Source organism: Anabrus simplex, chromosome 1, assembly GCF_040414725.1.
Source record: "Anabrus simplex isolate iqAnaSimp1 chromosome 1, ASM4041472v1, whole genome shotgun sequence".
Classification (NCBI taxonomy): Eukaryota; Metazoa; Arthropoda; class Insecta; order Orthoptera; family Tettigoniidae; genus Anabrus; species Anabrus simplex.
In genome coordinates, this window is record NC_090265.1 from 619,676,430 (window position 1) to 619,748,518 (window position 72,089).

At 41.1% G+C, this 72,089-nt stretch overlaps 1 protein-coding gene across 1 annotated transcript; it reads right to left on the bottom strand.

The window, feature by feature from the left end:
- Nucleotides 1-25,337: 25,337 nt before the first annotated feature.
- On the bottom strand, nt 25,338-57,323 carry LOC136871110 (hemolymph lipopolysaccharide-binding protein-like). The gene is made up of 5 exons (XM_067144960.2): nt 57,285-57,323; nt 48,687-48,833; nt 46,622-46,748; nt 35,144-35,389; nt 25,338-25,812 (listed from the first exon to the last, which is right to left on the bottom strand). The coding sequence occupies exons 2-5, from the start codon at nt 48,831-48,833 to the stop codon at nt 25,634-25,636; spliced, it is 699 nt and encodes a 232-aa protein (XP_067001061.2). The 5' UTR covers nt 57,285-57,323; the 3' UTR covers nt 25,338-25,633.
- Between the last annotated feature and the right edge of the window lie 14,766 nt (nt 57,324-72,089).

Consider the following 72,089-nt stretch of genomic DNA (forward strand, 5'->3'; position numbering starts at 1 on the left):
TTCATGCCGGGAAAATGCTGGGTCTGTACCTTAATTAAGGCCACGGCCGCTTCCTTCCCATTCCTGGACCTTTCATCTCCCATCGTCGCCGTAAGACCTATCTGTGTCGGTGCGACGTAAAGCATATAGCAAGAAAAAGAAAAAAAGGCGGTAGAATGCGGATCGACGTTGGAATACAAGCTGATCCACCTGCAGTGCGATGAAGCACGTCCCGAGGTGAGACCTCACTGATTTGCTTTCGTCCACCTGGCTAGTCCACAATTTTCAAGAGGAAATAAACCTCTGTGGCTGCTTGAAGTGTTGCAAACAGTCGGACGGCAAAGGATGACCCCGCTCCATGAAATCGGACTAGAGTTATGAGCTACCTGCCTGCCCTTCACCTGAATAACAGCTGTTAGAGAGACGAATTATCGTCCGTACTCGTCGTACGTGATGTACGTAGTAGTATTTAAATAATGCCAGTGTATGGTGAGGCACAAAATAATACGGGTCGCGCTCTACGAATCTATCGGGAAAGGTTTTCCATCAGACGGGTGCCGAATCTGGCAACGATACTTGCTGTAGTACAGCGTGTTCGCGATACTGCTTGTATTGCATCACGCCGTGAAAGGCGAGGGCCTAAACGGCCACGTACAATCCTAGGCGCGGAAGAAGACATCCTGACAATGGTAGACGACGATCCCGGGTGCACTACGCATAGTATAATACGTGCTATTGGTGTACCAACTTATACCGTGCGTAGGACACTGCATGATGAGCGAGTGAATCCTTACCATATTCAGCGGGTGCAGTGTCTCTCACGAGCTGATTACAATATTTTTATTACAAGATGCTTTGTATCGCACCGACACAAATACATCTCATGGCGACGATGGAATAGGAAAGGGCTAGGATCGGCAAGGAAGCGACCGTGGACCCGGCATTTGCCTGGTGTGAAAATGGGAAATCACGGAAAATCATCTTCAGGCCTGCCAACAGTGAGATTCGAAAATACTATCTCTCGAATAATGGATACTGGCCGCACTTAAGCGACTGCAGCTATCGAACTTAGTGAAGATTACTAATCAAGAGTGCATTGTTGTTGTTATAGTGGCCATCATCGTTCATCGTCTAAGGAAGACGTGGCAATCCAACAGACGAACCCAGTCGTGAAACACGGTAATTTTAAGACTGAAACGGCCTCAGGAGCTTGAAAGCATTATTACTCTTACTGTAGAAAGAATAGTGATACATTTCTAAACTTTCGGTTTTTTAACCTTAACAGTCTAATAATTTGACTGGTTACACAACTCTAATCGCAATTATTTTCCTGAAAGTGAATGAGTGTATTGCTATCTATTCTAAAAGCTGAAGAGATTGTATAGTTATCTCGAAATGAATCACTGGAAATACACAATTTGCAGGTAAGTTTCTCCTATTCACTGTTACTCTCTGTATATAACGTCTCAAAGCAAACAAGGCTTAGTTATATTAGACAGGTTTTGGAGAAGGAGCACGTTTATTTTCCTCTTACTCCGTTCCCTTTGTTTCTACGATTACCAAAGTCCGTTCTAATCTTCTGTGTTCGCCACCAGATGGGGTATGTCTCTTTGTTCAGTGATTCCTCGTTTTCACTGCAAAAATCAATTGCTAAGGCCTTCAACTGCAGCTTTATAGACTAGATCCAGGCCTAGCGCAAATATTTCTGCATGTTTGAGAAGCCCTGCCATTCTTGAAATAGAGGTAATCTCAGAGGAGTTCGTAATTACGTGCGCAATATGAAATCGTGATTTCTTAACGTATCTGATATGTGAACACAAAAGGTTAATGCAATTTGTTCATAGACGTGGTATTTTAATTAAAATCTCCGTGCTCATAGTCACAGCACGTTTCTGTGGAAATAAATGAAAAGATTCCTGAAACAGTATTTCTTTCAAATGTAGTTTACATCTCTGCATTCGTATTAACATAAAAAATAAAACCATCCTGCCACGTTACGGTTGACTTAAATCTCCATTGCACTAGCAGGCGTAATCGCGTTGCTTTACCCCTTGAAGTAAAAGAATAAAGGAACACTGAGCTTGCTGGCAGGCCCCAACACGCGCGTGTGAGTCAACCACAATCTCCTGGATATTACAAGAGAGTAATAATTGTTATTAACACTTTGACAGTCAGCATACGTTTCGTAAAATTTTGTGTTTTATTTATCGCTTCAAATTAATGAGAAGAAGATCTTATTTCACAAAATATGCCAAGGATGGTCATAAGTAGGTTGATAGAATGCGATGTACTAGACTAACTCTCATAATCATGTTACCGGACAAGTTGGCCGTGCGGTTGGGGTCGCGCAGCTTTGAGCTTGCATCTGGGAGATAGTGGGTTCGAATCCCAGTGTCGATGGCCCTGAAGATGGTTTTCCGCGTTTTCCCATTTTCACACCGGGCAAATGCTGGGGCTGTACCTTAATTAAGGCCATAACCGCTTCCTTCCCACTCCTAGGCCTTTCCTGTACCATCGTCGCCATAAGACCTATCTGTGTCGGTGCGTCGTAAAGCAAATAGCATAATCATATGCAAACAGAAATTAAATCTGGCAATATTCATCAGCTGTGATGCACAGACATTTATCATTTGACCGAACGAGTTAGCTGTGCGGTTAGTGTCGCGCAACTGTCAGCTTCAATTTGGGAGATAGTGGGTTCGAACCCTACTGTCGGTAACCCTGAATATGGTTTTCGGTAGTTTCCCATTTTCTCACCAAGAAAATTCTGGGGGCCGTACGTTAATTAAGGCCAGAGCCACTTCCTTCCCTCTCCTAGCCCTTCACTATGTTATTGTCGCTATAAGACATACTGTACCTGTGTCCGTGCGACCTAAAGCAAATTGGTAAACAAACAAAAAGTTCGACTGTGGGCTATGGATAGGAATTGTGCCGGTATTTGCTTGGATGTGAAAACGGTAAACCCACAGGAAACCATTCTCAGGATAGTCGACGGTGGGGTTTGAACCTCACTTGTCTGTCGAATGCAGAACTTGTCTCCATAGTCGTAACTCGCTAAACCGCGTGGCCTCTCCACTCGGTTCCTTAATAATAATAATAATAATAATAATAATAATAATAATGGAGTGTTGCTTACAGGGAGACGTAGTGTAGGTCTTTCATTTAGAGCCGTATAGACGACATGCGCCTCTGTGTAGACGAGGTCTTATCTAAGTTGATTTCTAATGCTGAAGACGACACAAACACCAAACCCTCAAGCCAGAGGAATTAACTAATGAAAGTTAAAATCCCCGATAAATCAGACTCTGGCATAATAACTGTCAGTTACATTTAGTGAAAATCTTAAATCCAGTATTCATTGGACCTGTGGACATGCGATTCGATTAAGACGCGATATGCGGTAATCATTAACACTTACGCACAAAATGTTATTGAATGGGATTAGAGAATTATATTGCCGATAACAGATTATCCAAGCCTGTTACTGTTCCATACAATCTTTAAATATTGGTTATTGTATATTCCATTATATTCTATAATGAAGATAAATATTATGCACCCTACGGGTCAGGGTGACCACAGTATTTTCCCAACTAGTCAGTTACATATCTCAGGGTATTCATGCCTCCAGAAAAATGGTTAATTTTTCTATGTTTTGGTTTAACGTGTGTTCAAAGAGAAAGTAACGGCATCATACGCGGTTCAGAATTACGTAATTCAACGCTCAGTAGTGGATTTTGCGAACGTAAACATCAGTCAACCTTTCGAAAAAACACATCCGCATAACGAGAACCTTACTCACTAAGTACAACTACTGACTACCATTATAAATGAAAACTCATTCCATTCTATAAAAATTAATCAAGAAACACATTTATTAAACTATCAAGATTCGCGAAAGAAATGGTTAATGTCAAATATTGCTCATAATCTTCAAATTATCAACCTAATAAACAAATATTTTAATTACTGAATCAAATATTTTAGGTCAGCGCTGCCTTACTCCTAAACTAAGTTTACATATATTAACATGCTGGGTCGCGTATTCCTGAAATGTATTATTGCTTTGTTTCATCTTCCTATTAAAATTTACATCAAAGTCTTCAGACCACGGTCAAGATTCGGTATATCAATAAGTTATTCCATCACTCACGGTGTTAATTATACACCCTCATCAAAAATACAACTATAACATTGTTCAAGTTATCGCGGAAATGAACTGAATTTGAATAAAGTGTCCTGAATACAAATATCAGTGACCTAAGTTACATTGAAAATTATCTGAGTTCGTTGGTGCAGACTACAGTGAAGAAAATGAAATATTGAATGACGCACTAAGTTTCTCGGTCCGATTGCCACTTAAATTACGGCTCCTAACTAAATATTCGCTCTAATAATACTTCAGATCAACAAAACATCGATGATATCCTACGTAAATCTCGAATAATTTCCCTACTCTAGCTAGATAATTTCTTATGTAGCGTATTCCAGTTCAATATACACATAGCCAATAAGCATTTTTCATATATAGATGTGCAAATGCCTACATAAAGATATTTCAACACTACATTATCATACTAGTTGCATACAAGTTTGATCTTCCACGCAATTACCATTCATTCAGAATATGATACAAGTTTCCTGGTACCGAAGATCCAAGAATAGCATTAAATGAATATATCCCATGGAAAATTTACACAGATGGAAGCAAAAGTGAAGGAGTGGGAGCTGGCATAGCTATATACAGATCTCATGAATTAATAGATCAATTGAAATTTAAATTGCAAGACAACTGTTCGAATAATCAGGCGGAGCAATTAGCCATATTAAAATCTCTGGAATTCTTAGTAACTACTAGGACAGAGGATGATGAAGATAAGAAAGCAATTATTTACACAGATAGTAAGATAGCAATTGACTCCATTGCGGACTTCAGAAATCATAACCAACTGATTGAGAATATAAGAAAGACTACAGCTATTCTAAAAAGAAATAATTGGAGAATAAAATTTGAATGGGTTAAGGCACATATAGGAGTTGAAGGCAATGAACTGGCTGATAAAATTGCAAAGGAGGCTGCAAAATTAAGTGAAATCTGTTTCGATAGAATACCCATCTCTACATTAAAGAAAAATCTAAGAGAAGAATCAATTCATGAATGGCAGCAAAAATGAGAACAAACTTCAAAAGGCACACTTACAAAGGAATTCTTTCCAACAGTTGCAGGCAGATTAAAATCCAAAATCAACTTAACACCAAATATGACTACAATACTGACTGGACATGGAAATATTGCTTCGTACTTATGCAGACTTAAAATTATACGTAACTCCGAGTGTTCCTGTAACAGCAGCCCTCAGACAATAGATCATATAATTTTCGAGTGCAGTGAAGTGAAAAATATTAGGCAATTCTTGATAAATAGTGTTAATAGAGGTGATAATTGGCCAGTGCAGAAATCTGTACTATTAAAAAAGTATTTCAAGGAATTTTCCAAATTTGTTAATGCTCTGGACTTTCAAGCTCTCAGGAAAAAGGAAGACTGATATTGATTGATATTGGTAAGATAAACAGTCATCTAGAAATTTAATTATTCAAATGTAATTTATGTTTGTGCATTTGTAAGGAAATGTATTGTAAGTGCATGTAGTACTACTCATGTAGTGGAGCATGCAGAGAGTATGTACAGTAAATGAAAAAAAAAAAAATCATGTATTCATTTACCCATCACCGGTTGTTATTATTGTCAAACCACTTTCACACTTCATTAAAATATGCGTAATTTTATTGTCCATACCTTGCTATAGTTCCTCCCTGGGGCATACTTATATTCCGTAGTCGCTTTACATGTGCTCCTATATCGAACATTATATATATATCATATACGTTATACTCCCTGTTAATCTGCGTAATATATCATTTAAAATACCATATATACTTCCATTACTTCATTATTAACCTCCAATTCAACCCATATTTAATTCATTTAACATCTATAATTACCACGTTTAACCTCCAATATTAATTAAACACAACGATACGTATCACTCCAATAGCGCAGAATTCGTTCCTCAAAACGCATTTTGTCATACAATTCAACATATAACCCCAAATTCAGTATCTATTCTTTCAATATATTCACACAGCAAAGAGTATGGTAATTTAACTTAACCAATTCAAACATGCATCCCTCTGTGACGTAACTGGTTTTGACTGGTATTACATCACTCAAGGATCTTTCTAACTAACCGGGATTCTTTGAAAACAGCTGTTACACTATGTCACATTTTCAATCGTATTCCTTCATCCTTGGATAAGATAATGTAGTAAACACGTTACCATTCTGTCACGAGATATCGTCTTAAATATTTCACACTGCACTTTCTTATATTCACTGCACACTTAATTATCTCACGCTTAGGCTATTCAGATCTATTGCATATACTGGTAATACTCTACATAAGAAATTATACTACTTAATACTATTGCTTAGCTCGCCATTCAATATCTCGGGCCTTAGTTGCTCTTCGGTCTGGTCGCAGGCCTTGGATTGGGAACTGGGCAGGATCTCCACCACTGGTATTTCAAGTAGAGTGACCTCCTCCACACGGGTCGGGTGGTTTTAACAGCCAGGATGACATCTCCCTCCAGGTTGGTCTATGCCGATTTAGCAAACCATCATCTGTTCAGGAACACAGTAGACAATATGCGTCGATTCTGGAAAATATGAATTCATCATGGTTCTGCGCAGTATAAATATATTTTTTATAATGATTGCTTCTTTATTTAGGCTGTCCTTGCTATTATTTCCACTTAATATAGCTCAACCTCGAGCTCTCACGTCTCAATCCACTTCTTGTTTCCAAACGACTTTGCGTCTAAGTATTTGGATGGACTTTTCAAAACTTCTGGATTTTATTCCCTCTATACGGTATTTCAACGTTTATCTCTTCGTTTCGTTTAATATTTCCGTCCTCTCAGCTTAAAATTTCACGTTAGATATTGCAAATCTTGCTTATTTTTGAGAGCGATGTTCGGGATATCTTGTCCTTCCCACGTCAATTTTTTAAGTCAGTTTTTATAATAATCTGTTTGATCCTTCTTATTTTTTAAAAAACAATTCTATCGATTCTACACCATTGTACACCGCCTTCATAGTGGTAGGTTTAAGTTAGTCATGGCCTTCTAGCATACATCAATATCGATATCCTATTACACATTTCTTTGCCTTGGCTGGCCTCTACCTTCCGTAGGCGCCATTTTTAATACGTCCAGTAAATGCATCGGGTACAATTATTATTATTTATTTTATTTTCTTAGTGGTTCAGACTGTTGAGGGACTGGCTTTCTGACCCCATCTTGGTAGTTCCTATCCTGGCTCAGTCCGGTGGTATTTGAAGGTGCTGGAATACGTCAGCCTCTTGTCGGTAGTTTTACTGGCACGTAAAAGAACTCAAGTGGGACTAAATTCCGGCACCTCGGCATCTCCTAAAATCGTCGATAATGTGGTTAACGGGACGTAAAAATATGACATTGTTTTCCTTTCTTTTGATTTTCGAATTTGTCTTCCATGGAGCCTGATTGAACCTGGCTACGGGCACTTACAGCTAAAGCAACGGCTCTCATAGTGCTTCTGGTATTACAGGCAAATGTTAAGAGATTGGATTTTCTAATACAAAACTAGTAGCTTTTCGGGAATGTTGTCGTGATCATAGCCACGGGGGCTCAAATTTTACGTGGAATCCGAATCACGTGAACGTGGGGTTCCATTTCAAACACTCACGTTCATTAGCTGGAAATCGAGTCGTGGGCAGCTTGGAGAGAAACCAGCGGCGATGCTACCCGGCTATTGCTTTCTATGTCACAAATAAAGTTCCGTCACTTAATCACACTTAAAATTCTTGCATATAGATGGTATTATTTATAACACTGGCTGTACATTGTATAGTTGTGTTCGGGTCATCAGTCCATAGACTGGTTTGATGCAGCTCTCCATGCCGCCCTGTCCTGTCTACGCAAATACTAGATCATAAATTTACTCTAATCTGTTTGTCATATCCATACTTTGATCTACCCCTGATGTTTTTATCGCCTGCACTTCCCTCAAAAACTAGCTGAATAAGTCCTGGGTGTCCTATCATTCTATCACTTCCTCTGGTCAAATTTTGACGCACACCAATTCGATTCAGTATCTATTCATTCGTGGTGTGATCTATCCGTCTCGACTTCAGCGTTCTTCTGTAACACCACCTTTCAAAAGATTTTTCTCTTTCTCTCCGAGCTACTTATCGTCCATATTTCACTTCCATACATACCGTCGCTCCAGACGAAATTCCTATATCAATGTTTGAAGTGAGCAAATATCATTTCTTAAGAAAGGCTTTCCTTGCTTGTGTTAGTCCGAATTTTATGTGCTCCTTCCTTCCGCCATCATTAGTTTATCAACTACTCGTTCGTTCGTAATCTGTTTACCCTCCAGGGTCGGTTTTTCCCTCGGACTCAGCGAGGGATCCCACCTCTACCGCCTCAAGGGCAGTGTCCCGGAGATTCAGACTTTGGGTCGGGGGATACAACTCGGGAGAATGACCAGTAACTCGCCCAGGCGGCCTCACCCGCTATGCTGAACAGGGGCCTAGTGGAAGGATGGGAAGGTTGGATGGGACAGGCAAGGAAGAGGGAAGGAAGCGGCCGTGGCCTTAAGTTAGGTACCATCCCGGCATTCGCCTGGAGGAGAAGTGGGAAACCACGGAAAACCACTTCCAGGATGGCTGAGGTGGGAATCGAACCCACCTCTACTCAGTTGACCTCCCGAGGCTGAGTAGACCCCGTTCCAGCCCTCGTACCACTTTTCAAATTTCGTGGCAGAGCCGGGAATCGAACCCGGTCCTCCAGGGGTGGCAGCTAATCACGCTAACCACTACACCACAGAGGTGGACTTATCAACTACTCAAGCAGAAAATATTCATCTACCTCTTTTAAGACTTCATTTCCTAATCTATTATTCCCTGCATCGCCTGACTTCGTTCGATTACACTCCATTACTTTTGTTTTGGATTTGTTTATTTTTCACCTTGCACTCATTCTCCAAGACTGTGTCCATAAATTTCAAGAATTTCTTCAAATCATTCGCAATGACGTAAATTTAGATCAGTAATTACAAACCCTATCATATTATTATGCATAAACTAACAAATACTTGACTGATGGTTAGTAGGCCTAAGGTAAGGGTGTATTCTGCCCGGAGGCAGGTCCGAACCCCCGCAGGAGTGTGCCTGAGCCGGAGTTTACGTGCGGTAGGTTGGCCAGTTCCTTTCCGCTCCTCCATTCCCTTACCCCCGCCAACAGCGTGTGGCAAGCCATCCAAATCTTGACCACGTCCAATGTTGCTTAACTTCGAGCATCTCACGGGATCCTGTGTTTCAACACGGCTACGGCTGATGGTGACTGATAGTGGTTGAATATTATTCTTTCAAAAGAAAATATCAGCTTCCTTAAGGGCAAAACGAAAGAGAGCCCAACCTTCCAAAATGGATAGTATCGTCAAAATCAGGGAAGGGCTATGAAGGATGTGAAAGTGAAGTACTTCCTTGACCTCTCAAACTTAACAATTTCGTTGTCGGGAGAGAATAAATTCTGACGTAGAGAATTTGGATAGAGGCTATGAAAGATGGAAGATTATCAGAAATGAAATGAACAAATCCTAGTATCAGATCAAATACTGGAGGTCGGCTCGCCATGGTCCCAAATCGAGAGGACCTTGAATAATTTGACTTTACAACTCCCTTCCAGTATAGAAAGAACCATTCCTGTCTTGTGCTGAATACATTGCCCATTATATCCGAATATTGAATGACCCAGCCACAGAAAATCTAAATCGGTTTCAATACATTGTTCCTTACGGTGCTTCTGAATCACGCGACTTCCGGACTGTCAGTCAAATCCGTAATCTGCACTACTTTGGTGCGTGATCTGTCACGTCTACTTGCTACTGTTCCACCCAACAGAATATTTTCTAAATGCTTCACAACAATCATTCCTGTCACCTTTCAGGAACGACTTCTTGAAACTAATGCTGATTATAGCCATGCAAGTGATTAAAGTAGCAGCTGGAAGGGATTTAATTAACATAGAAAAGCATAAATAGAGTATATAGGACAATATGATGTTTTCTTTGCTAGTGGCTTTACTTCGCACCGGCACAGATAGGTCTTATCTCGACGATGGGATAGGAAAGCCCTAGGAATTGGAAAGAAGCAGCCGTGGCATTAGTTAAGGTACAGCCCCAGCATTTGCCTGGTGTGAAAATGGGAAGCCACGGAAAACCATCTTCAGGGCTGCCGACAGAGGAATTCGAACCCACTATCTCCCGGATGCAAGCTCACAGCCGTGCGCCCCTAACCGCACGGCCAGCTCGCCCGGTAATATGATGTTTTCAACAGCATTGTGCTGGGAAGGAATTTTCGCGAAATATCTGCCAGATATAGACATAATATTGAATATGACAGAACGCTTACCAGTAAACTGTGTTAATTCTACTAAATTTACCATTCCTCGGAGGGAATTATGAGCCCACGACGTCTGGATATTCGGCTAAGTGGTTAATAGTAGTAGGAGATTGTATGTTGTAAAACAGTGGGTGCTGCGACAGAATTTTCCCACGAGGTCATTGACCCTTAGTTGAGTAGTATAGCAAAGTATGTTTTCAACCCGAGGTCATTGATCCCTAGTTGAGTAGTAAGGCAATGTACGTTCTAAACCATTGAACTCTAAATAACATCATACCCTTGCGTACGAGTACTTGCCTAACCTCTCAGACGCCATTGGAGGGATCTAATTGGTCTGGAGTGCTTTTCGACCCCGCCTAGGTGAGGTTATGACGTCATATGCATACTTACGAGGGCAATGTTAAGCTCACTGAGTATTTTTGAGCGCTAGGTGAGGTTATGTCGTCATAACCTTACCTACGTGGACAATGCTAACTTAACAGACCCCTTTGGAGGAGACTAATCGACCGGGCGCCCCTTAGAGGAGCCGATTCGGAAAGGAGACGGACCCCATACGTACGTGGTTAATGCTAATCTCACGACTGATTTTGGAGGAGCGGAATCGAATGGTCATCCCATGGACGAGCCGAGTCGGAAAGGTCATGAACCCCTCAGGGTCTGAGGGCAATGCTAACCTCATAGACCCGTTTGGAGGAGCCGAATCGATCGGGACCCATGGAGGAGTTACAGATAACCTGCACATGAGGTTAAGACGTCATTATGACGTCTTAACCCAACCGCACACACAAAGGCTTCCCTTGGAACAGTCTAATCGGTTATGACGTGTTAACCTATCCCAACCACAGACGGGTTCGCCTTGGAGGAGCCCAGTTAGTGAGGTGACTTTTAGGTGTGAACCTGACCTTGGTTACGAACGGTAGCCTAACCTCACACAGGCTCTTTGTCGTCTCCTCCCTTGGAGTAGTGACACAGTTGTGACGTAATAAGCATGGGCGATTAAAAATGCACACAACCGAATGCGCAGGCCATCTCCTGACAGAGCTGAGACGTCACAGCGTGAAAGATTTGAAATGCGGACTGCATGACTTGTGCACATTCCTTATCTCGTTTCTCTACGGTGTCGGTTTTTTGTGATGAGATGAATCTGTTAAGATTGATCACCGGTTGCCCTTCCTGACTTCAGGGAAGATGAAAAGAATGCCATGATATATGGAGAGAGGTTAAAATCCGGCAGTGGATCATAGCCTTCTCCTGTCGAATAGCATCGAGAGGTCTATTCTTGGCTTTACGTCTCCATCCGACGGATAAATAACAACCAACAGCCTTATATGCTCTCACTGTGGATAGGATTGAAAGGCTATTTTGGGCACCCAATCTAGTAATTAGAAATTGTATACCACCACCTACCTTACCCTGCTAGGCTGAATGGCTCAGACGGTTGAGACGCTGGCCTTTACGTCGCAAACTTTTTCTCACCTCATACACGACCCCTGCTACCTCCTCCTCCTAAAACAGATCTCTACTTAGTTGCCCACCTGTGCCAGAGTTGTCTCCGACTAAGGTTATTCTGTTTTAACATGCAGCGATCACGACGATATGGTTATGCATGTTTAGACTTGTTCGTTATCAAGGTCACTCTCAAATAAACTTCCGTCCCCCTTACTTGTCTATCCCTTCCTATCTCCCCATCCTCCCACAAGGCCCCTGTTGAGCATAGCAGGTGAGGCCACCTGGGCGAGGTATTGCTCCTCCCCCGTGTTGTATCCCCAACCCAAAGTCTCACGCTCTAGGACACTGCCCTTGAGGCGGTAGAGGTGGAATTCCTCGCTGAGGCCGAGAGAAAATCAACCCTGGAGTGTAAACGGATTAAAAAAGAAAGAATAATAATAATCATAATATAATAATAAAGTGATTTATCCAAACATGGAAGGTGGTGACATATTTATTCCTCCAGCTAAGTCAAGAGTCGCTGTTTAGAGGTTTAGAGATCGTGACCAGGCGTTTTCTTGCTGTACGGAGGCCAGTTCCTTCCCACTACTCCTCTAGCCAACAACACGTTGGCTACGCTTACAAATAGTAAGCACTACCAATATCGCGAAAATTCGGAGATCTCTCTGGTGTTTCAACAATGTTACGCCGTTAACAATATTTTGCGTACAGGTTGTAACGGAATGTTATGCCGTAAACGTGAGGATCGTACAGGAATTGTATTTGCAACAATATCGTACAGCTGGCAATGTCCTGTTACTGTTGAGAAGGACAAGAGTCAATGTTTTCTGTTTTGGTTTACGTCGCACGCGTTGAGTGTGTTTGTAAACATATTTGTATTCATCTCACACGGGTGACCGTCAGATAAGCAACCTTGGCACTGATGTTGGTGTCTGTGACACAAAGCGAGTATTTGTAAACATCAAGTTATATAACCAGTTCATGTGTTCGTTGTGATTCACGTCCAGGTGTATTGTGTTTGTCACAACAGGTCGCGTGATCTTGCGACTGGAATGACTCACAGCGTACATAAGCAAGCCAATATAGCGCGATGCATGTTCTTACCTACAATATCTCCGACTCCATGGCTAAATGGTTAACATGCTGGCCTTTGGTCCAGGGAGTCCCGGGTTCTATTACCGACAGGGTCGGGGATTTTAACCTGAACTGGTTTATTCCGATGGCTCGGAGGCTGGATGTGTGTGTTGTCTTAAGCACTAGATATCATCCTAGGTAGGGCCCTATCCTCACACACGCGCAGGTCGCCTGTACGGCGTCAACTCGGAAGACCTGCACCAGGCCCCTCTGGAAGGCATACGCCATTATTATACGTACTATATCGTCTGTCTGTTAGTTCATCAGCCCAGAGGCTGATTGGATCCTCAAATAGAACCACCAAAGGCTATGCAGTTACAGGAAAACCACAAAAGTCAATGGTAGCACCAAAATGAGGCAAGATGACGAGTGAGGTAATTTTCCATTGCTTTCCTCCCTGGGCAGGCAGTGCTATTGTAGCAAGGCTGGCCCTATGAGCAACACCTTTAATAACACTCAGACGCACTGCTCGTGCTCCGAATGTCATTACCCAGCACCATCTGTACCCCAGCAGCTTCCATATTGTCACAGCCATGGATGAGGCTGGGACTTCGGTGGAAGCTATACTTTGCTCTGGTCTGTGCCAAGAGATGGATGGGGAAATATTGCGTCAATAAATAAGTGACAGCAGGCAGACCCCACTATATTACTTAAAAAAGCATTGTTTTAAATTTTTACAACGTACCATTACATTTATCTGAATAAGCGTCATAAATAATCGCACTCATATTCAGCTCTGAGGTTATTTTAACATCTCGGACCTAGATGTAGCCCACAATTTTCCTATTAAATCTCGTCTCAAAATTGATTTTTTATTCCATCTCTTCGTACAAGAAATCCTTGAGTGCTGCATTCAGATTACATGTACGCCATTCCTCATCAGTAAGGCTTGAAATTTGAACACCTATAAATTGCCCAAAAAAGACCTGTAAACGAATAATATTATATTGGACCTAAAAACTGACAAAAAAGGACGTAAAGTGTAATCCAGTTTCATGCACACTTTTAATTACTTATTTATGAAGGAATATAATACTTTAAAATGCCAACTTCTTGCGGAATTCAGCATACACTGCAAAATTATATGTGTGAAGTATGTCTTCTTTAGGACTATATATTTTAAATGAACATCATTTAAACAGAGGAATTATATGTTTGTTAAAAACAGTACATCCAGAATTTGAATGAAATATTTGTTCTACCTAGAATGAATTCAGTGAACCCGCAATAGACACCGTGGAGAAATCAATTGATATTATTATACCTGGAATCATATTTGGCTCAACCACACTAGGGTTACATAAATTGGAATTCTGTAATTTTACCTCACTTTACTTTGCAGTATATCAAAATAGTCATCTCCAGGTTCTTAGGTTTAAAGGATTGTGGGTTTTCAGACAGCACGTTGCAAACATCGAGAAACATTTCCCCACATCAACTTGAAGCAAGTGAGATCTTCCTCTTCAAACATACTCACATCAAAATTTTCTGCTTTCAATATTTCACTTATTTTGCACATTATTTCGTACCACTAGCTTTTTTACGCATTAATTTCATTTTTTCGTTTCACATCCTTTCATTTTCATTTAATTTTCTATCTTGCTACAGAAAATATTTTTAAGATGTGATGGATGAACTAATGGTGTTTCGAATTGAGAATGGACTGTATAGTCGAAAGAAGGTGTAGTTGCGATAAAAGCCGTTAAGACCAAAAAAGACTAAAAATAACCTATAAGCCAAAAAATGCCGGAAAACTAAAAAAAGGACAAATAAGACCCACCATTTTCTGACCTGCAATGACCTAGAATGAACTTATTTTATGTTGGGCCTCGTCTTCGGGCAGTAGAGAAAGAAAGGTCGTCAACTTCCGAGCCCTACTCATCAGTGTTCCAAGAAGATTTTATTCCCGTTCGGTAAATTCCGCCTGAAACGAAATTAATTTAAGTGGGATTTCTCTTTAAAAAATATGGTTTAACGAAACATAGTCCGAAAACCAGACAGCAAAAGATTAATTTGTTCATAAAATTTCCATACTTGCATGATTAATTTTATATTATGCATTCAATTAACCTAATAACTGCCTTGAAATGGATAAGGTAAAATATGTACAGAATTTAGATATTTTATAGATGATATGATATTAGCGACTGTTTGTACTGATATGTCCATTCATTTAACAAAATTCACAGATTTTACAGAAGGCTGTGTTCATGTGTTACTACAGTAGAAAGCGAGTAGCATTATTACTAGCTACTCACCAAAGCGGCGACCTTTTGAGCCTACTTAATGCACGTGACATGTATGTTTGTCTACCACTTAGTCCCATTTCCCGATAAGGGGTTGGGGATGAGGTGAGATGATTTATTTTTACAGCCTGGTGCCTTCCTGACGCCAACCATATTTGAAAAGCTAATGAAGATAAAATGTATAATGGTGAATGAATGTGGGTAAGGAGATGAAAGGATTCGGTTGTTGTCTATAAATAGGAAGTGTCCTGGCTTTTTCTGGAAGTGAGAGAGGGGAAACCACAAAAAACATTCTCAATACAGCCAATAGCGGAGTTCGAAACCACGCGTCTTCCGAATGCCGTAACGCGTTTACAGGAGCAGCCACCCCACTCGATAGTTAATGATGAGATATCTGACGTCATATAGTACTTTCCTTTTGTTTGGACTAGTGGTGGTGGTGGTGATTATTATTTGAAGAGGAATTACAACTACGCAACCATTTTCTATATAAAACTGATCAGAGAGAAAAATGGAAAGGGTCCGACACTTCAAAAAATGAAGGTATGGGCCAAATAAAGGTAAGGGACACGAAGGGCGTACAAATTTAAAACTCCCTAGGCCTCGATACCTAATACCGTCGGGGTCAGAAATGAACAAGAGTTGACGAAGTGAGGTCGGATTAGATGAAAGTGAGGAGCCTGGCACAAGTAAGTGGAAGCAATACCAGGACTCAACTAAGGGTCCCGTGGTCTCCAACCGACGCTCCCAATTTCAAAGCCCCTGTGGTCCCTTTTAGTCACCTCTTACGACAGGCAGATGATACCATGGGTGTTATTCTACCGTCCCCACCCACAATGGCTTGTTTGGACTAGAGCGGGCCTCTTGGAATACGGGTAGTGTGCCTAACTTTTACCCGGAAGCCCCGGGTTCGATTTCAGAGCAGGTCAGGGAATTTTTACCTGGATCTGAGGGCTGGTTGGGGGTCAGTTCGTCACACGTGAGTAAAATCGATTAGCTACCTGACGGTGAGATAGCGGGCCCGGTCATGAAAACGGCCGAGATTATTCGTCGTACCCACCACATGACACGCTGTACTCGGCATGCTTTCGGCTTGAGCAGTGGTCACTTAGTAGGCCAAGGCCATCCGGGGCTGTTGCGCCGATGTTGTGTGTGTGTGTTTTCGGATTTCACGTAAAATTAGAGCTCGCGTGGCTATGAAAATGATATTGACAGTCACGTAAACTTACAAGCTTGCCTGCTCCTTTCGTCTCTTCCTGTAATAAAAGACACATCTATCTTTTCTTCCGTCTATTGACTTCTGTTCATTTCATTCGCTTCTTTCCTGGAGTTGTTCTTATTTGAAAGGTCTGTCTTCAAGAAAATCTTCCCGTCTGAAACGTTTTCTTCCAAAACAATCCAACATAATACATCTTCCAATCCGCTGCTTTTAATACGACAAGATCATCTCATCTGTCTTCTTCCAACCGTTATAATAATATCCGTCAAGTGTTAGATATAGAGTTATTTATTTTTGTAGGATATAACCACGTTATACGCTGGAACACTCTTCCTATCGGTCCTCTCAGAAAACTTGTGGATCATGTGCTGCTATGTTTGTGTTATTTAGGTGAAACATGTTAGATATAAATACTCGTTACACTAGCATATTGCATTCATAATCGAAGCAAATCCATCTCCGCACAAGCCTCGAAAATCTGTTGAAGAATTTAAACATAAATGTTTCCACATTCCGCATCAGGGACGTAGAGTTTGGAAATACCGATGCTCAAAATTAGAATACAGAATAAATTAGAATACCAACTTCACGGGTGACAGGAAGGGAAACTGGCATAAAGTCCAAGCTGAAGGTAAAAGTCAAAGTCAAGCGAATAATCATAATAATAATAATAATAATAATAATAATAATAATAATAATAATAATAATAATAATAATAATAATAATAATTCCAAATTGATCATGTTGCGATCTCTAGGAGAAACAGCCCTGAGATTATGAATGTCAAGGTAAAGAAAGGCATCAATGTGGCCTCAGATCATTATATGTCTCTTATCAAATTCAAACCAATTCCCGCAAACACAAGGAAGACAACCAAACAGATCACAATCGACAATGATAAACTTCGGCAAAGGGTCGAGGAGTTCCAGGAGAAGGCTAGACCAAATGACTGTGACTTTAACAACGCCAAAAGTCTCCCTGTTGAGACCGCCAAAGACGTTGCAGAAATCAAGAGAAGCAAAACGCATGCCTGGTGGAATAGTGCCTGCGAATCAGTCCTCCAAGAAAGACGCAGAACTATGGAAATATGCCCCAGAAGAATCACTTGATATCTTGCAAAAGCAAATAGAAGAAATTTGGAACAAGGAGACCCTACCCGAAGATTGGAAAATAGCTTTGATCCATCCATTACACAAAAAAGGCAGCATGAAGAACATCAACAACTACAGAGGAATATCTTTGCTACCCGTGACTTACAAAATTCTATCACTTGCCATCCTGGAGCGTTTGGAAGCACAAGTCGAACATCAAATAGGTGAATACCAAGGAGGGTTCAGAAAAGGTCGCTCAACAGCTGAACAGATCCAAAATCTCAAAACGATCATCAGATATTGTACACTAAGGTCCAAGCATTATGTGTCTGCCTTTGTGGACTTTAAGAAAGCATACGACTCCATTGACCGAGAAGTCCTGCTAACATCTTAAATGAATTTGGAGTTGATTTGAAACTGCTGGCATTAATTAGAGCCACCCTGACCGATAAAAAATCCAAGGTGAAGTTCCACGGATGTCTCTCGCATTCCTTTGACATCAAAACAGGAGTCCGACAAGGTGATAGGCTATCCCCGATACTCTTCAACTGTGTTCTTGAAAATATCATCAGAACCTGGCGGGTGAGATTACAGGAAACCAACTACAGTCCATTGAGAATAGGAACCAAATCCAAGGGGATCGCAACAGACTGCTTAGCATTTGCCGATGATATTGCTGTACTCTCAACCGACATAGAAACCGCTAGAGCTCAAGTTGAAATTTTAAAGGAAATTGCCGAACAAACTGGTTTGCAGATATCGTTTGAAAAAACAGAAGTAATGACTAACATCAAAGAGGCTCCACCAAAACTCCATACAAAATACGGGGACATCACCCGAGTAGACAAATTCAAATACCTGGGTGAGATCATCATGAAAAATGGACTGCACAAAGAAGCACTTCAGGAGCGAGTACGCAAACTGGAAATAGCCTACCAAACATCCCGCACAATCTACAACAAAAAATGTCTTTCCCAAAACACCAAGATACGTCACTATGAAACAGTTCTGAAGCCAGTAGTTCTATATGCAGCCGAAACCCTGTCTCTAAATGCCAACAAAGGACTCCTTGAAGAACTGGAGAAAAGAGAACGCAAAATTGTGAGAGGAATCTTGGGATCTAAGTACAGAAATGGAATCCATCAAAAGAGATCCAACAAGGAAGTCTACAGCAAAATAGAGAAAATTACCGACACAATCAGAAAAAGACGGGCACGATTTTACGGTCATCTGAAAAGAATGGACAGAAGAAAGTTAACTAAAGAAATCTTTCACTTTTTTGATTCAAACCCCAAAACCACAATTCCCTGGTTTAGAAATACCAAAGAAGACCTGCAAATGCTACATATCTCAGCTGAAGACGCCTTTAACAGAGATCACTTCTGCAAGAAAATATTGACGAACGGGCTAAACCGAGACGAGCAACGAAGAGAAGACATGGTTCCCCTTGGACAGAGGAGCGTAAGCAGGCCCACTCACAAAGAATGAGGGAAATTTGGGCTCTAAAGAATTCCAAGTTCAGTGTCAAATGCAACAAGACTTAACGTGGTCCTTGATGACCCCAGCGAATTATATAATAATAATAATAATAATAATAATAATAATAATAATACTAATAATAATAATAATAATAATAATGAATATCGAGTTTTCACGACCGCACGCAAATCGAAAGTGGCTTTCAACCTATTAGGTCGTGCTTAATATGTATGCATGTATATATATATATATAGTACGTGTTGAAGATATGTTAATTGCACAACAAAAATGACCACCCGTACACCAGTGGGATCCGAAACCTCAACCTCCCGATTTCGCGTCGGTTGCTCTACTATTGAGCTACGACATATTTGTTCTGTTGGAAAGGATCTAAGTTGCAGGTCGGGCACTTAACATCCATTCAATACATACTATATGTATGTAACACGACCTAATAGGTCGAAAGTCGCTTTCGACAATAATAATAATCATAATAATAATAATAATAATAATAATAATAATAATAATAATAATAATAATAATAATAATAATAATAATAATAATGTCTGCCTCTGTGCTGTAGTGGTTAGTGTGATTATATGCCACCGTAGTAGGCCCGAGTTCGATCCCCGACTCTTCCACGAAATTTGAAATGTGATACAGGGACTGGAGCGGGCTCCACTCAGCCTCGGGGGGCCACCTCAGTAGAGAGTGTTCGATTTCGATCTGAGCCATCCTCGAAGAGGTTTTCCGTGGTTTCTCCCGTGGTTTCGCAGTTCTTCTCCAGGCAAATGCTGGAGCGGCATCTAACTTAAGGCCACAGGGCGCTTCCTTCCCTCCTCCTTGGCTACCAGTTCCAGTCTTACAATCCCACACGAGGCTCCTCTTCAGCATAGCAGGTGAGGCCACGTGGAGGAGGTATTGCTCCTACTTTCCAGTTGTATCCCCGACCAGATGTCACACGCTCGAGGACAGGCGGTAGAGGTGGGATCTCTCGCTGAATACGAGGGAAAATCCAACCTTGGACGGTAAACGGATTAAATGAAAATGAAATAAAAGTAATATTTGCTTTCGATGGCAACGAGTTGTTTCGATATTTGCCTTCATCCACTCTCTCTTTTTCCTGTGATTGATATTCTTTTCAATCCTCCGTTTTTCTTTATAGACTTCCTTCATTCTTCTTTACAATTTGATTGCAATGTCCTTCTGTATGCCATGTTCTTCTCTTCTGTTGCTATTTCACACTCAGTGTCAAACCAAGGAGATCTTTTATATCTTGTTTCAATTCCCAGTGTTTCATTTGCTAACGTCTCCACTGCATTTTTAACCATTTCCCACTAATACTCAATGTCGTTGCATTCTTCAGTATTTTCAAGGATCTGTATTACCCTCTCCAGGTATTGCTTTTTAACGTCAGGTGATTCTTGGGCTGTTATATTGTATTTTAGTATGTTGGTTCGGGTTCCTTTGAATGCACTGGAGATCCTAGCCCTAAGTCGCGCACGTACCAGGAAGTGGTCTGAGTCTATGTTTCGGTATATGAGACTCCTCACATCCAAGAGATCTGACTTGTGCCTTGCATCTATCAACGTATGATCATCTGGTTAACTACTGTGTGTTTCCGTCCGGTGATGCCCACGTTCCTTTATGTACATCTTTGTGTGGGAAAAGTGAGGAGCCCACAACCTTTTTTCTATATGCTGCAAATAATATAAGTCTCGTTCCATTATCATTACTTACAGTATGTTTGCTGTGGGGACCAATTGTTGGCTTATATACCTGTTCCCTTCCCACCCGAGCATTTAGATCACCAGCAACTATTTTAATGTCATGGCCTGGGCAACGGTCATATGTCCTTCCCGAAAGTTCATAGAACAATTCTTTCTCTTCTTCCTCAGATTCTTCTGTTGGTGCATGGGCGTTAATTACAGAGTAATTAAAGAATTTACCCTTTATCCGGAGTACTGACATTATTGGACTAAGAGGTGTAAACCCAATTTCAACGTGCTTTAGCTGGTGGTGTACCACAAATCCTGTGCCGAACTCGTGTTCCTATAGAATATACTACCTTCTCGCTTTTCCAGGATTCCACTTCCGGGCCACTTTACTTCTTGTAGAGCTATGATACTCTGTTTCAGCTTCATTGTTTGATTCAGCAGCACCTTCGGGGCTCCTGGGAGATACAAAGATCTCACATTCCAGGTTCCAATATATAAATCTGACTTACGCTTTGTATTTCTTTTCTTTCTTTCATGCACTGATGATCGATGATCATTGTCCTTTTCCACGCCAAGTTTGTCTCCATTGATCAGTCCGGCTTTCTTTCGTTGAAGTTTCGCAACTTGAGCTTTTTTACATAGCGGGGTGTCAGCCTTACGTCCAACCTCTTCTGGAGGACGGGTAATTTTTAATCAGGGTTTCCTTCCCTTAGCCTTTGGAGAACCAACCCCACATACTACAAGGCAGCAGCTTTTTCACCATAGCCCCGTTAGCCGCCACTTTTCAAGGTTCTCCTCTTGGGCCTTCACAGCTACCGAAGCGGTCACGGGGCACATGCAGTCCCCACTGTACATCACCCCACCAGGCAATCCCTTACTTTATGACGTTGCCCTTCTCCCACGACGTGGACGAGGGGTTGGACTTACGGGAGATATTACGGGTTTCCTGGTCTATATAAATAAAGTTGTAGGGGGTCCGCTGTCTGCAATTTCTTTTGTTTTGCCAATTTTTAAAATATTTATCCGTTTTAGGTCAACTCAAGTCCAAATCGGTGCTTTTTACTTTTCGTGTCTGTCTGTCCTTCTGTTCCACCATAACGTCGAAACGGCTCGATAGATCTCAACCAAACTTCATATTTAGCGTATAATCATCCCGGGGAAGGTTTCGATGTGCATATCATTTTAAAATCTTTGAATAGACGGGGGTTTATAAGAAAACCAGAACGGTTTTCCTCCATTTTATCTTATGCTATTGATTTTCTGTAAACTCCTTGGACCATACGTGAAACGTCACCATGATAAACAACTTTCGTTATGTTCATAATTTACCTTACTCTTCACATGACGGAGAAATTTACTATTTTCTACGGGTATCATGCTCTGCACTTGAGTGACCGACAGACCGACAGCGAACCTACAGGTTACCATGGCAACGTCTCTGACTGCTTGCCAGCAAGGAAGTAACGTACTGCCATTTTCCTCATCATGCTTTTAAATTCGTGGTTCTTTTTTGGGTAGAAGGCAAGAGAGGCGTCAATCGGCCTATCTGCGGGATAATGGCGGAATATCGTTGGAGGTTATAACCGCCCTCGAATAGATTAAGTAATAACACCATTAGTCATGTTCTTATCTGTTTACCTAAGAATCACTGCGCCTAAATTACTCCTCTGTTACTGCTTTATTATATCCATGATTCACACCAGCATAACTTATTGAGGGGTATTTGATTTTCTAATACATTCACTTGGCATTTACATATTTGTCGTTATCCGGCTGTCCTCAGTTATAATCCATATTCTATTAATTTCAGCTTTCTTAACTGTACAATTTTCTTAATTGCTCCGTATGTACGCGAGTGCTAGAATCTACTGGATATATTTCCACCAAACTTCATATTTAAAATCCACCTGTCCTTGGGTAGGTTTTAGGGCAAATATTTTTTCTAAATACCTGAACTGACTGGGGGTTTATACGAAACCGAAACCGTGATTTTGCACTCCCACAAAATATACACAACAAAACTTAATGCAAATTAATTTCTAAACATTTTTTCTCATGTGCATCATTTCGATACGAGCATTAATAAGGGAGACAGCATTTGCGGACCGTTTTTCGGTACAAGTCCCATCGGTCTTAACTCAAGAGCGGGTGCATGTAAAGTGTATTTCTTACAACTTGAAAACTACTGAAGATATTCGAATCAAACTTTATATTTAGCATCCACGTGTCCAAAGGTAAGTTTTAAAGGTCAATAACATTTCATGTTCCCGAAATGGACTGGCGGTTCATAGGGAACCGAAATGGTGATTTTACTCTTCCGCAATATACACTGTACAAGACCAACCTGATTGGAAATCGACCAACTGTGATGGAATTCCATCTCTAAAACATATCCTTCACGTGCATTTTTTGGTCAGGGTGATTAATAAGGGAGATATCATGAATGGTCAGTTTTGCAGGCTAAGTCCAGCGGACATAGCCCAAAAGGTGTTGTACGTGGAGGAGATTCCTTATCTACCTATATAAATAAAATCGTAATGACTGTGTGCCTCTACATTGACTATTTTGGCGAAAATTTCGTACAGCTTTCCGTTTAAGGGGTAATAATGACCATCTGCATATCTTTTGGTTTAGTTTCCTGAAAGTCCTAATTTTTACCCTCCTCGCCCAAAATACAGATTGCGGCATAATCTGCCAGACGAAAAAGAAAATTGAAATTTGACAAAATTATACATTTTAGCCTGTACCGGACGGAAAACTTCCAATATCTTTAAAATTTTCACTTTTTATCCCCGAAGAATAGCGAAATATGGAGGCAATTTTAATGATGGTGCAGACTTTCGGAAATTCCTATCACATAACGGATTGCACAATCTCCGTTCAATTTGGAATGATCTACATCCTTGATCTTATGACTTTTTGTCGTAGCCTATCTGTATCCTTTTTACGTTTGTTTTTTTCTCTATTAATCGATGTTAAGTAAATTTAGACTTTTCACATGCATAATTCATACTTTCAGTCACTTATAGGTAATACATAATCATTAAGCTCTTCACGAAAATTGGCCCACCCAGTAGCCATATGTGAGCCAAATGCCATGTATGTAGCCGTCACATAATTATCCGAAAAGTAATGCAATGTGAGATAATCTTACAAAAACTTTACCCTGTTCAACGTTTCTAACACATTCTGACCCAAGAATAGATGATATATCATAGGCCCAGCCATTTAGGCCACTAAATCCGGCGTCTTATGGTATGATCCTTTGTCGATATGACGTACGTTTAGCAGCAGTTAATCTGTAAATGAAGGTCTGCAATATTGTAAACACGCGTATACCTTTGTATGTCGATTTATATATATTCACTGATGTCGATTTGTAGCGATCGAGAAAGGGTGTGTCTGCTATTTTCATCAGTACTCCCCACACCGACTTTGACTGGCAGTAGGAATGGGGTCCTTCTCCAACTCCTGTGTAACTGGCATTAGTAAGGAAGGCCTACCATTGTAATGATTAGTTCACTTCTCGATTTGACTTGCAGAAGGCAAGGGAGCATGCAGTTTTGTTTAAAACTCCCCTACCCGATTGTTTTTGGCAGTAGGCAAGGGTGCCCGCCATTATAAACAAATGTCCTCATCTAAAATGTGACTGGCATTAGGCACAGTGGCCTGCTATTTAATGGAAACTCACCAACTTGGTGTGACTGGCAGTAAGCTGGCTGGTAGTAGAAAAAGGGGCCTGGCATTATAATGACAACTGCACATCTAAATTTCGACTAATTTAGGGTATTTGCCTGCCATTATAATAAAAACTCCTCAACTGTTATCTGTCTGTAAGTAGGAGAGGGGACCTGCCATTGTAACGAAAACTCCCCAAATCGATTTTTGACCGCGCAGTAAGCAATGGGGCCTGCAATATTATAATTTAAACATCCCAACTCGATTGTATATGGCAGTAGGCAAGTGAGCCTGCCGTTATATCACAAATCCGTAACAAACATTTTACATTGGAAACAGCGTATGGGGACCTCCCCATGCTGATTATCGGATAACGCTAAGAGACATGCAAATTTTAAATAATCATATTTACTGCATGTACAGTATTTGCATCGATATTCGAATACAATGTAGAATACCGTAACGAAGTACGGGTACATTTGCTAGTCAGCTATAAATGACATTTCTTCTTTCACTCCTTCGAAGACATGCGTCTTTGTCACAGACTAAATGAATTCCTAGGTACCAAACGAGTTGGCCATGCTGTCAGGAGGCGTGCAGCTTTGAGCTGGCATTCGGAAAATAGTGGGTTGGAACCCAAATGTCGACAGCCCTGAAGATGTTTTCCTGTGGTTTCCCATTTTCACTCTAGGATGTACGTTAATTAAGACCATGGCCGCCTCCTTCCCACTCCTAACCCTTCCTTATCCCATCGTCTCTATAAGACCTATCTGTCTCGGTGCAACGTGAAGCAGATTGTATAAAGAAGAAAAGAAAATGCCTATAATATAATTCTAAAATCGTATGATTTGTGGTCGTAGATTTTATTTTCTACTATAAAAGCGTACATTACATCACTTTAAGGAAGAGATACTATTAATTTATTTGACATTGGAGTGCTAAAATATGCTAGAAGATAGAATTTATATAAACGTACTTTGCATGTACATTTATTGATGAATGCATTTTTTAAATAACTATTTATCCTCACGAGCTAATATGAGTAAAATACAGTAGAATTTCTCGTCTTCATCAACAGAGAACTTAATTAAAATCAATTTCAGCAGTAATTTCAGAGCATTGCAAACTTAATAAATTAGTGCAGCTCCTGCTCACAGAAGAAGGAATGTTTAGTAATGCATTGGTCATCATTGAAAAGTGCAGTGTCTTTTAAGATTACAACGCAGTCTTCTCCGGGGGCTGTAGCACTGCCTCTATGATTATTCGGTTCATTTGGAGCCCACTTGGCGTAACCAGTCTTCGACAGTTCTTCACCTAGAAATATAAAATGATATAAAATACTTGACTACTACTACTACTACTACTACTACTACTACTACATGGTGTGGGTTACTGTAGTCACGTCCTAGTTCATGAACCATGGTCAACGGCTGAGTGGCCTAGTAAGTGGTGCTGAGAGTCGGGATACCAGTTCTACGGAATGGGAGTGGGCATCTCGGACATATTCTGAGTCATGGCCTTCCTTGTGCTCAGGTGGCTAGGACAATAAAATCCACTCTAGTCCCTAACCCGTTAGAGGAGAAATCCTCACTTAGACTATGTGTAACTAGGGTAGCATCCCGCTTCATGAATTTAACGAGCCTAGAACATTTTAAGCAAGCATCGGACCTATGGGAGTAACGGAGTCCCACTCCCACTTGACAGGCGTTGGACTCCTTGGAAACAACTTGGCGAACGAAATAGAATCCGATGGGGAGCTATCAATATTAATGGGGATTATGGAAGAAAGTAGAACTGGCTGAGTCAGCAAAGAGGATGCATCTGAATGTCTAAGGTGTACATGCTATTCGGATAAGGGGAAATAAAGAGGAAAAGATAGTAGATTATAAAGTGTACTTAAGGGGTGTTAAAATGGGAAGGGCAGAGTCTGGGGTAGGGCTGTTCAACAGGAATACTATTGCACGCAACGCAGTTTCTGTTAGGAACGTAAACGAGTGAATGATGTGGGTAGATTTGGCAGTTGGAGGAATTAAGACCAAAATTGTCTCAGTTTTTCCACCATTTAAGGGTGCAGATGAGGATGAAATTGACAAGTTTTATGAAGCATTGAGTGGCATCGTAGTTAGAGTCAACAGCATGTATAGGATAGTGCTAACGGGCGATTTCAATGCGAGAGTTGGAAATATAACTGAAGGATACGAAAGGGTGATTGGTAAATGCGGGGAAGATATGGAAGCTAATAGGAATGGCAACAGTCTGCTGGACTTCCGTACAAATATGGGTTTAGCAGTTACGAATACATTCTTGAAGCATAAGGAGCTACACGCGGAAGGGTAGGGGTACCAGATCCATAATAGATTCCGCCTTAACCGACATAGAATTCAGGAAATCTGTTAAGAATGTACAGGCTTTTCTGGAATTTTTCGATAAAACAGACCACTATCTGGTTTGTAGTGAACTAAGTATCTCTTGGCCTAGGATAGAGAAAGTGAAATCTGTCTGCAAACTAATAAGGGTAGAAAATCTCCAGGAAGAGGAAATTAGACAGAAGTATATGGAATAATTAGTGAGAAGTTTCGAACACAGGACAGTAAACCGATTCTGGATATAGAAAGAGAATTGGTGGCATACAAGGATGCTGTAGTAGTAACAGCAAGGGAATGCCTAGGAACAACTGTGTGTAAAGATGGGAAAATGCGAACATCTAGGTGGAGTGATGAAGTAAGCAGCTTGTAAACATGAAAAGAAGGCTTATCAGAAATGGTTCCATACAAGGGCTGATGCAGACAGGGAATTGTACACAGATGAAAGAAACAGAGCGAAACAAATTGTTGTTGAATCCAAAAATAAGTAGTGGGAAGATTTTGGTAAAATCTGAAAAGGCTAGGTCAAACAGCAGGAAAACCTTTCTAGACAGTAATAAATCATCTTAGTAAGGGAGGAAAAAGGAAATTAACAGCGTCTTGGGTAATTCAGGTGAACTCGAAATTGATACCAGGGAATATTTTGAAAATCTTCTCAATGTAAATGTAAATCTTCATGGTGGTGTCGCGAACGATGGAGCTCGTGGGGAGGAGGAAAATGATGTTGGAGAAATTACGCTCGAGGAAGTGGAAAGGATGGTAAATAAACTCCATTGTCATAAAGCAGCAGGAATAGATGAAATTAGACCTGAAACTTTCAGGGGTTCCGCTGTCTGTAATTTCGCTTGTTTTACCAATTTTTCAGATATTTATCCGTTTTAGGTCAACTCAAGACCGAATCTGTGTTTTTTAATTTTTCACATCTGTTTGTCTGTTTTTCTGTTAAACCATCACGGCGAAACGGCTGTATAAATCTCGACCAAACGTCACATTTAGAGTATACTCATCTCGAGAAAGGTTTTGATATGCATATGATCTAAAATTCTTTGAATAGATGAGGGGTTTATAGGAAAACCAGAACAGTTTTCCTCCATTTTCTCTTATACTATTGCTTTTCTGTTAAATACGTGTACTGCATATGAAACGTCGCTTCATTATAAACAACTTTTGTTATGTTCTTAATTTAGGCTACTCTTAAAATACAGAGAAAATTACTATTTTCTATGGGTATCATGCTCTGCATTGAGTGACCGACAGACCGACAACAAAACTACAGGTTACCATGGCAAAGTCTGAGACTGCTTGCCAGCAGGGAAGTAATTTATTGCCATTTTCGTCATCATTCCTGTAAACTCGTGGTTGTTCCTTATACAGAAAGCAATTCTGTGGGATATTGGCGGAATATCGTTATAGGTTATAACCGTCCTCGAATTGCTTAAGTAATAACACCATTAGTCATATCCTTATTTATTAACCTAAAAATCCCTGTTCCTAAATTTCTCCTTTCTTACCGCTTTTTTATATCCGTAACTCATACCTTCATAACTTATTGAGGGATATTTGATTTTTCAATACACCCACTTGGTATTTACATATTTGTCCTATCCGGCAGTCCTCAGATATAATCCTATTTTCTATTCATTTCAACTTTCTTAACTATATTACTTTCATCCATAATTTCTCCGTGTGTATGCGAGTGCGAATTCTGAAACCTGGAAACTCTTTTCTTGGAGGAAAAATTCCAAGCTATACAAATATATAATTTTCGGTCCCGGATAATATCGAAATACGGATGCAATTTTAATGACGGTGCAGACATTCGTTTCGGGATAATTGGTGTCACAACGGTAAGTCGTATAACAAAACAGATAGTAAAATCTCCGCTCTATTTGGAGAGAACAACCACTTTGGTCTTATGAGTTATTGTTCTGTCTCGATTGTTGATACGTTAGATAGCACTTCATTTCTCGATTATAGTCAAATCCTTCGAACTCGATTATGATCGGCAGTAGGAAATGTTAGCTTCCATTATTCTCAAAACTTCCTCAACGCCTACCTTGCATCAGAAACAACGTATTATCACCTTCCTTTCCTGTTTCTAGGATAGCGCTAAGAGGCATGCAATTTAATTTAATCTTACTCACTGCCTTAACAGTAATTTACGGAGTAATCCGTATACAATGTAGAATACCGTAGCCAAGCACGGGTACATTTGCTAGTAGAATAATATTAACAAAGAGTGTCGGTAAGGTACCTTCAGATTGGACAAAGCAGTAATTGCACCTATATATAAGCAAGGGAACAGGAAGGATTGCAACAATTATCGAGGTATCTCATTGATTAGTATACCAGGCAAAGTATTCACTGGCATCTTGGAAGGGGAGGGTGCGATCAGTGGTTGAGAGGAAGTTGGATGAAAACCATTGTGGTTTCCGACCACAGAGGGGCTGTCAGCATCAGATTTTCAGTATGCGCCAGATAACTGAAAAGTGCTACGAGAGAAATAGACAGTTATGTTTATGTTTTGTAGATCTAGAGAAGGCATATGACAGGGTACCGAGAGAAATGATGTACACCATACTGGGGGACTATGGAATCAAGGGTAGAATATTTAAATCAATCAAAGGCATTTATGTTGACAATTGGGATGCAGTAAGAATTAATGGTAGAATGAGTTTTTGATTCAGGGTACCTACAGGTGTTAGATAAGACTGTAATCTTTCACGTCTGTTGTTCGTAGTATACATGGATCACATGCTGAAAGGTATAAAGTGACAGGGAGGGATTCAGTTAGGTGGAAATGTAGTAAGCAGTCTGGCCTATGCTGACGACTTGGTCTTAATGGCAGATTGTGCCAAAAACCTGCAATCTAATATCTTGGAACTTGAAAATAGGTGCAAGGTATGAAAATTAGCCTTTCGAAGATTAAATTGATATTATTAGGGAAGAAATTCAACAGAAATGAATGTCAGATTGGTGATACAAAGCTGGAACAGGTCGATAATTTCAAGTATTTAGGATGTGTGTCTTCCCAGGGTGATAATATAGTGAGACTGAATCAAGGTGGAGTAAAGCTAATGCAGTGAGCTCGCAGTTGCGATCAACAGTATTCTGTAAGAAGGAAGTCAGCTCCCGGACGAAACTATCTTTACATCGGTCTGTTTTCAGACCGACTTTGCTTTACGGGAGCAAAAGCTGGGTGGACTCAGGATATCTTATACATAAGTTAGAAGTAACCGACATGGAAGTAGCGAGAATGATTGCTGGTACAAACAGGTTGGAACAATGGCAGGACGGTACTTGGAATGAGGAGATAAAGGCTAAGTTAGGAATGAACTCGATGGATGAAGCTGTACGCATAAACCGGCTTCAGTGGCGAATGGAAGAGGAGAGGGTACCTGGACTCTGTTGTGGAGCGTAAAGGAGGTAGAGGGGGACCAAGATGACGATGGTTAGACTCAGTTTCTAATTATTTAAAGGTAAGAGGTGTAACCTCCTCTACGAACCATGTGACCTTGCCGCGGTGGGGAGGCTTGCGTGTCCCAATGATGCAGATAGCCGAGCCGCAGGTGCAACCATATCGGATGGGTATCTGTTGAGAGACCAGACTAACGAATGGTTCAACGAAAGGGGGGTAGCAGCCTTTCGGTAGTTAAAAGGGCGGCAGTCTAGATGATTGACTGATACGGCCTTGTAATAATACTCAACATGGCTTAGCTGTGTTGATACTGCTACACGGCTGAAAGCAACGGGAAACTACAGCCGTAACCACCTCCCGAGGACATGCAGCTCTCTCTGTATGAATGATGTACTGATGATGGCTTCCTCCCGGGTAAAATATTCCGGAGGTAAACTAGTCCCCCATTCGGATCTCCGGGTGGGGACTACACGAGAGGGGGCGATCATCAGGAAGATGGATACTGACATTCTGCGAGTCGGAGCGTGGAATGTTAGAAGCTTGAATCGTTGTGGTAGGTTAGAGAATCTGAAAAGGGAGATGGATAGGCTAAAGTTAGATGTAGTTGGTATAAGTGAAGTACGTTGGCAGGAAGAACAGGATTTTTGGTCAGGCGACTACCGAATTATCAACACGAAATCAAACAGGGGTAATGCAGGAGTTGGTTTAATAATGAATAAGAAAATAGGGCAGCGGATAAGCTACTACGACCAGCATAGTGAAAGATAGACACCAAACCAATGCCCACCACAATAGTGCAGGTCTATATGCCTACTAGTTCAGCGGATGATGAAGAAATTGAAAGAATATATGAGGAGATAGAAGATTTAATACAATATGTAAAAGGTGACGAGAATCTAATTGTGATGGGAGACTGGAACGCAGTGGTAGGCCAAGGAAGAGAAGGTAGCACAGTAGGAGAATTTGGATTGGGACAAAGGAACGAAAGAGGAAGTCGGCTGGTTGAATTCTGCACTGACCATAATTTAGTCCTCGCCAATACTTGGTTCAAACACCACAAACGACGGCTGTATACGTGGACGAGACCTGGAGACACTGGAAGGTATCAAATAGACTTCATTATGATTAGGCAGAGATTCAGAAACCAGGTGTTGGATTGCAAAACTTTCCCAGGAGCAGACGTGGACTCTGACCACAACTTGTTGGTCATGAAATGCCATCTGAAGTTGAAGAAATTGAAGAAAGGAAAGAATGCAAAAAGATGGGATCTAGACAAGTTGAAAGAAGAGAGTGTGATGGATTGTTTCAAGGAACATGTTGCACAAGGACTAAATGAAAAGGCCGAAGGAAACACAGTAGAGGAAGAGTGGAGAGTCATGAAATATGAAGTCAGTAGGGCTGCTGAAGAAATGTTAGGAAGGAAGAAAAGATCAACTAAGAACCAGTGGATAACTCAGGAGATACTAGACCTGATTGATGAACGACGAAAATACAAGAATGCTAGAAATGAAGAGGGCAGAAAAGAATACAGGCGATTAAAGAATGAAGTGGATAGAAAGTGCAAGGTAGCTAAGGAAGAATGGCTGAAGGGGAAGTGCAAGGATGTCGAAGGCTGTATGGTCCTGGGTAAGGTAGATGCTGCATACAGGAAAATCAAGGAAACCTTTGGAGAAAGGAAATCTAGGTGCATGAATATTAAGAGCTCAGATGGAAAGCCACTTCTAGGGAAAGAAGACAAAGCAGAAAGATGGCAGGAGCATATCCAACAGTTGTATCAAGGTAACGATGTAGGTAATTTCGTTCTGGAACATGAAGGGGCTGTTGATGCTGATGAAATGGGAGACCCAATTTTGAGGTCAGAGTTTGACAGAGCTGTGAGTGACCTAAATAGGAACAAGGCACCTGGAATTGATGATATTCCCTCTGAATTACTGACTGCCTTAGGAGAAACCAGCATGGTAAGGTTATTTCATTTAGTGTGCAAGATGTATGAGACAGGAGAAGTCCCATCCGATTTTCGGCAGAATGTTGTTATACCTATTCCCAAGAAAGCCGGTGCTGACAGGTGTGAAAACTACCGCACTATTAGTTTAGTATCTCATGCCTGCAAAATTTTAACACGTATTATTTACAGAAGAATGGAAAAACAAGTTGAAGCTGAGTTGGGGGAAGATCAATTTGGCTTCAGAAGAAATGTAGGAACACGTGAAGCAATCCTGACTTTACGTCTGATCTTACAGGATCGAATCAAGAAGGACAAGCCCACGTACATGGCATTCGTAGATCTAGAAAAGGCATTCGATAATGTTGAGTGGACCAGGCTATTTATGATTCTGAAGATGATAGGGATCAGATACCGAGAACGAAGAATTATCTACAACCTGTATAAAAATCAGTCTGCAGTGATAAGAATCGAGGGCTTTGAAAAAGAAGCAGCAATCCAGAAAGGAGTGAGGCAAGGCTGCAGTTTGTCCCCTCTCCTTTTCAATGTTTACATAGAACAGGCAGTAAAGGAAATCAAAGAGAAATTTGGAAAGGGAATCACAGTCCAAGGAGAGAAAATCAAAACCTTGAGATTTGCGGATGATATTGTTATTTTATCTGAGACTGCAGAAGATCTCGAGAAGTTGCTGAATGGTATGGATGAAGTCTTAGGTAAGGAGTACAAGATGAAAATAAATAAGTCCAAAACAAAAGTAATGGAGTGCAGTCGAACGAAGGCAGGTGATGTAGGAAATATTAGATTAGGAAACGAAGTCTTAAAGGAAGTAGATGAATATTGTTACTTGGGTAGTAAAATAACCAACGATGGCAGAAGTAAGGAGGACATAAAATGCAGACTAGCGCAAGCAAGGAAGAGCTTTCTTAAGAAAAGAAATTTGCTCACTTCAAACATTGATATCGGAATTAGAAAGATGTTTTTGAAGACTTTTGTGTGGAGCGTGGCATTGTATGGAAGTGAAACATGGACGATAACTAGCTCAGAAAGAAAGAGAATAGAAGCTTTTGAAATGTGGTGTTACAGAAGAATGCTGAAGGTGAGATGGATAGATCGAATCACGAATGAAGAGATACTGAATCGAATTGGTGAGAGGAGATCGATTTGGCTAAATTTGACGAGAAGAAGAGATAGAATGATAGGACACATCTCAAGACACCCAGGACTTGTTCAGTTGGTTTTTGAAGGAAGTGTAGGTGGCAAGAACGGTAGGGGTAGACCAAGGTATGAATATGACAAACAGATTAGAGCAGATGTAGGATGCAATAGTTACGTAGAAATGAAAAGGTTAGCACAGGATAGGGTGGCATGGAGAGCTGCATCAAACCAGTCTATGGACTGATGACTCAAACACAAGAGGTGTAAGACAATGAGGCCACAGCACTAGTTGCACCGAGCTCGATAGCTGCAGTCGCTTAAGTGCGTCCAGTATCCAGTATTCGGGAGATAGCGGGTTCGAACCCCACTGTCCGCAGCCCTTAAAATGATTTTCCGTGGTTTCCTATTTTTATACCAGGCAAATACTGGGGCTGTACCTTAATTAAGGACACGGCCGCTTCCTTCCCATTCCTAGGTCTTTCCTGTTTCATCGTCGCCTTAAGACCTATCTGTGTCGGTGCGACGTGAAGCAACTAGCAAAAAATAAGCACTAGTCGCCACAATCCTCTATTTGCAACATGTAGTAAATTCACAGAAGTTTGCAGACTGAACGCTGGAAGGCATAACGGTCTATAATGATGTATGTATATTAACAGTAATAATACAATTAACGGTTCTCCAATAATTATTTTAACCTTTTTGGAGACGCCAAGGAGATGGTAATTTTGTCTTAAGGAGATATTTTTAATTCCGAGTAAATTAACAAAGCATTGCCAAAGAGTTATATTTTACTCTGTCAGTATTAAATTCGACGTGCGGAAATCAATTAAAATTGTAGCGAGAATGCGTGTATTCCAGGTCGTATATGTATTCAAAGTAGGAGATATGGACTTAACTCCATTAGTTGCAGCAGCGTGGAGAATAGTCATCCTACACCATACACAAGAGCAAGTGAACTTCTGACCAGACTCGGTATTAGAATTTTCGTGCCTCATTGAGATGACTGCATACATTTAAGATGAGTCGTAAGAAGGTAGCAGGAGTTTATATAGCAAGTGTTTGACTACTGATATAGACTCAGAAAAAACTTGTTGGAAAATACATAGATTGGAGAAACACTAGCCAACCCAAGAATTCCAAAGATAGTTGAAGAGACACTGAACTGCAACATTTGCTGAAACTTGAAAATAGAGCTCTCTATCTCTTAACAATCGGTAATACAAATATTAACTGAAAAACACAGTATTATTGTTTTTTAAGGAAATTTCATCTTTTTGACCTGGATGTCGTAATATGATAGGCTAGTTTTCTCTTCCACATTTCAGTTATTATTTATTTATTTATTTATTTATTTATTTATTTATTTATTTATTTATTTATTTATTTATTTATTTATTTATTTTTATTGAACTAATACGAGTATTATCGTATATAGAATGTGTTATATAATTACCACATTTCATTGCTGAAATCTTAAACATACGTTCAAATTATTTATATGTAGAATAGGTCGGAGATGAAATATTAGGCCTACAACTATTTTGTAAAACGTATCACATGACCATACCTTCGGGATCTCATAATTTTGGCACATTTCAGTCAAATATTTCTCTCTACATGTAGAACAAAAACTCTACCAGTTATTTACAATGGATTTCATTTAATGGAATATAGAGGTCAGAGTTTTAGTTAAACAACAACCTGACCTATTCCCAGACACACTGAAGCCAGTGCCTTAACTGTTAGTCACAGTACAAAGATTCTTACCAAATATTGTGACGAATTTTCCTTCAGCGACGATGTCGTTGACGCCCACGTAAGCTGTAGGCTTTTCATTTCGGATAAGCATGTCCTTCAACACTTGTGCTTCTATGTCCGAATTAATGACTGCTAGATGTGCGCCTTCCTGCTGGCAAATATTGAACGCTTCTGTCCAGGTCTGAGCAGTTTTGTGTAGCTTGTAGCGGCCCACCAGGGGATGAAATTCGTAGTCGTCGCCAAGTTGGGATGGAGCTATAGTAAAACATATTTTGTGATATTACTTCTTTCAAGGGAAAGACCTCGCAATCACTCATGATTACAGTTTTAAAATGTACCTCAAAATGTCAATAAGACAGTTTTTAAGTGAAGAAATGAACAACGGTATTGGTGATTGAAGAATGTAATCGAATATATAAATCTTATCTAGGCCTGTATATAAAATAACATGTCATGACTGATTCATCACCGCCGACTCAAAACTACTGGACACAAAGAAGTGAAATTTTGGGGATTTTTTTTATCAGAGTGCAGGTACTCACCAAGGGAGGAGTTTCGGATATTCCGTCTATAAGGGGCGTGAAATTTGGGGTGAATTATTTAAATGAGTATATCTATCTCAAAAACTTAAAAGTTTACAGATGTAAAAAATTTGCCTTTGGAATCTCCTTTAAAAATTACGAAACACGTATTTCTTTGCTTTCGAAAAATCCACTTAAGTTGGGGGGGGGGGGGGAGCGAAAGAATTGAAAAATTAGTTGAATTATTTCTATGAAGATGTTTGTATATAAAAATCTAAATATGTTACATACGTGGAATCTTCTCTAAAGAAGCACATACATTTTGTTTTCGGAAAGTCGACTTAAAGGGGGGGGTGTGTGAAGATAAGTAAAGAAGGTGTTGAGTTCTGTTTATGGGGATACTTACATCTCAAAAAGTGAAGATGTTACAGACGTAAAAGTTGGTATTTTGAATCTCCTTCAAAAATAGAAACACATAATTTTTGTTTTGGTAAAGTTCACTTAACAGGGGAGGGGGTTAGGATGAAGTGAAGAAGAAGTTGAACTCTTTTTACGAGGATACTTATATCTCAAAAAACGGAAGATGTTATAGACGTGAAAACTTGTATTAAAAATCTCCTTTAAAAATAAAGATAAATTTTTTTCGGAAAATCCACTACAGGGGCTGAAAAGAATTGAAGAAAGCTGGTGAATTTTTAAATTGAGTACCGATATATCTACAGTATACGTCGAAAACTTAACATTTTACAGACAAGAAACATGGTATTTGGGAATTCCTTTAAAAGTACAGGGACATGTATTTTTTTGTATTCGGAAAAGGCGCTTAACGGGGGTGAAAGGAAATGTAAAAGGGTTGAATTGTTTTTATGAGGATACTTATATCTTAAAAACTAAAGACGTCACAGGCGTGAAAATTGGTATTTTGAATCTCCTTTAAAAATAAAGGGACATATAGCCTATATTTTTGTTTCCGTAAAATCCACTCAGGTGGGCGAAGGATTGATGAAGAGGTTGAATTATTTTTACGGGAATACTTATATCTCAAAAACTGAAGATGTTACAGAAGTGGAAATAGCTATTTGGAATCTCCTTCAAAAAATAAAGAAACATGTTTTTCCTTCCGACTTAAGTGAAGACTGTTTCTCACATGTTCAGTTTTATGTCGCTTGGTGATCTTAGTCCCAAAAACCAATACCACAAACGTGGTTTACAAGGAATTTTCGGGTTAACTGTACTCAATTTAGGTGAGTTTTTATATAGGGATTTTCAGATAATGTCATAGTATATTACCGAGGAACGATCGCTTTTATCCAAATACAAAATCCACGCGAGCGAAGCCGCGGGTAACTGCTAGTCTTTTATAGAATGTTAGTAACAAGCGTAGCATTCGAATTACAGCAGTATTACATGGATCTGTCTGGTTGCTTGGATGAAAGGTCAGCGTAGTTACCTTCGGCTCAGAGCGCTCAGGGCTCTATTCCTGGTCGAAGTGGAAATTAACTGCATATGATCAGTTTGTCTAGCTCGAGGATTTGGTTTTTGCGCTCGTCTTAATACATATTTCTTCATCTACACATAATCAATCACTACAGAAACTCGCAATAGTGAATACATCCCTGCAGATAGTGTTGGCGTCAGGAAGGGCACTAGACTGTAAAACTGGGCCATGTCCACGTACACTCAGGTGGGCGAAGGATTGATGAAGAGGTTGAATTATTTTTACGGGAATACTTATATCTCAAAAACTGAAGATGTTACAGAAGTGGAAATAGCTATTTGGACAAGAAGAGACTCCCGTCAAACACCGGGTGCAATTTCAACCACAATGAACGGGAATTTGGGGCAGTAAAGCACTAACGAGAACAAGAGTATCACAAATATTTAGTTCAATGTGTGATTTGCACCAAGTTGGCCGAGATTCGAATCCCGGTTTGATCCTAAGGCAGTATTTTCAGCTTTGAGAAGAACACCTAGCATTGAAATAACCTGGACAAAACAGCAAGCTGTTTCACGGGTACTCGAGGAAACTCAGAAATACCTGAGATGAGAGTTATTTTACAGATATTGAGTGTATTTACGAGTATTAAGAGATTTTTTATTAGTTTTGATTATATATTCTATCAGACCCGCAAAACAAACACATCTTCTTCGAGAATAATGAGAGAATATATTTGTAATCTACCAAAAATATTTCAGTTATGCATCTTCGTAAGCACTTACACACTGCTGTGCAAAACTAAGGACGAGATAGATAAAGCAACATAACCTATCAACGAGACAAAACAGTGTGAGTCAATCGGCTAGCTGTTACGGAGCGCTGTGCATTACAACATGACCGGGAGACAACATCTGGATGACTTCACACGGGAAAGAATCATCGGGAAACTGGAAGAGGACGGAATGTGACGTGTGTGGTTCAGGGGTTTGGTATTGCTCACAGCATTGTTTCACGTGCATGGAGAGCAATCCGAACCACAGGCACTGCTGCCCGAAGGAGAGGAGGGGGTCGAGCATGTTCAATTACAGCAGCAGATGACCGCTACATAGTGTAACAGACAAGAAGAGACTCCCGTCAAACACCGGGTGCAATTTCAACCACATTGAACAGGACTGCAAGGCACCCAATCTCACGCTACACAGTAGCACGGCGACTGCATCAGTGTGATTTGTTTGCCCGACTACCCGCACATCGCCGGCACCGTTTGCGATGGTGCCAAGAGCATCAGGTGTGGACCGACGAGAAGTGGGGTCACGTGCTCTTCTCAGATGAGGGCAGATTCAGTCTGAGTAGTGATTCTAGACGCACCCTAAACTGGCGAGATGTGGGAACACGTAATGCACCCAGGAATATTGTCGAACATGAAAATTTTGGTGGTCCAAGTGTTATGGTGTGGGAAGGCATATTGTTGCATATGCGTACCGACCTCAAAGTCTGTGAACGGGGTACACTCACCGGTCAACGTTATTTTGGTGGTGTACTCCATCCCCAAGGGCGTCTTTTCAGGGGTGAATTCGGCCCTGACTTCACTTTTATGGTTGACAGTGCACGACCTCATCGAACAGCACAGGTGGAGGAGCTCGTGGAACGGACTGGCCTGCCCGTTCCTCCGACTTAAATCCCATCGAGCGCGTGTGGGACATATTGGACAGATGTACTGCAGCACGTCCACATGCACCAACGACCATCCAGCAGTTGGAGGAATGGAACGCCCTACCACATGAACTCATTACCAATCTTGTGGCCAGCATGCGAACACGTTGCAGAGCATACATCGCTGGCCGAGGTGATCACACAGCCTTTTAGGAGCCATGTCCCTTCTTTTGTGATGTCCAAGGGACCATCACGAGTCACAGTGACGTGTAATTAAGTGTGTCTGGATAAGTGTCATTTCTGTTCGTCTCATAGCATATTCCTTTCAGTTGCCGTAGCAGTTCTTCCTATGTATGGTTCAAGTTTCATCGAGCTGTTACTTGGCAGTGACACAAATTGCGAAAGTTACTTCAGTTTTTAAGTTTTGCACAGCAGTGTATTAGCATCCGGTTGCCATAGACGACACAAAGGATGGTACAAACATGTTACTCCTAAAAACACCAGCAGCTCTACAGAAACTAACTAACTGACTGACTGACCTGACCTGACTGACTGACTGACTGACTCTACATAAAGTATCAAAATCTCATAAAGTAACTTCATACAGTCCACGAGTACCAATTCATTATTATTTTTATTTTTTTACGATTTGCTTTACGTCGCACCGACACAGATAGGTCTTGTGGTGACCATGGGATAGGAAAGGGTTAGGAATGGGAAGGATGTGACCGCAGCCTTCATTAGGTACAGTCCAGCATTTGGCTGGTGTGAAAATGGGAAAAAACGGAAAACCATCTTCAGGGGTGCCGATTGTGGGACTCGAACCCGGTATCTCCCGAATGCAAGCTGATGCTACGTAAGCCAACCCGCGTTGCCACTTGCTCGGTACCAACCTATTAACGTGCGATTTCAATTACATTCAAATATCCTAAATGTTGCACAGTGAAGGGAAACCAGTGGAATCTTGTGTGTTATCTTCTTCTATGTACCATTCCCAGTCTTCCGGACGTTTGCCAATATCACGGCTAATGTCCGGCTCCATGGCTAAATGGTTAGCGTGCTGGCCTTTGGTCACAGGTGTCCCGGGTTCGATTCCCGGCAGGGTTGGAAATTTTAACCACCATTGGTTAACTTCGCTGCCACGGGGGCTGGATGTATGTATACGGGCGAGCCGAACTTGTCCTCGGACACTCCCCGCACTAACTAAAAGCCATACGCCATTTCATTTAATTTCATCACGGCTAATGCTTTTCGGCCTTCTGCAACACAGTACAGTTGAAATTAAATGAAATGAAATGAAATGAAATGGCGTATGGCTTTTAGTGCCGGGAGTGTCCGAGGACAAGTTCAGCTCGCCATATGCAGGTCTCTTTATTTGATACCCGTAGGCGACCTGCGCGTCATGATAAGGATGAAATGACGATGAAGACGACACATACACCCAGCCCCCGTGGCAGCGAAGTTAACCAATTGTGGTTAAAATTTCCAACCCTGCCGGGAATCGAACCCGGGACTCCTGTGACGGAAGGTCAGTACGATAACCATTTAGCCATTGAGCCAGACACGGTACAGTTGTTCAGTTCTCTGTATACTTGTCTAGTCTTTAATATTGTTTTGCTCTTTTAAATAATTTTAAATACCGGGCGAGTTGGCCATGTGGTTAGAGGCGCACAGCTGTGAGCTTGCATCCGGGAGATAGTGGGTTCGAGCCCCACTGTCGGCAGCCCTGAAGATGGTTTTCCGTGGCTTCCCATTTTCACACCAGGCTAATGCTGGGGCTGTACTTTTAAGGCAACGGCCACTTCTTTCCCATTCCTGGATATTTCTTGTCCCATCGTCGCCATAAGACCTATCTGTGTCGGTGTGACGTTAAGAACATGGAAAAAAAATTAAATAAGTTGCAGAAACTTGAACTTTTCACCATGGAGTATTTTGCCTAACAAGGCTATCGTTCTGCTTTTGATAGTGTTACGAATAAAACACTGTATGTTTTACCGATTAATTTAATGTAGCAATACCCAATTGGTACACAAATAAAAATACACACAATGATATCGGAAAATGAATGGCAGCATCTTTTTTATTAGCGGCTATTTACAAAGTCTCTTGTCTCCTCACAGTAAGTAGTCCAGCTCACTGGTATTAGCTGAGATGGGCGGTAGTCACGACTCAAAGGTCTCAATTTCACTTAACTCGCACTACCGGTCGTTCATCACAGCAGCTTCACGCAGACAGTTTCGAACACACATTCTCTTAACAATTACAATGCAAGACAACTGTCCTTGGCTCGATTTCAAATAATTGGGGTAACTCATACAATAGACACACGCAACCCTATTTACTCGCAGTTATTTCAAGTAGCCACTCCACACAGTGAAATACTCAATAGTGACAACTAAACAGCGATCAGATAACAGCAACAACTCAACACTACAGTACTCCTCACAATGGCAATTAACACTACTCCAACTTTACTCATGCCAGCTGTTCCACAAACTGACTCCGCATCGATACACTTACAGTACTCAGAAATCCCAGGCAGTCCACACACAGTTCTCCACTCCGTACTCCAACAACACTCCACAACGACGATACTCGGACACAGACTCCGGTAGGGCACCCACAACACCAACTCTGAAGACAGCCTGCAGTGCTGCTGTTCAAATCGCCTTCACTCACTGACTTAACGTTTGCGGCGAACCTATTTCATATTCCCGGTGATGAAGTTCTAGACTTTTGGGAACGTTGTGGTTACGCTTTCGAGAAGATCCAAGAGAAACGAGACGAAAAGAACAATAGAGGGGAGATGCCATTACTATGCTACCAGCTGACTTACTAGTTCCTTGCAGGAAATACGGAAGGAAGCTACAGAGAGAAGGCTGGCACGTATCAGAATGTACTACTGTGTGCCTGTTGTAAAACCTGTTCTTTGCTTACGTGTTGTAACCAGGAGATTTGAAATATTCTTCTGGGTAGTCACCTTCGAAGGCTTTGAACTTATTAACTCTATGCTGCTTGAGAACGCTTGCCACGACACCATAGAACAGAATGGGTCGCACATAGTATTTTACCACGCGCTGTCGGAGTTTTAAATTGAGAGCATGATGTACAAAAAGAAATCATTCCGTTAAATGATGTTTAGCTTTTTCTATATGAGCCTTTATTTCCCTATGTGGGATTTAGGGCGTCAGTAATCCAGCAGCCAAGGTACCTACATTTTTTCGATTGAATCCTGCAACAACAAAAATGTAGCAATCTCGTATGTTCTTTAACTTGTTGAAAATCATAAAATTTTTTTTAGCATTTTTGTTCAAGCTAATTTCTTCACCAGTTTCATTCAGATTGTCTAAAAATAGCTGTAAGCTCTCAATAATCTCACTAAGGCCCGCTTTCACAGTATACGCTTAAGCCTTGGAGCGGGCTTAAGTGGGAGCTTAAACTCTGGACGAGTTTCACAGTGGGGAGTGAAAGTGGTAAGCCGAGCTTATCTGTGACTGGCTTAAGCTGTATGAATCTGAGGTTTAAGCTAAGGATTCAGTTCAGATGATAGAGTGCTGGCCTTCTTATAGCCCAACTTGGCAGGTTCGATCCTGTCTCAGTCCTGTGGTGAAGGTGCTCAAATTCATAGTTAGTGGGACGTAAAACCAATAACATTAATATTAAATAACTTATATTTCTGAATATATTTCGAGGCTCGTGAAATAATACAGTTTCCGTGTTCCGATATACAGTAAAAGAGACAAAAATGTCGGTCGGTCACTTGCTTTCTTGGCTTACGCTGCGTGAACCATCAACGATAGACCCCAAGTGTAAGCGTACCAATTGTAGAGCATAGAAACCTCTACAAAAAAGTCCGCGATGGTATATACCTATTTCCAACCGTTTGCCCTCTAGAAGCGATTTTATGCTATACTCAGCGGTAAAAAATATAACTACTTAACATTAAATAAATATTTCGATATTATCCTCGAATTCCTCTTCGAAATAAATTGTTTGACCTCCTCCAGTATTTTATAAGGATTACAATAACCTTGTCAGGACATTATTTGCATGAATGGTTCAGAAGTTATGGCCATTTTAGACTGTAGTGGTAATACGTGTCAGCAGGACGGGCAAGTGACCTTTTTTAAACTTTATTTTTGTTACTATTATTGGAATCACATCTTCCGTTCATTTTTCTAAATTATCTTGGCTGATAAACGATGTATAACCTACAAGTCAATCAATCATAGGCTACGGATGTAAACAAAGATGAGAATTGAATCATTGCGCATGCGCAAGCATTACCAACTTCGGAGATGTTCAGCTTAGTAAAGCTTCACATGGTCCCCCTACTGTGAAACTCGTAGTGTTTAAGCCAAAGAGTAAGCCTTGCTTAAGCGGCATGCGTGGCTTACTAAAGCTTCGGCTTAAACTCAAACTGTGAAACCGGGCCTAAGGAATACCATATCATCTGTATATCGCAGTGTTCTTATTATTTCTTATTGACACGTACTCCCACTTCCCTATCTACTAATGTTTACTTGAAACCAACATCGGAGTACAGGTAAAGGGTACAGCACACATCCTTGTCTGACTGCTCGACGAATATCCTGATGATTTGTTACTCCTTCGTCTGTACAGTTTTTTGCTTTCCCAGTATTGGCTGTCTCGATGACTCTGATGCGGAAGTGCCACGTAACAGCTTAATGAATTCCTTATGTCTGACTCTGTCAAAAAAAATTTTCATAGTATACGAAGCAGGCAAAAACATCTTAGCATTTCGATAGATGGACTGTTAACCTGAAAAGAGCTTCACGAGTACCAAAAACTGTTTCAATCCAAACTGTGTTTGATCAATATTTTTAATCGCATTTTTATTATTTTATCGTGAAATGTGAACTACTCTCGGAAAAAATTTTAGTCAATAAATCGTTTGGAATGTTACTTCTTAGGCATTGACAAGTTTTACAAAATTATTAGCACTATCTTCATAGATGAGTTTCAGGGTCTCAGCCGGTAATTAATCCCGTCACACAGCTTTCTGTCATTTAGAAATTATATTGCATGAAGTACTTCTGATTTTAAAATTGTAGATCCTTCAGAACACGCCGGTCTTCCATCTGCAGCATGTCGCACATTACTTAACGGATCTTCGATACTTCCAGTTTATCAGACATGTTTATGACCTATTTTCCTGTTTTGTCTTCCAACACAATAGATTTCTTCTTTCTACCTCCACCGGTTGGTTCTTTTAATGTTTCACAGATATAAATAAAAGTGCCGTGTTCGTCAGCGAACCTTTGTATTTTTTGGAACTTTTCTTCAATACAGATGTTCTTATCTAGTTCTTAATTTGACGTTGTAAATTAAGTTACTGAGTTCTATAATTTCTGAAATTCCTATGTTATTCCATCAGGTCCAGGATATTATTTGTCGTCCATTTTTGTTTCCTTACCTCACTATTTTGTTGAGGATATTTCTTTCCAACAGTGGGGTGGTATACCTAATTTGTTTTCAGTTTGCTTCAACGTGTAGATGACTGTTGTAAACTACTTTCTCAAGTTCTGGGTTCAATTCTAGAACAACCGTATCTTTAGTTTATTTGTCAGCCAGTTTTATTACAGTTTATTACAGTGGCTCAAAAGGCAGCGCGTCGGCCTCTCACCGCTGGATACCCTGGTTCAAATCCCGCTCACTTCATGTGAGATTTGTGCTGGACAAAGCGGAGGCGGGACAGGTTTTTCTCCGGGTACTCCGGTTTTCCCTGTCATCTCTCATTCCAGAATCACTCTCCATTCTCTTTTCATAGCATCTATCAGTCATTAATAAATCACTTTGGGAGTGGCGACCCCATCGTACTAACAGCCTATATCTGACTCATTCATTACATCCTGACCCGGTCAATGACTGGAAAACAGGTTGTAATTAGGTTTTCATATTACAGTTAGGAATGAGCTTCAGCACTAAAAATTCGTTATCCACCAATAGATTGTGGCCCGGATAAGTTGTTGCCTTCTGCATGAAATTCCTGAATCTCTAATTAATGAGTATAACTCAGTTTGGCTTTTTCCTCTTATTACATCCTTTTCTGCATCATCTCTCGGATATGTCTAGGTGTATAATCGTCTTCCTGGAATTTGTAACCAAGCATTTCTGATAACCATTCCATCTCTTGGAAAAACTGGTGAATCCTCCCTCCGTAGTCATTAAATTGTTCAAGTCCCCAATGTACCACCAATTAAAGCCCTTTTCCTGTTTTAGCATTCAACTCTCTCATTATTATTGTACTGCTATTCCTTATTCACTGAGGATATTATTCATGGTAGAAGTTTCCCACTTCATTATCATACTTTCTGTGAGCTGTATAAGCGTACACCTATATTCCATTTATCTGAAAAGGGTCACCATTAAACTGTAAAGGCATAATTCAGATATAGGTTCAAAGCTGGAAACGTGTTTTTTAAATGTTATTTGCGACTTGTTATGGCTACTCCACTGCGGTGATGTTGAAAATGGAAACCTACAACCTGTTTTCCAGTCATTGACCGGGTCAGGGATGTAAAGAATGAATCAGATATAGGCTATAAGTACGATGGGGTCGCCACTCCGAATGTAATTTATTAATGACTGATAGATGCTACGAAATGAGAATGGAGAGTGTTGCTGGAATGAAAGATGGCAGAGAAAACCGGAGTACCCGGAAAAAAGACCTGTCCCGCCTCCGCTTTTTCAAGCACAAATCTCACATGGAGTGACTGGGATTTGAATCACGGTATCCAGTGGTGAGGGGCCGACGCACTACCGTCTGAGCCATTGAGGCTGCGGTGGTGTTATTATCTTCTAAACTTCCAGAAAAGTACAGGATTCCTCCAGCTCTTTCAGGGTGCATCTACGATATCATCTCTGTTCGCTTATCCCAAGCATGTTGACCCTGAGCATCTTCATTTCGTTTAAAATGTTGTCCAGTTTGCCGACCATGAACGAACTTCTCCCGTTCCACGTAGCAAATCATAGTTTGGACTGCACCACTGTGAGCCGGGAGATTTTTCGCACCCCTTGCCCATTCAAGGGCTGCTCGGGACTCGAGACCGTTATTTGATAATTTCTCACCATAGTGATGTCCTGGGAAAGTGGTTACCGTAGTAGTTTCCGTTTACCTTCTCTGGTGTATAGTCAGCCGCCCTTAACATGAAGTACAGACGCTGTCGGTAATAGCCCCAGACCTGGAGAACAGACATTATGTGTGCTTTTGTAGCCGCTTCGGTGGAGAACGGACGCTACGTGATGGTATTCAGTTACATTTCGTTCACTTAAAGGCCGTCGCCTTGATAAGGGAGCTTCTACGCTCTAAACCCTTGACACCCTTGGGAGGTCAGATTAATTTCCGCCGCTCAACACTTGGCGTAGAGTCGCTGGCTGTACAGTCTACTTTATTACCGTAGCAGGATTTCCTGATCAGACCTATGTACAGTGTGACACAGAGAGTTAATGGGACCAGTGGTCATTCGGAAGGAATTTGATTATCCAATCCATGTTCCGAACGTGTTGCAAAGAATCATGGAATATCATTGATTTGTCCCATGACTTGGTTTTGTCTAAGCAGCGGTTTGCTAAGCATCTCTATGAACTCGATACACCATATAAAATCTGTGTAAACTGACCACAACTCAATCAAACCCAGCGAAGACTCAGTATCAGCAAACAACTTCCTATGTGACTGTTTGTAGAAGCGTACTGTGGCATGCGATGATAAATGACTTTTGCTCAGTAATTATAAAAAGATGACCCTATTGGTTCATCGTGGAACTGAACCTAAATCTAGGATAAATTGTCGAACATTTTCCATCAATTATTATGTCACGTAAGTAAACTGAGATAAATATGAATTATTACCTGCAATGAAGATGGATAAATATTTCGTAGCCTGGCCAGAGCACTTCATCTCTCCTTGTTCGATATCTATTTCCCATGGTACACTCTCCTTTGCGATATCAGCACCAGAACTGCGAAGCATCTCGAGCTAGAGAAAGAAAGCAATCTTACAATATAATGATAATCTCACGAATATCCTCTGATTGACATAAAGACATTCGGTAACTGTGAAAATCGATAAATAACCACATCGATGGAAGGAGTGCAAAGGATTAAAGTTTCGTTCGATGTTTCTTCAGTAACTATTCATATATCTTTTATTAATAGCCGTCAGGAATGAGCAGGGGAAAGGAAATGCACGAGGTTTGGAAGGAGTGTTCCATGAGCGATAATCTTTCTACGAGATATACGTGTCATTATTACGAACAATTGGCGGAGCTTGAGAACCCTTTCAGTTGGACCGTAAATAGCAGGCAGATGACTCACCAAACTGCCTGTGATTTGGACAATTCAACCGTCATTGTCATATCATGATTAGAGTAATGGACACGTGAAATTATCCACGTACAATGGAATGTTTCTGGATGATCCAGACTGATTACTGGGACAGAAAACCATTTAACCATCAAGAAATCGTAGTCAGAATCAGTAGGTTCCATGCCCACCATATTCGTCTCTCCAACAGAAACATATTCTAACGCCTTGAACAGAGGTGGTGGTGATTACTATGATGACAATGACTGTTATTTTAAGGAGCCAAATGTAGAGTTATTCGGCCCCTGTACAGAGAAGCCTGTGACCAACACTACATTAACGATTTCTGCCATTCACACCCCGACATTGTTTCCTTCGTTTGTGGTAATGACAGCAGGGGAAAAGTGTAATGCTATTGGCTGGTAACGCAATGTCCCTGAGACAAATTACGCTTTTCTTTGGAAGGGCTTGTTTGTTTATTATTTATATTCATTTAGATTTATTTTATTTGTTAACAAAGCATTTTCTTATCTCTTCTATATGATAATGGTTGGGGCACATCCCAGATATTTCTACTAATGCAAGCTAAAAAAAAAGAGCATCAGCTTAACTAGCTTCAGTCTGTTGTCAGTAATCCTAGGTCATAGACTTCTTTTGATAATTTGAAGTTTATCCTGCTTTGACCTTTCGTCTACCGAAAGTTGCAAGAAAAATATCACTATTTGTAAAATACTCATCTTGGAGTTCTTTTCAAAACATTTTAAGAATGTTCACCATCTCCACTTAACTTTACTGAGGACCGTCAGAGGGGCCACAGCCTTTCTTATGAAACGCTGTCTATCTCGGTCTTTACATCCAATGTCAAAAATTCGAACGGTACGGTCAGAAATTCATGAACACTCATTTGATATCTCTACCATTATCCATAGATTTATGGTAGCTATCACCGAAATCAAAGCTTTCGTTATCATTGTCACAGTAAGATACGTTCTCATCCATTACAAGCCCAAATTTCGTCAACAGCAACGTCTTCATGTAACAACTGTTCTTTGACATGTCCTGCAATATGACGTTCGTCAATTGTTGGTGGATAATCCATTGTCTCAAAATAACCTGCCAGCAGTTCCAACAATGAAACCTTGACACGTCCTCACTCCATACAAGTAATGTCAACCCCGACACTTGTCTAGTATTGTACACTATAGTCATGCTTTAAGCTTCAAAAATATGCCACGTTCCTCTTATGAAGGATCACTATAAGCTAATTTTGCAATCACTTGCAGATCTGTTGTGTGTTTGAGGTGCTCGTAGAACAAATTTGCAATTTATTAGTGTCATGAAACATAACAGGAAAAATGTGTTACAGGGTTGATGGAAACGGGCTGTAAGACGTCATGTGTCATATCTTGTGAATCAACTCGTATATTTCACATCTTTATGATGGACCCAGTTTGATATTCAACGAGCAATGTCCTGTCCTTATGAGTTCTTAGTGTGTTTATAATGATTCGTGTCGGTGGTACAGATGATGAAATCTTTCCCTAGTACTTATGTATCTTCTATTTGATGATGAGACTTGTGCCAGGAGAGAGTAATATATGTATATTCCTACCTTAATCAGCTGGTGGCCGGTCAAGTTCCTGCGGCTGGTGATAGACACGCCGACCCTCTTCGAGATTCCATCCTCGCAATGATCCTCAACAGATAGGTCGCAGCTTAGGAGACCAAGCAGTAGAAGTAACAGCAGCTGGCTTGTCATCTTCAAAAATGGGAAACAATCAATTAACAAAGAATTTTATAGAGAGACAATGGCATCGAAATTCTCAGTAAGTTACTAATAATAAACTAGCGTGTTAAACGTGAGTTCGAATGATATTGATCTGAAGAAGCCAGAAGAAATATATAGTATTTATCCTCAAGGATGCCTACCGACTGAGCTGAAATCCTTGACCACAGGAGACAAGTACTGACACGCTACCGTTACCCAGTGCTATTTAGGTATTCTGAATTTTTTCAACTGCAGGATGGAATAGATGACGAAAAAGGATTGGATAATAATTACTGAAGTATAGAGTAGATGACAAAATTAAGTGGAATTAACGTTAGCTTCTACTAATATTCAGGAATCAGAACTTTACCATCCACAAGATGTGATCTGTATTAGTGGCCTGGTGCTGAGTTAAGCATTGGCATTATCAACTTTTATCAGGCTCCATCATTTAAAATTCCCTATCCCATCCGTTTTTAATCCATTGCCATTAGTTTTGTTAAAATATTTCAGAATCTGCTTTCCTTGACCGCTGTCTTCACCTTTTCCGATCAAACTCGTGCAAAGGCTGCAGAAAGGCTGACTTCATGCCAAATTTGATGACTTCCATCCATTGTTGTGTATTATTATTAGTATTTTGTTTTCGAAATTGGCCAACTATGGACCGAACTTAAGGCTTCTTGGTATTTCTTTTCTTCTCTTCCGAAACCTCATCATTCTTTCGCTTCTCACCTTTCTCTCCTCTTCGTAAATGATCCATTCGTGCCTCCGTTATAGTGACATCTCTTGAAATGATTTTAGACTGTCGACTCGTCTTCTGTGCTCTCTCCTGTTGTGGATCACCTGTTGTATAGTTTCAACGTCTTCTGCATCTCATCTTGACCTCTTCTATTCACTTGGAGGTGGCCTTTAACCCCATGATGTATTTGGAGATCTTCTTGGTCCGTCGTTTGTCATCCATTCTCACTAGGTGTCCGCAGAATTTCAGCCTTCTTTTGCGCATTGTGTCCGTGATCTTTTCAGTGTACACAAGAACCTTGTTTATCCGGATTAAGTGGGACCGTAACTGGTCCGGATTATCGAAAGTACGAATTATCCGGAAAAACTAGAAACAAATACAGTACATTGTACCCGTGGAAGATGAGTCATCTCCTCATAATTTGATGCAAAATATGTAAATTAATAGAATAGTGATATATTGGAATACATATTAGAAGCTGTATCTGGCGGAATTATTGCGACACCTGTCAGTATACTTGGGACAACTTGGAGCCAGCGAGCTTATTTAGAAACAATGGCTGGGTTATTTCGATGTCGCAAGGTTTGGCAAGACGAGAGGCTTATCGGAACAATGTATACGAAATATCCACTCTACGAGTTACGAAAATGGAAAAGGGAAAATTCGCCACGGAGGAGCTAATTGATACCAGGAAGTAGAGGCTGTTATTTCTGAACAAGGCCATTCGTAGTACGACACAGGTTTTCAGAAATGTCGCAATAAAATTTCCAGAGCCTACAGGCATGTTTGTTGTCAAGTTAACGATGGGAAATATTTAAAAGAACCGCTTCAATTTTGGCCAATTACAAAATTCTTGGTCAACCACAGGAACGCCAGCGTGAATAAGCAAAAGGTGAACTTCTCCCATCTTCTAAATTAATTATCATTAAAATATTAAAACTACAAAATTTCAAAGGTGAGAATTTTAGGAGATAATCTTCACATTGATTGATAATAAGTTTGATGAATTAAGGTATCAGTTTCTAGGAATTCCCCACTGTCGGCAGCCCTGAAAATGGTTTTCCGTGGTTTTCCATTTTCACACCAGGCAAATGCTGGGACTGTACCTTAATTAAGGCCACGGCCGCTTCCTTCCCACTCCTAGCCCTTCCCTGTCCCGTCGTCGCCATAAGACCTATCTGTGTCGGTGCGACGTAAAGCAACTAGCAACAACAACAACAGTTTCTAGGAATTAATCCCCACTGGATTGCTATTGGTCAGGACTACACCAAGCCGACAGGGACGCCGTTCAGCGCGCGAAATGTAGAGGACAGAAATCCATTAATATCTTCTTAATCGACGATCGCATTTGGATGATATTACTACGTGTGAGTGTTTATGATCAGACCGTTCAGTGGCATAATTTATGACATTCAAATCGGCTTACAAATACCGATTTCAGGAAACCACCCCCACTCCCTCGGGGTTGACCTCTAGTGAACTGAACGGAGGACCCAACATCTATAAATACGATGGACTGGAACAACCAATCAACTAATCAAACCATATCAGATCAGAAGAGCTGTAAGTCGAAGCTCTGTTGCTCCGTGTGATATTGTCAGCGCCGCAGTTAAAGTAGTGATTGTACATTCAAAGACGAACAATTATATTTTTGATAATAACAGTGTTTAAATACAAATTAACGTGACAATGATTCTTATATCATAAAAATTCAGTGTAAATAACTTCAATTATCAGCAGTTGCCGACAGCAGTTTTATAAGGCTTTGTGCCCGGCCTGCTATTGTAAATTGGAAGGTGACACATGAGTCGTCGTTGTATAACGAAATCCGAGTAAGCGCTGCGAACACTAGTCGGCCTAAATAATATTCGGGAGCGCCGAATTTGACAATCGCGCATCGCGCCGGGTTTCATGAGACAATACTTCGTCGTGAGTAGCAAGGTTCCATGGTTCGGGCAAGGAACGAAGAAAATTAGTGAAAGTGTAATAGATCTTAGGCACCGTTGAATATAATAATGTATAATTCTTAGTAAAATATTAGTTAAGATGTGTGGTATGTGTGTGAGCGCCAAATTGAATTCCATTTCTTGACTGCCAACAGGATTACCGGCCAAAGGCGAAGATGGGCCTTGAGTCTCTCATTCGCAAAGCTATAAGAATTCTATACAGAGATGAGTACCAAAATTTGATTTTTATGTGGGTATGTTATCGCACTAAGATGGAAAATATGCAGATTAATGAGGGTTACTTAACGTAACATATAGACCGCTTCTCGGATTCATGACTTATTTAGTACTAGCAGAAGTACCCGTTCTTCGTACGGGTTATCAGAAATTGGTTTTAGTTATTCATACTATCGGTGTGACTGACTAAATTAAATATTTATATCACGGGTGTATTTACCTAAGTACGTAGAAATTATTTGTCATGTTTGGAATTATAGTGTATCTTCATCTTGTTTCCTTCTTGGAGCCTCTAAATATGAGTTCCTAATTAGCGTCGACCTCTAAGATCTTTTGCTACCATGTTTTTCCTTCATTCCCACTTAGATATACCTGCTCCCTTCACAAACCTGCAGGTTTCGTGTAAGTATAGTTCCGCTAGATAGTACCACAAATATAAATATTATTGAATGTATTTGTCTGATCCGACATTTCGTGACTATTACAAATGATCAAGGAAATACGCGATGTATAAAAGAAACTATTATAATTATCGAGAATTATAATTCTCAGGGCTTGTCACTCATGTCGCACATCATAAAATGAATCTGAATATAAATGTTGAGAAAATTGTTCTATTGTTCTATAACAGTAGTTTGAGACCACGTAAATTTTCCGAGTCCATATTGGTTATGATTTATGGCAATAAATAATCAAACCGACGTTGATTCGTGGCGGATCACCTCTAACAGATAATCAAGTGAAATTGGTGAAACGAGAAATAACAGGCAGCTAATGAATTAAATGGTATCGTACTACGTCGTCTAAAATCAGTCGTGAACTCTGTGAATGATAAATGAGTAATTACTCTCTCTGAGATATGAGGACAGAGAGATATCCATGTCAGGCGTAGTCACAAAAAAGCTACGGTGAAATATTAAAGTGAATCTGCGATGAAATAATAAATGGATCTGCGATGAAATACAGAGAATTATTAGCGTCCGGGTAATGGAAAATATCAGCCCGTGGGACTCAGGCAGAGAAAGACTGAATTGCGGAGGGTCCGAGATCGCACCCCTTTGATATACGTGTTAGATAAAAGCTGCATGTTAAGTTAATGAAGGATTACGTCCCCAGAGATCATACAGGTTGATGTCCACATGAATTAACGTATGTTGGAATGGTAAATCATGACAGATGATACGGATGTAAATGGAATCCATAATAATAATAATAATAATAATAATAATAATAATAATAATAATAATAATAATAATAATAATAAAAGTTGACCGTATTATGAAGGGACGATATTGAACATATTAATGAGAAACATAACTAAATATTTAACACCTGTAATAATAATCATAATGTTATTGTATTGACAAATGATAGTAACCAAATAATAGTAATAATAATAATAATAATAATAATAATAATAATAATAATAATAATAATAATAATAATAATAATAATGGCAATAACGAAATTTCACACATCAGCAATGAAACCCTGTATAGGAAATCAGAAAGGATTTCCGACACAACAAGGAAAAGGAGAATTGACTTCTATGGCCACATCCTAAGAATGAATCCGAAAAGGATAACTAAAAGAATCTTCGACTATTTCCGTAATAAGAAAACGAAGCCGAACTGGTTTAAGGAAACTGAGAAGGACCTACGAGAATTCCAAATTACAGAAGAGATGCTTGTAGATGGATCTGCAAAGAAAATAACCAAAGATAAAATAAAGAGGTTTCAGGACAGGGTGAAGCCCAAACGACTATACAGAATTTCTGAAGAAGAGAGATTTGCTTGCTATTTGCTTTACGTCGCATCGACACAGATAGGTCTTATGGCGACGATGGGATAGGAAAGACCTAGGAATTGGAAGGAAGCGGCCGTGGCCTTAATTAAGGTACAGCCCCAGCATTTGCCTGGTGTGAAAATGGGAAACCACGGAAAACAATCTTCAGGGCTGCCGACAGTGAGGCTAGAACTCACCATCTTCCGATTACTGGATACTGGCCGCACTTAAGCGACTGCAGCTATCGAGCTCGGTGAAGAAGAGAGGAAGGCAAGATCTGAAAGAATGAAAAAGTACTGGGAGGACAGGAAAACACGACTCACTAACCATTGATAGATCTATCGTACCCCAAAGAGGGTGAAACGGACAAGAAGAAGAAGACAATAACGAATTACGAATGTGGCTTGTTTCTGACCCACAGCTTAGATTTCCCTTTGAGGCTTACGTTCATAGAAGTATAATGCGACCACGGACGGTAAATGTCATAATTATGAGAGATTAGTGGTAAACCTTCCGATACTATTATTGTCGCCTTTATAGTGGTAAAGACTAAGTTAAGCTTTAATTTGACGAGCTATTCTTGCTGTAATTAGGGCGAAGAGCCTGTAATGTTCGATGTTTAATTAAAAGAAGAATAAGCGGCATTTGCTCCAGTTCGACTTACCGATCGTGCTGCTGTCTAGCGGCTGGTCAGCCCTGAGTGACATATCAATCAGTCCCGTCTCACTGCCCTCCGTCGCTGGTTCTAGAACTGGTATTGAGTTAGTTTTTAGTTACATTTGTTTCGTCTTTTTTTTCGAGGGCACGTTCATTTGTGGATTTGGCGAGTGACTATGGTGTTTTTCGCTTTGGGCTAAGCAGCGTTTCTTCCTAGCCTCGTAAAATTTGCTTGCTTGGTGTTTGGGACCAGGCAGGACGTTATTAGACGTGAACAGGAATATGGTGCATAATCTCGAACCGATGTATTATAGTGGTGATCGTCGATGATTTGTTTAAATTTTAATTTCCGAACACGAATTTCTTGTTTGTACTTTAGAGATGAATGACCTGATATACATCCGTCGTAGCTAGGAATGAGATTTTTCGCTAGTGACTGAAGCTGATGTATCTGTTTTAGATACCTTAGCCGTGTGATTTTGAAGCAATCTTTCGCGATATCGGTCAGGATGAAAGCGACTAAGGCTTCGATCACATTGCAGGCACGCTTGTGCAAGTAATTTGGTGGCGCGCGCGTGCGCAAGCGTGCACATATAAACAAAATCTGCAGGAGAGTGAGAGAAACAAGAGGTGACTTGTCCATCGCCGCTCACACTATCCGCCACAAGCAAGTGCACGCTTGCGCAAGCTTGATCCGACCCAACTTCGAAACAAAAATATTTGTTTGTAGTCGCAAGCTTGCGTGATCTCAGTTTATTTCTGACCATCGAAGCAGTGACAGTGTGGTGTTTTGGAGCTCTTCAGGTGACACACACTTTCGGAAATTAGATTGCCTCCTTATTCTAGGTGTGATTTTGTCCAGTATATAGTAGAAAGTGTTTGGTATTATTCTGAAGTATTCAAAAAACTTATCAGGCTGTCTAAGCAAATCGTTGAATATTCGTGCATACTCTCCATCTTCTTCTCTGTGCGAAAAATACTCGTTCACCCACTCTTCCCTGATTTCCTGCTCAACCAAAAGTAAAAACTTTAAAACACCATTTTTCAAAACAATGTCCTCATCGTCTGCCATCTCCATTTCGAATGACCTGTTCACAATAATTAACTTGCACCTGCTTGCATTTAGTGTGAGCACATTGCTGTTCACGCTAGCTTGCGTACGCGCGCGCCACCAAATTACTTGCAGAAGCGTGCCTCCAATGTGATCGAAGCCTAATATGGATGGATACACCCCTCTCACCGCCAAAAAACTGGCTACAGTATTGGCATTTGAATTCCTGAGGCTCGTTTTCAAATAAGTTAGCGTTCCCAGTTGTCTGGGTATCAACGCGTTCGGTATGTGTTTTCGGTTGCATAAGACACGATGTGCGTGTTTGATGTCACGCAGTGGTCAGGATGTGCGCACCTTAAGTGTATAGCATTTCCTCTCTCTCCACGAAAATAACGTTCACAAAAAGAATACCTAATTTTGGAAGTTTGTTCTGTGTCCATTGGTCTCTCCCTATTTAAGTATTCTACCTTGATCTATGCACCGTCCATAAACTTAAGAGGAAGTTAATCAATTGAACTTAAAACACGTGCTACGAGATCTTCGAACATTTACACGGTAAAAAAAGTGTCTTGTTATTCAAGATATAAATTTAGGTGGTGAGACTATGAACACGTCGAATAGGGCACTTCAGCGCAAGGTTATATTGTATAGTAATTATTCTTAATTTCGATACTACCGGGCGAGTTGGCCGTGCGGTCAGTGGCACGCGGCTGTGAGCTTGCATCCGGGAGATAGTGGGTTAGAATCACACTGCCGCCAGGCCTGAAAATGGTTTCCCGTGATTTCCTATCTTCACACCAGGCAAATGCTGGGGCTGTACCTTAATTAAGGCCACGGCCGCTTCCTTCCAACTCCTAGGCCTTTCCTATTCCATCGTCGCCATAAGACCTATCTGTGTCGGTGCGACGTAAAGCAATAAGCAAAAAAATTCGATACTTTAATAACTTCTCCGTAGTTTTGTAATACAATTGAATAAGAACTGATCACGCGAGTACTTATCAAATAAATATTAAAAAGTAAATTTAAAAAACATCGAAATCAATTGTGCAACAAAACATAACCTGTACGAATGTTATACACGGCCATGACAACAATAGTTAAACGTATATTTGCATATGGTACTCATAATATAAGGGGCTGCCTGGCCGAGGGTGTAAAGGTTCACTCGGTTCACCCGGAAGGACGAGGGTTCGATTTCCCGTGAGGAAGAAACGAGATTTCAACTTCCGGAGTTGCATATGGCCCTGAGGTTCACTCCGCCTATACCAAAAATGAGTACCAGGTTAATTCCTGGGGGCAAAGGCGGTTGGACGTAGAGTTAACCGCTCTACGCCAGGAAGTGTCGAGGTTACGGATAGTGGAAGCCTTTAACTTCCACCCCTCCAAAGGCCTTCATGGTCTGTACGGAGATGACTTTGCTTTTTTGCTTTTTACTCACAAATATAAATAAGACATCCTTACTGTAAGTCTCTAAACACTGATAAGCTACACAATACTCTGACAAAACCCTACAAAATCACTATTAAATCAAAGGGAAGTCAAACAAGCTAAATCTCTTTAAAATTCATATAAAATATTAGTATTCAAAGATTATCTTGTATTCCCAAGTCGCTGCATTCCTGATCATCGGATACTGATACTGCATCTAGGATGGAAGAACAGAGAAAAAGCTGGTACAGGAAAGGGTTCTTGCAGCTTCAACTGCTATGGCCAGTGCACCAGGGATAGACAGGATAAGCCGCTATATAAACATAAAGGTCGGCCCGGAAGTTGAAGCGTAGTATGTTAAGGAACAATGACACACAACATTTAAATGCTGTATTGCACTGTTAAAATTGTACAAAATTCGAGTTACAGATATTTTCAGCTTTTAAGGAAGAAACGTTTGTTTCGAGAAATTGAGAAATTCGTCAAATCGAACTTTGAGTAATAGAGATACAAAGGCACCCAAAGAAGAGGACAGATGACCAGGAAATGTAAGTTACTTCGAGAAACTGAAAATTCGAGGAACGGAGATTTGACTGTACCTTGTTTATCCTTCTTGGTGATGACTCAGGTCTTAAAATGTTACTGAGTCCCAATGGTGGTCAAGCATTAATATACAAGAGACAGAATGCCAGTGGGTCGCCCCGCAAACTTCAGCTGCTGTACGGATAGAGCGAGCGATAAGCTCTTATCAGTGGCGGACGTCTGTTACATCAGGGTCCAGCGGAGATCTCGTCATAGAGGACAAGCTGAAGGCCATTGTTTGACATACTTGCTATAGGTAGAGCCCGCGAATATCCGCGAAGTTAGTGTCTTGGCGGATACAAACTGTACGCCAGTGCGGATAATTTTGCTGATAATATCTAAATAATGACCTTTTCACTCAGGTATACTCTTATTTTTTCTTGTGGTTAGGCGACCCTTGATAGTAGTATGAGAGAATGGTGATATTATATAAAGAGCCTTGAAGCCATAAAAGCTGTAAATGTGACCTAAGCCTAACTCGATCCTGTCCGCAATTAATGGAAGGAAGGAACAAAGGCTGGTATTGTAGGCAGTAGCGGCGATTGGAAATTATAAGTAGGGGGCAAAAATGTACAAAAACAAAAAGTACTTCCTTTTGTGATAATATAGTGGGGGAATTATTCCTATAATTCCTTGATTCAGTCGGCTAAAATTGAATAAAATGTGATGTGTTCTCCACAAAGTTGGGGAGGGGGGGTGGGCAACGACTGCTCCCCCGTACACGGAAACTGAAAAATAATACAGCTACAAAATGGTAAATTTGTTATGCTCTCTGAGCGAATTTCGACAGATAGGTAAAGGTTGACAGTTTACCAACTTAAGTGTGGTAGTAATAGATTTTTGAGATTTTGATTCACTACTATACAGTAAACGGGCTGCCTTGCGTGCTAGGTTCGCTCGGAAGGACGTGGGTTCGAATCCCCGTCAGGAAGTCATAAAATTTAAGAAACAAGATTTCCACTTCCGGAGGTGCACATGGCCCTGAGGTTCACTCAACCTACACCAAAAATGAGTACCAGGTTAATTCCTGGGGGCAAAGGCGGCCGGACGTACAGCTAACCACTCTACCCCATCAAGTGCCGAAGTTACGGATAGTGGAAGCCTTAACCTTCCACCACTCCAAGGGCCTACATGGCCGGTACGGATATGGCTTTGCTTGCTTTTACTATACAGTAAAACTTTTCCCAAAGGAACAATATTATACATGTATTACAATTAAATAGAGTTAGGGCGTGATTATAAAATTAAAAATCGTTTAGTATTTGACTACATACTAAGAAACTAACAGACACTGTACCGCTGTTACTCTTCCTCACAGGACATGCAAAGTCTCCACTACTTCTTGTGGCGCTATACAAATTGGTTAGCCGCGAAGAACGATATTTTGTGCGTATTATCACTAAAAATTTTGTTAATAATTAATGAAAAGAAATTAAAGAATTAGCTGATAAACAACAGGACTTATACAAATTGCTTTTATTTAATAATGCCCATAATTCCTTATTTCATCGTGCTAAAATGGAATAAAAATGTCATGTTTTCTCCACAAAGTTGGGTGGGGGGGAGGGGCTGCTCCCCCGTCGAGACCCCTAATTGCCGCTACTGATAGTAGTGGTTCTGGTGCCAGGTAGCAGGCCTATTGTATTATGTTAACAGATCTCTCCGTTTCAATACCTTGGGTGTAATATAGGCTACTGTAGTTAAATATGCACATTATCCGCGGTAAACCATTCGCGGACGTGAATGCGGGTGTGGACGCGGAGCGGCTGCGGATATTACTTTTTATATCCGCGCAGGGTTCGAGATGTAGGAATCAGTGAATAATGAAATATAACGTGTTTCAAATCCGTGTATGTCTTTAATGAATACTTTCGGATGCAAATCAGTCCTTGTGGCAAACACAGTTGGCCTACCAACCACATGGTCTACAGATACTGGAATATCATTAGTTCTTCATGGTGATGTCGTCAGCCATATTGTTAGGCACCTCTGACCGAGTACAGTGCATCTCATATCATTCAGCTCCTAAGTTGCTCTCACTGGTTCACCTCGTTTCAGCCGATAGTCCGAGAGTAAATTCCTTCAGCAAGCCAGGAATCGATCATGGAGTTTACTGCTAAGAAGCAAACTCAGTACATTTGCACCAGTAAAGAGAGTCGTTCAGTAACAACGAAACCGATTATGTGGCTGAGTGGTTTGCGTCACGTAGCTATCAGCTTGCATTCGGGCTTCCATTGTCGGCAGCACTGAAGAAGATGGTTTCCCACTTTCACACCAGGAAAATCCTGGGGTCGTACCTTAATTAGACAACGATCGCTTCCTTCCACTCCTAGTCCTTTCCTAAAACATCGTTGCCATAAGACCTGTCTGTGTCGGTGCGACGTAAAAAAAAGAAAAAAGCTAATCACGAACATAAGATTCTTCGGGAATGTGGTGGAACAAGTCTGGGAAAAAAGTTCTCTCCCAATAAGAGCATCCTTATCTCTTGAATGTGTAAAAGTGCATAGTTAGTCGCTCGAAAGGCTTCAGATATTTGAAAACGGCTCTGGAAGTCAAGAGAAGTACATGATGATTTGGCATCCAGTCCTTGCAGCAGGAGAGAGGAAATTCTTGGTCTGCTACTATCGAAGATACAAGAGGTCTAGGTATGAGGAAAGAATTTCTGAAGATTTGTACACGGCAAGGTAACTGAGGAAAGGATTAAGTAGGTATGGGAAAAATTTCGCTCTCAGTGTCCAACTGTGGCATGATAAACATCCCTGGTACCACTTTCCGTGTTCGCTCAACGAAGTTAGCCCGGCCTACTCCCACCCACTATCGCTCCCACACCCCCACCCGATGGCGGCAACACGTAAGAAAGGTAAGCTGTGACACCCTACCCGCCACAGAATTATCGTCACCCAAACCCTTGTAACCCCTCAACCTACCCAAACCACAACCCAACCAACCCCTCCCCAACTAAAGCCCCACGAGCCCTCGTCGGACCCCCCCCCCCTCATAGCAGAAGTATACAATACATGTACTAACATTTATCTCATATGTTTCGGAAGGAGAGTACCCCCAACAACAAGGCAAGAAGAAATTATTGTAAAATTTAAATTAAAACCAACACATGTAAATAGCACGGTGAACAACTAGGAAAATGTAATTAAGACAAAACCTGTAAATATCCATGTAAATATCCATGTAAATATCAAAGAATCTAAACTGTAAATAATGTCAATAATGTAAAATATGTAACCGTCTATTGTAAATATCCTAATAGGCCCCCAATAAACTCAAACAATCAAACCGGGGGCAAGGGATATATTTCCATATATTCCCAACTATAACTGTAAAAACAATACGTTGGAGACAAATCTTTTACCAAAACAGCAAGAAGACCGGAAACATCAGAACAAGACTGATAATGTTGAAAAGCAATATGTAAAAACACCAAATTGTAAATATTCTGTACTAACTCGAAAAATCAATAAATACTTAGCCAAGAGGTCGAAACCCCCTTCCAACTCCTTCACAGAATCAAACCTATCCCCCCCGCCCACAAACCTAATTAATCCTCCAAACCCGCCAAATCTCCTGGCCAGAGAGAAGGCGTTACCTTCTAGGTGGCCCGCCCCTCCCCTTCGCGGAGGGGAATGAAAACTTTCCCCTAGTCCCTACTCCTACAAACCATTCCGTCCAGCTCTTCATCGCTGCTAGATGGCAGCATGATCGGTAAGTCGAACTGGAGGAATTGGCACTTCTTCTTTTTATTCTTCTACAGAAGGACTGCAATTGCTCAGCTCATGCGATTTTTATTATTATTATTATTATTATTATTATTATTATTATTATTATTATAGCTCGCGGGCAAACTTTACTATTTATCTCCACGGATGTACTTGCGAAGTTTCGAGGTAATGACACAATACACATTAATTGTTGTGGAAATATAATGTAATATTGTATAAAAATACTTCTAAATACATTACAAATAGAAATTTTCTTACATTTGTTTTTCTGGAGTGTGATAAATTTTTGTAATGATTGTGAACTACTGATATCGATTCCTGAAGTTTTTACATATTTTTTTGCTAGTGGCTTTACTTCGCACCGACACAGACAGGTCTTATGGCGACAATGGGATAGCAAAGGGGTAGGCGTGGGAAGGAGGTGGCCGTGGCCTTAATTAAGGGACAGCCCCAGTATTTGCCTGGTGTGAAAATGGGAAACCACGGAAAACCATCTTCAGAGCTGCCGACATTGGGGTTCGAACCCACTATCTCCCGGATGCAAGCTCACAGCTGCGCGCCCGTAACCGCACGGCCAACTCGCCCGGTGGGAAGGAAGTGGCCGTGGCCTTAATTAAGGTGCAGCCCCAGAATTTGCCTGGTGTGAAAATCGTAAACAACGGAAAACATCTTCAGGGCTGCCGACAGTGGGGTTCGAATTCACTGTCTCCCGAAAGCAAACTCACAGCTGCTCGCCCCTAACCGCACGGCCGACTCCCTCCTTCAACACACAAAACCTTCTACCAGTAGGCCTATATCACTTATTATGACAATTTTATTTTATTAGATCTTTGACGAGTCCACCTCTGTGGTGTAGTGGTTAGTGTGATTAGCTGGCACCCCCGGAGCCCCAGGTTCGATTCCCGGCTCTGCCACGAAATTTGAAAAGTGGTACGAGGGCTGGAACGGGGTCCACTCAGCGTCGGAAGGGAAAACCAACCCTGGAGGGTAACCGCACTAAGAAAGAAAGAAAGAATGAAAGAAAGGCCTTTGACGAAATCACTATCTCTCCACCGGGTCTCTGACGGGTGAGGTGCTTGCCTTCTAAGCACAACTAGGCCGGTTCGATCCTGACTCAGGCCGGTGGTAATTGAAGGTGCTCAAATACGTCAGCCTTGTATCGGTATATATACTGATCGTAACAGAAGTTCTGCGGGACTAAATTCCGGCACCTCGGCGTCTCCGAAAACCGTAAAAATAGTTATTGGGGCGTAAAGCAAATAACATTATCACTATCCCTAGATCACTGATATCGAGGCTGTTTAGGAAAGTGTCCTCTGAATGTCTGGTTAAGGTTTGTTCGGTAACCGAAAACTTATTCCTTAATTATCTGCGCTTGAAAACAGCGATTGCCGTCGACAGAATTGGCATCTGTAGAGTTCACAATTTCATTAGTGACAAAAAGCATTTCCGTAAGTTTACAAAGTACAAGCCACTACTTCTTCTTTATGACTCCGAAATTCTGCATGAATAATTTTCACTATTACGCATCCGCGAGAGTTTATGCATGTGTGTGTGTGTGTGTGTGTGTGTATTTGAAATAAATGGGCATTGTATAACCATAGGAATATTTCTCCATGATTTGAAATTCAAGGTCTTAGTTATAATCTACATCCATTTTTACCGCGTACACGCTAACTCTTTATAAACGATTCCGTGCCAGTCAATTTCAAGAATTCTGAAATGTAAATATCCGTGAGTCTTAAAAATAGTTGTGATTCATGAACGCTATTTCACTTTAAACATCACGCCACATGACAACTTCTGCAATAATATAATTACGGAAGTTTTCTCTGTTTTTTTTTTTCCCCTTGAAATGAATTTCAATTGTTTAATCTGAGTCATGTACTGTATATACTTGCAGTAACGATCCTTATCATCACATATTTTGTTATGTACCAAGTTATTTATAATTAGTTCACTTCATGTTTTAACTAGACTGTCAGGTAGAAACGTGTACTCAACGATTACACGTCTCGCTCGAAAGCATAGAAATGTTAACTGTTTACAAAGGAATCAAGTTTGAGAAAGCCATACTTAATCGATCACTCTTAAAAGTTACCAAGTTCATTCAATTAGGTTTAGATAATAGAGAGAAGATGGCTAAAGGAACTTCTTAATTTTAATAGGTTTCAGCATTCTAGTTTTGAATGGTCAGCCTACTGGCATTTGTTCCTAAGCATCTTGGGTTTGATTCCAGGCCGAGACAAGTATTTTAACTGCGTATGGTTAATTACTCCGGCTTGGAAAATGGGTGTTCATGTTCATTTTAATACATTCTTCAGTTACGTACAACATACAGGACTACTAACCACCACAGAAATATGGAATAGTGAAAACATCCCTCCGCATAGAATTAACGTCACAGAGGGAATCCGGAGAAAGCTGAACCCAGTTAACTGGGAAAAAGGTTGGGAAAAGGAAGAAGACTCTAATTTGAAGTTATACTATCACGGTTCATAATGTTTATGCAAACATGAAATACGGGGAGAGGGAGCTGAAGGCAATGCTGTTTGAAAATGATATTTTGATGTGGGGAGCCAACAGATAGAAAGTACAAGGACAGCTTGACATTTTGAGTGAGATTACATAAAATCAATTACTGAAATCAGCGTGTAATCGAGTAAGGTAAGACAATGGGTTGACTAGAGGATAAAGGGAAGGGAATTATGAAAACAACGAACAAACCAAGAAACTGTGGAAAGTTTCAAGTATACTTGCGAAACGAACTTATGCAGGATGTAGGGCTGGACAGGGAGATCAGGAAAAGGATTCAAATGGGAAATGTATTCTATCAGAGTGTAAGTAATATGATTGGAGAAAGGACATGCAGCGAAGACCTGGACACTAACAAAATGACCGGAGAATAAAATCCATGCCAGTGAAATGAAATTTTAAGTGGTATGATAGGAAAGACATGAAAAGGCAGGGTAATAAATGAGGACATCAGGAAGGAATCCAAGTGGAACAGCTTTTCGACAGAATAGAGAGGGATAAACTTAAATGGTTTGGACTTGTTAAGACGATGGAAGAGGGAAGGATGCCGGAGCGGATGTTGGAGACACAGACAGAAGTTGGGAAGGCAAGAGCACCTAGAATAAGATGTTTGAAAACGATCAAGAATAGTAAAATTATTAGAAGGAAGCTGGTTTGGAACCCAGTTAAGGAGGAACGGTGGTGGTTTGATAGAGGAAAATGGGAATGGCGAGCGAAATGGGCAATGTATATCACAACACCACTACTTTGAAGAAAATAAGCTGAGTGGCCAAAACTCATGGGGGGACACTGAATGTGATGTTAATAACGAGTTGCTCCTCCGAGAGCCCTCAAAACGGTAGCATTACAGCGAGGCATCGACTCTACAAGGTGTTGGAATCGTTCAGGAGGGATCTGGACTCACGAATGTTGCACTGCTACCCACAATTCGTCTTGTGTGGTTGGTGCGGGGTTCATGCAGTGAACACCAGTATCAACAGCATCCCATAAATGCTCGATTGGATTAAGATCGGGGGATCTGGAGGGCCAATCCGTGGTCGTAACTTCACTGGAGTGCGCCTCCAACCACATGCGTGCCACCACAGAGCGGTGACATGCCGCATTTTCATGCTAAAACATGGCATCTCCATCAGGATATTGTAGGGCCAGAAAAGGATGCAGATGGTCTGAAAGAATGTCCACATAATGCGCACCTGTCGGCGCTATCTGCAGCCGGACAATTGCGACAATGTGAACGCCGCCCAGACCAGAAATGATCCACCTCTCGCCTGGACACAACCTTGTTGATACGCAAGGTGGGCCGATGACCTTCGATGTTAGGCCCCTTTAAACAACAAGCATCATCATCATCGATACGCAAGTTCCATAGCTTCATGGGGCTTACGCCACGCTCCCGCGCGCCTGTCAGCTCGGTACAACAGGAACCGGGAATCATCGGATCATACAACACGCTGCCAATCTTCCATGGTCCATTGCCGATGTTTGCGGGCCCATGCGCGTCGTTGAGATCTGTGTCGAGGTGTTATCAAAGGGACACGAATTGGCCATCAGCTGGTGAAGCCCATGCGGTGCAATTGATTCCTTACAGTCCTGGTAGAAATGGGTTAATGACTCCCAGGATTCAACTGGGTAGTGTTCTAACTCACAGTAGCCCGTCGAGCGCCCAGTATGGTTCTGCGAAGGCGACGTGATGTCCGTTCATTAAACACCTGTTGTCTTACCGTGCGGCGGTGCGGTTTACACGGTTGGTAATATTCTCTCTGCGATATTGACCTCAGAAACCCGAATTCGCGTGTAAACTCCGCAATGCTATGAGCCGTGCGCCGTTAATCATCCCACGTTCAAAGTCGGTTAACTCGCGACATGCTGCCATCTTCACGGCATTGGTTTCTGTTACAGACTACTCAGCTACGCCGCAACTAGCCGCAACGTTCAGGGGTCATACATGGCACATTTTCTGTTGAGACACCCCTCCCCCTGAATGTTGGCCACTCGGCGTATATCGTCCAATATTTGTTCCTACTTCTGGAGTGCAAATTTCAGGGCAAAATATTGATACAGGGACACACGTGTTCTATCATTGACGGAATGTCCGACTCGTTGGCTGAACGGTCAGCGTACGGGCCTTCGGTTCAGAGGGTCCCGGGTTCGATTCCCGGCCGGGTCGAGGATTTTAACCTTAATTGGTTAATTCCAGTGGCACGGGGGCTGGGTGTCTGTGCTGTCTTCATCATCATTTCATCCTCATCACGACGCGCAGGTCGCCTACAGGAGTCAACTAGAAAGACCTGCACCTGGCGAGCCGAACCCGTCCTGGGATATCCCGGCACTAAAAAGCCATACGACATTTCATTGACGGAATTATTAGAAATAAGCGATATGCGCAGGTAAAATAAATAAGAAATAAGATTGATATAATGCATAAACTAATTTTGCTTATAAAAATAAAATGCAGGTATACAGGTGTTATACACCAGGTGAGTAGAATTTAATTAGGTGCATTCGAAGTGTACTCCTAATATAATGTACAAACATTCGTTCAAGAGCAATATTGAAGAATGATTGTTGTAATACCGTAAATCAACAGCTAATATAACCTTAAAGTTTTCCATTCTGCTGAAACACGAGATACAGCACTTATGAAAATACCGTAACATACATGTAAAAAAAAAAGGCGCGTGGCTGTGAGCTTGCATCCGGGAGATAGTCGGTTCGAATCCCACTATCGGCAGCCCTGAAAATGGTTTTCCGTGGTTTCCCATTTTCACACCAGGCAAATGCTGGGGCTGTACCTTAATTAAAGCCACGGCCGATTCCTTCCAACTCCTAGGCCTTTCCTATCCCATCGTCGCCATAAGACCTATCTGTGTTGGTGCGACGTAAAGCCCCTAGCAAAAAAAAAAAAATTAGAAAAAAAAGTAACGTCACAATCAGTGAGAATGCGTCCTGCGATAGTTGCTATCAAATTCAAATTTTATTCAGGTCTATTATTTACACATTAATATGAGATATCATGAAGTCCATCCTTTTTATTCCCATTCAGCAATATTGGTCTGCAGACAGGTTTATTTAAGGGCGATTCGGTCTGATGACCTACTGTACTTCTTTCTAGGAATACGTTGACTACAACCGTGAGATCACTACTTTACTACATCTTGTTTTGATTTCACTTTCTGTACTGCAATCCTGTCCGTCTTCGTAGCGTAACGGTTAGTGTTATTAGCTGCCGTCCTCGGAGGCCTGGGTTCGATTACCGGTAGTGCTAGAAATTTAAGACTGGCAGGAGGGCTGGTATGTGGTCCAAATGGTACATGCAGCTCACCTCCAATGGGGATGTGCCTGAAAAGAGCTGCACCATCTCGGGATGAGGACACAATTTTACTTTACTGCAATCCTGAGAGACCATACATCCTGAGTGATTGAAATGATCCACCTGCTTCAGTTTGGTTTTCTCTGTCTGACACTGAGTTCTTCAAAACAGTAGTTCACTATTCATATCAGTACTATTCTTTAAGTATTGAATTGCATAATAAGTATATTGAGTGAAAATTATTAAGCTATTACTATCACAATGATATCCGGCTCCACGGCTGAATTATCCGTATTAGATTCCCTTGCGGTTGATGTATTTAAACTTTCATTATTTAATTCTTATGTCTCGGGGGCTAGGTGTTTGTGCCGTCTGCAGCACTAGATTTCATCTTAGGTAGGGCCACTCCCTCACAGATGCGCATGTCTTCTATACTGCGTCAACTGGAAAGACCTGCACCAGGCCTCTCCGAAGTCCACACGCCATTATTTCAATGATGTTCGAATGTGTATGTTTATTATGTATTTATTTAATTAATTGCCGGTTTACAACAGGGTAGTAACCCCAATTGCAGTAAACCTATGCCTTTTCTGGCAGAACCTAGTGTTAACAGTGCACTATGTATTCTGGTATGGGCTAGAGCAGTTTTATTACTTTCATTGATCTGCCTCTGTCTTATCCTTGGCTTTGACAATATGAAAGTGACTGAGGTATGAGCGATGCTAATAATGCCATTCCTTCTGCAACCAGTTCCTGCTATGAATGGTGTTAAAATGTTGCTCATAGGGTCGATGTGTGCATGCATTTCAGTGGTCTTGTCAGACTGATATGTAATAGGAACTTCTGGCTCAGTGAGGAAAGCAACGGGAAACTCCGTAGTACACCTCTTCCGTGATGCCTAGGCCATGAATGACAGCTGACGGCGGAGCTGTTGAGGATCCAACCAGCCGTAGGGCTGAGGACTGAACATACACAGTAAACCCAAAAATCTTTAAAGTACTGTACTTATTAAATTTCATTGACACAAATCTTAGATCTCAATAACTGAAAATACAAATCTTAATAACTAAATTATGAATTTACATTGATACAAGTCTTATGTTTTTTTCTTCTTTTTCTTAATCGGTTTACCCTCCAGGGTCGAATTTTCCCTCGGACTCAGCGAGGGATTCCACCTCTACCGCCTAAAGGGGAGTGTCCTAGAACTTCAGACTAAGGGTCGGGGGATACAACTGGGGAGGATGACCAGTACCTCGCCCAGGCGGCCTCACCTGCTATGCTGTACAGAGGCCTTGCAGGGGGATGGGAAGATTGGAAGGGATAGACAAGGAAGAGGGAAGGAAGCGGTCGTGGCCTTAAGTTAGGTACCATCCCGGCATTTGCCTGGGGGAGAAGTGGGAAACCACGGAAAGCCACTTCCAGGATAGCTGACGAGGGAATCGAACACTCCTGTACTCAGTTAACCTCCCGAGGCTGAGTGGATTCCGTTCCAGTCCTCGTACCACTTTTCAAATTTCGTGGCAGAGCCGGGAATCGAACCTGGGACTCCGGGAGTGGCAGGTAATCACACTAACCACTACACCACAGAGGCGGACGTCGTAGATTTTAATAATTAAAAATAAACCTGATATCTAAATTATCCATTAAATTGCATTGGTACAAGCCTTAGATCTTAATAACTAAAAATAAACTTCTTAATAACTAAATTATTCAGTAGCTAAAACTTTTTGACAGCTTTCAGCGTGATTTTAATGCTTAGTGTCGTGGCAGTGTAGCTGAAAAACGTGGAGTGCTCAGCCAGGAGGCTGGATTGGACCTCAACAGCTCCATCACCAGCCATCATGGATAGATGGTCCAGGCGTCACTGAAGAGGCGTACTAGGGGAATGAGTAGTGAGGTAGTTTCCCGTTACTTTCCTCACTGAGCTAGAAGTTACTCTTACATGTCAGTCTGCCAAGCCCACTGAAATTCCCGCACCAACCGACCCTATGAGTGTCATTTACACACCATTCATGACAGGAACTGGCTGCATAAGGAATGGCATTTTTCATTTTGTCAAAGCCAACGCTGAGACTGAGACAGGCGAATGAAAGTTAAAAAATTGTTCTAGCCCACACCAAAATATACAGTGCACTGTAAATGCTGGAAATTCCAGGAAAGGCATGACTTCATTTTTATTTCTAGCATCCGTTTGAACAGGGAACTATCTAGCTCCCCCCGCCCCCTCCCCAGGCTTTCATACGTTTCTGCAACTGGAGTTCTTGACGTGCCGAAAGTCAAGGCAATATTTTGTAGTGATGAGTGTTAACTGCATCGCATAGTCGCTCTTTGCAATGTTGGTAAGTGCCTACTCCTCGGTTCATGCATCAGTGTTTTCTAAAGAAATGGCAATAACAGGAAATCATCGCGCGGAGAGTCCGACTCGTTGGCTGAACGGTCAGCGTACTGGCCTTCCGTTCAGAGGGTCTCGGGTTCGATTCCCGGCCGAGTCGGGAATTTTAACCTTAATTGGTTAATTCCTACGGCACGGAGCTGGGTGATTGTGTTGTCTTCATCATCATTTCATCCTCATCACGACGCTCAGGTCGTCTACGGGAGTCAAATAGAAAGACCTGCACCTGGCGGGCCGAACTCGTCCTGGGACATCCCGGCACTAAAAGCCATTCAATATTACATTTCATTTCATCGAGCGGAAATATCTTGAAGTCGCTTGGAACATAGTTAAAAAGAAATGTATTTAAATAATCGAAAATAAAATATATTTGTCCATTTAGAGCATTTATAAATGCCATCAAACTTTTCTTTTGCTATTAACTTTACGTCGCACCGACACAGATACGTCTTATGGTGACGATCGGATAGCAAAGGGCTAGGACTTGGAAGGAAGCGGCCGTGGCCTTAATTAAGATACAGCCCCAGCATTTGCCAGGTGTGAAAATGGTAAACCACGGAAAACCATTTTCAGGGCTGCCGACAGTGGGGTTCGAACCCACTATCTCCCGAATACTGGATACTGGCCGCACTTAAACGACTGCAGCTATCGAGCTCGGTGCCATCAAACCCAGGATCGAACCTGCTACGTATGGAATAGAAGGCCTACAATCAACCGATTGCGCCAAAATGACAGACAAAAATAAATCTATACTAGGTCTAATCATCTGATTTCTAACAGCTTCTGTCAGAAAATTCTCGGAAGTTCCATCGCCACTTTTGAACTCTGAGACACTGGAGTTTGTCGACATTCTTTTTAGCCCAGTTCCAATTTCACAATTGTCAATGGAGGAAAGGAAACTAGTCTCTAGTGGGGCTATGGCATCTCTGTTTCTCGTGGAATGCATTTCTATGTTTCAATCTAATGCTAATTTACATCAAAGGACATTTCCATCTCCTGATGCCTGGAGATGTTCTAAGACAGCGTTTGAGAGTGGAGCTGGGTCAATTCTGAACAAGCAACTAATTTCATGCACTGCAAGGCAATATTTCTTGATAATGAGTCTTAGCTACGCTTGGAATTGGCAGGTGCCTACTCCTCGGTCCATGCGTCAGAGTGCTCTAGAGATTCGTCAATAACGGCCAGTCGTTAAGAGGAAAGAAAAAACTTTTTCCTACGTTCACAGAATATATATTCTCTAGAAAATTAGAGGTACACAGAAAAGAGCTATAATAAAATTTATTTGAATCAATGACTGGTGTATGGTGGCTTCCGGAGAGTCTGCGTACAGGTCTGTCTTCTTGACTCCCATGGGAAACCTGCGTGTCTGACTGCGGTTTGATTACGATTATGATAATGACGATGATGATGATGATGATGATGTAGAAATGGGGTGAAACTTGGGGTAATTATACAGCCTAATCCCATCGAATAAAAGAAAGGGGTCTGTTCTCGGCTTAATTTCTCCATTGAACGTACGAAGCGCATCAACAGCATCATACTATATCACTCGCTCTGTACGAACACTCGGAGAGGTTGGCTCGCAATCTAGTGATCAGACATTTTATACCACCCCCTTTCTTATCCAGGTGGCCAACATTATAATAGTGAAACGTTTCCACCAACGGGACACGAACTGGCTAATCACGGTGCTAGACCTTAAGGAATTCGGATCATGGCCTCAAGGCGAGATTTTTAAGAATTGAAAATTAAAAGAGTAAGTGAGGAAAAAGGAATTGTAATTTAAACTTTCCGTAATTTCTTCAGATACAAGTACAATTCCTTAGCAATTATTATGGTAAACTGTTTTTTAATATAGTTTTCTTTCCTCCCTTTGTAACCGAGATAAATTTAATGACATTTCCTCATACCAGAGAGGGCATACAGGCTGATAAAGCTATGTTCTCAGAGAGGGTGTATTATAGAAATTCCATGTTTACCGTGTTACAACTTGTATCACTCATAATAGCTGCCTCGGAGGATCGGTGATGGAATGTTCAACTCATATCTGAAGTTTGATGCTGGATGAAGAAGTAGATTTTTGAATGACTGTCAAAAATTCTTCGCACTCCATGCCGTTGTTGTTGACATTCTAAGGAACTCCGGTTGTTCACTTAAAGGGGTTAATTCCTGACAGAGTTTGGGATTTTCGACAGGTCTAATTAATTGCTCTAAACAGGGGACAAGATGTATGTATTCGCCTTACAGTCCTCTCCATTCACAATAGTGAGTACTGTGCCACACTAAGTTACCCTTATGTTTTACCTTCTGACATCGCGTTCTTATCGATGCCATAGATTAATCGGACTGCTTTAGTATTCTCGAATTTGACATGCAATTCACCTCTATTTGACAAATGGCAGCTCTTGTTATGAATGATTGACGAAGCATTTCTTTTTTACTATTCTTTGCTTTCTCGGAGAGAGAGACAAGAATGACTTGGATTGAAAAGATGGAGGCGTTGGGGTATGAGATGATTTTAATAGATTTCTACTGGTGTTTTAAAAAGATTCCTTATGTCCTATTGTACAGGTTACGACCTGTACATGCATATTTTTTTGAGAGTTGATCGTATTTTATCACCGCGCGTATTACTCCGTGCAAGCCTGGTTTGTTTACATTCAGCAAGACGAGCGAGCAAGCTGAGAACAGCTGTATGCGTGACGTAGCCGCAGGGGCCAGTTAGATCACCCGCCTATCATGCCACGTGCAGCTAGCCTGAACTCGTATGTTCCAGATTCAAGCGTCACACCTTCAGGAACATTCAATGGAGAAAAAAATTAAAACTCCTATAATAATTGGGGTAGCGACT

Excerpts from the sequence above, each read along its gene's own strand:
- LOC136871110 (XM_067144960.2), bottom strand. The coding sequence starts at position 48,833 with ATGACAAGCCAGCTGCTGTTACTTCTACTGCTTGGTCTCCTAAGCTGC. Across the intron at positions 46,749-48,686 it reads CCGGCCACCAGCTGATTAAG|CTCGAGATGCTTCGCAGTTC; the intron begins GTAGGAATATAC and ends TTCTTTCTCTAG. Across the intron at positions 35,390-46,621 it reads TTTATCCATCTTCATTGCAG|CTCCATCCCAACTTGGCGAC; the intron begins GTAATAATTCAT and ends GTTTTACTATAG.